Below are 72,089 nucleotides of genomic sequence, written 5' to 3' on the forward strand. Positions count from 1 at the left end.
TATTGTAGTGCCAACCTCACTCCTGGGTAGGGGATCAGAGAGACATCACAGGCAGGCAAAAGTCAAAGACTTTCCAGTGTCACAAGATTTGGGGTGGAGAGGTTGGTCACGGCCAAGTGGTTCGACCACCCCCTTCACCGGGGCCCAGGAGGACCTCCGGGTGCCCGCCATATTCGAGGAGTGTTACAGAAGACGGGTAAGTAAGCAGACGTGCCCTCAGTGCGTCTGTATCAATGTTCACGGATGGAAAAGAGGTATTCGAATATTTGTACTAATTATTTTATTTCCAGTTTCGGATTGTGTAAGGGAATGAATGTTCTCGTTTAAGTTCGGAAATTTGACCCCCTGTGTTAATATATCCGGTCCCCGGTTTGCCCGTTATCCTTCTCACATAGTGGATGTCCCATGTAAAATATTGGGAGACTTTGGTGGTATACATTTGGCCAACGCAATTCCGTCATGCCCGTAGAAATGTGCGTGCAGATTAGTATATAATATACCCGAGCTATAAGTTGTAAAACTGTAATATCTCTAAACTGGAACTATTGCTACAATCGCTGTAAAGTCGAGTGATAATGTTTAAAATCAATAGCTAACCAATTGTCATCAATCTTTAACATACCTTAAAAATCACAAAGAAGTCAAGTTAAAGGAATTGATTTAAAATAAAAGATATAGAATGCAGGGACGCACACATCAACGTGTGAGCCCTCCAGCCCCTTGCCTAGTATCGTGCAGAAAGGGCACGCTCTCTAGGTAGCGCTCTCGAGCTCCCCTCTCCAGTTATCCGTTGCGCAATTTTCATTCAGGGCTTGACGACATCGACTTTCATCTGGCGTTCCTAGGCAAGGAGGTTAGACGGGAATCTTTCAGCATGTGTTATGAGTGGTTTTGGAATTCCAGCTCGCCTAGAAATTCCCAGCTTATGGCGTTCCCTTCGTGTTGCTTTGGTTCTAAGAGTGTTCTAGAGTGTGACATTTCGTTCTGCTGTGTTTTTTGTAGCTGCTGTTCCCTTACTTTTAATCAGAATCTTGTAGTCCGTCATGACCACTCAACGAACACTGCCGTATGCGTTGTAGCTTAAGCGATGATGTTTTACCGCTTTCCCCGTATGCGGTATAAATCTTCGATACGTTTCCTCTTGAAACACCAGACACTTCGGCTACCTTGGTTGCGGATAGCATCCACCACAAGAGCACCAAAAATTTGAGTGCATTAGAATTCATTTAGCTCCGACACAACATTATGTCGTACAAGTTGGATGGTTTTCTAAGGAACCTGCGAAAAGTTTCGTAAGAAAAATTCAAATAAATCAATTTATCTGTGGCAGTCACTTTTTATTTTCTCTAACGACGTGATTCAAGAGTTTATACTCCCATCTTCAGGTGGAAAACTGTGATATCAAGTTTCATGAGTACCAGGTGCATGCAGCTATTTGTTTATTTTTGATTCATTTTCTACAAAAGTATAACAGGCACTTGTTATTTTCATATGGCGCTTAGATTATAAATCTTAAATGGTGATGAAGTTACTTACAATCAGTTTGAGAGTAGTGAACCACGCAGTTCGTCATAAACGAACATTTTTGACTGGATTTTTTACACAGAAACATGAATCACTTATAGAAACACTCAAAGATTGTAGCGATGTCAAGATATGGTGCTTTGCCTCAGAGATCATTCGTAGCTAGTTTGCATTGTGTATCAGAGATACATACAGTAATTATAAAATTATTTCTTCCTTTGGAACATCTTGTTAAAAGTATTACACTGCAAAATGTATAATAGCAATATATATATAATAGCAACATAAAATACACTCCTGGAAATGGAAAAAAGAACACATTGACACCGGTGTGTCAGACCCACCATACTTGCTCCGGACACTGCGAGAGGGCTGTACAAGCAATGGTCACACGCACGGCACAGCGGACACACCAGGAACCGCGGTGTTGGCCGTCGAATGGCGCTAGCTGCGCAGCATTTGTGCACCGCCGCCGTCAGTGTCAGCCAGTTTGCCGTGGCATACGGACCTCCATCGCAGTCTTTAACACTGGTAGCATGCCGCGACAGCGTGGACGTGAACCGTATGTGCAGTTGACGGACTTTGAGCGAGGGCGTATAGTGGGCATGCGGGAGGCCGGGTGGACGTACCGCCGAATTGCTCAACATGTGGGGCGTGAGGTCTCCACAGTACATCGATGTTGTCGCCAGTGGTCGGCGGAAGGTGCACGTGCCCGTCGACCTGGGACCGGACCGCAGCGACGCACGGATGCACGCCAAGACCGTAGGATCCTACGCAGTGCCGTAGGGGACCGCACCGCCACTTCCCACCAAATTAGGGACACTGTTGCTCCTGGGGTATCGGCGAGGACCATTCGCAACCGTCTCCATGAAGCTGGGCTACGGTCCCGCACACCGTTAGGCCGTCTTCCGCTCACGCCCCAACATCGTGCAGCCCGCCTCCAGTGGTGTCGCGACAGGCGTGAATGGAGGGACGAATGGAGACGTGTCGTCTTCAGCGATGAGAGTCGCTTCTGCCTTGGTGTCAATGATGGTCGTATGCGTGTTTGGCGCCGTGCAGGTGAGCGCCACAATCAGGACTGCATACGACCGAGGCACACAGGGCCGACACCCGACATCATGGTGTGGGGAGCGATCTCCTACACTGGCCGTACACCACTGGTGATCGTCGAGGGGACACTGAATAGTGCACGGTACATCCAAACCGTCATCGAACCCATCGTTCTACCATTCCTAGACCGGCAAGGGAACTTGCTGTTCCAACAGGACAATGCACGTCCGCATGTATCCCGTGCCACCCAACGTGCTCTAGAAGGTGTAAGTCAACTACCCTGGCCAGCAAGATCTCCGGATCTGTCCCCCATTGAGCATGTTTGGGACTGGATGAAGCGTCGTCTCACGCGGTCTGCACGTCCAGCACGAACGCTGGTCCAACTGAGGCGCCAGCTGGAAATGGCATGGCAAGCCGTTCCACAGGACTACATCCAGCATCTCTACGATCGTCTCCATGGGAGAATAGCAGCCTGCATTGCTGCGAAAGGTGGATATACACTGTACTAGTGCCGACATTGTGCATGCTCTGTTGCCTGTGTCTATGTGCCTGTGGTTCTGTCAGTGTGATCATGTGATGTATCTGACCCCAGGAATGTGTCAATAAAGTTTCACCTTCCTGGGACAATGAATTCACGGTGTTCTTATTTCAATTTCCAGGAGTGTATATATAAAGGTAGAGAAAGAATCTACAAAGCTCTTAAAGAAGCTCACTGCCATTGTCTCAGCTTTTTTATTTAGTGTGTTCTGTTCATGTTTTTTGTTGTCAATGAAAATTTCTAGCTCTTCATAAAGGTTGGTTCTGTAGCCTTTGTTCATTTTTTAAAGTATTATTAGATTGTCCTCTATGTAATCAAAGGAATGTCCTGTGTCCTGAATGTTTGTAATTACGGCAGTTTTATTGGGTGTGTTCTATGTAAGTGCATTAATATGTTCTTTGAATCTAGTTTGGAAGCTTCGATTGGTCTGACCTACATATTGTACAGAACATTCATTGCCTTTTATCTTGTTTACACATGAGTTGGAGAATTTATCTTTATTGGTTTTGTATTGTGTGGCAGTATATTACCTTACTTATTATTTGTAGAGAAAACAATTCTTACATTGTATGGTTCCAATACAGTAGCAATTTTTTGTGAAACGGTACCAAACTGGGAAATGTATACGGTCCTGTTGTCTGTCTGTGGTTGTTCTTATCTATGTTTCCGTCCACTCCTTTTTTAACTTTTTTACATATTTTCTCAGTGCGTATAGGTTGAAAACAATTTGCAACTGCTCTCTGTCTATTGACATCAATGTCATTTTGGAGCGTTTCCTTACTTAATGTCATTTTGTGTGCTCTATACAACATGGATCTATAGGCATACAAATTAGCAGCAGAAACATAAATAAGAACAAGAGAGAAACAACAGGACTGTATACCTTCTCTGCTTTGATACCATTTCTCAAAAAAATTGCTAGTGTATTGAGACCATACAATGTAAGAGTTGCTTTCTTCACAAATAATAAATTAGGTAATAGACTGGCACACAATATAAAAACCAGTAAAGATAAATTCTGCAACTCATGTGCAGGCAAAGTAAAATGCAATGTATGTTCCGTACAGTATGCAGGTCACACCAAACGAAGCTTTCCAACTGGATTCAAAGAAGATATTAATGCATTTAGATCGAACACACCCAATAAATGTACCATAGTTACACACATTCAGGATACAGGAAATTCCTTTGATTACATAGAGTGCAATTTAGTGATACTTCAAAAAATGAACAACGGTCAACCTTTACGAAGAGCTGGAAGGAAATTTTCATTCGCAACAAAAAACATAGACAGGAAACACTAAATGAAAAAGCTGAGTCATTGGCAGTGAGCTTCTTTAACATCTTTGCAGATATAGTAGATGATGCGTTATAATACTTTCTACCTTCTACTTCCTGAATCAATTATAAATAAATATAAAAGTATCTCAAAGCACAAAGAAACAATATGTTCGTACTAAGTCTCTGTAACATACTTATTTTACACATTTTATTTTATGTTACTGTTTCGGTTTTTGCAAAGTAATGCTTTTAACAACTGTAAAGAAAGAAATAATTTTATAATTACTATACGTATTCTGATTCAGAATGTAAACCACCTAAGAACGACCGCCATGGTAAAGTACCATACCTTTCCGATCTTTGGTGGGTTTGTATTAGTGGTTCAGGTTTCTTTACGGAAAATCAAGCAAAAATGTTCATTTATGATTAACTGCAGGGCTCTGTACATTGGAACAGATTGTAACACCTTCGCCATATGAGAAGTATAATCTTTGTACCTCATGGCGATAACAAGCGTCTACTATGCCAGTGCACCAAATTGAAACCGAAATAAACAACTAGCTGCATCCCGCTGCTATAACGTAACAAGATATCACTGTCATCCACCTGAAGATGAATGTATGAACTCCGGAAACGCGTCGTGGGAGTGACTGACATAGATAAATTCTTTTTATTAGCTCCGATATAACGCATTCACAAGCAAAGAGAACGCTGTTCTGACCACGACTGACACTTGAAACGTATTGGGGACAGTGCACAAAAGGCGTTAGTGGTGAAATGCAACAGAGCAACTTGTAGGCTTGGCTAGCATCTGTATTTATCCTGAAACATACATTTCTTGCCAACTTACCATATTTTTGTGCAGCCTCTGTACATTCGAGAGACCAATAACATTTGACCATAGTTGGCATTAAACAGCGAGACAATGCGTTCGCCAGAGAAAAGGCGCCCTCTGCTTCGAAAATTCAAGAAACCAGCGTTGAGTGAGAAGTAAGATTTACTACGTTTAAGACCAAAGATGGCAGCACTCCTTACGTGATGATAATGATGATGATGGTGACGTAGCAAGGTGTGAAAGACACTCCAGTTTTTCCTCCGCTGTTCCTCTCCTCCGGGCTCGTGTGACGGTTAATAGCGGCGCTGGTTTATGGGAAGCACTGGCTTTATTTTAAGAGCGAGTGGCCTGGGGCCGTGCACCTGCCGGCGCCGCGGGTGGGGGTGGGGGTGGGGGTGGGCGCCGATACGCATCGATTGCCGGCGGCGTTGGCGGCGCCTAGAAATCCCCGCGGCGGCCCGCCGGGCACGCAGCTACAAATGGCGGGCTTTAACAGCGCCCGGGGCGCCGCGACGCCGCCGCCGCCGAAGCCCCGCGCTCTCCGGGGCCCGGCAGCAGCCTCCAGCACAGCCGGCGTGACGCACTCACACGGCTTCCGGACGAGGTTCCGGTCTGGAGCACAGTGCGCGGCGCGTCTGACACTCTGATTGCACGTCAGCTCCACCACCAAGTACTCAGTGGCTGACCAGCAATGCTTGTCCATCGGTTTGGTTGAAGAAATAGTAGGCTCCACATGAAATGTTGGTTTTCTCCGTGCCCCGGAGATTACGTAGTGTGGTGCTGATTCACGATCGCCACGGCGGCCAAATGTGCGGCGCCAGATGCAAATTACGTGACGTACTTCTCTACAGATTTAATAGAATACTTTTATTGGTGGAAATTTCTCGAAAGCTAACGCCGACAGACGAGTGCTACAAACGGTATCATTATCGTGACAGCATCAAATTACACAGAAATTATATACAAGTTTCGAAACAATTCGGGAAGCAGCAAACAAATGGCTCTGTAAACGCAATATGTAGTGCCTACGAGTAGTCCGCCGCAGCTCACACCCAAACCTCCAGATGACTGACACTCAGATCGGTGCCAAACGTTGTATGTCGATAGAGTATGAAACAAAACACCGATGTGCTGTGTGCTGTCATCCAGTAGAACATACGTGAACTGTGATTAAAAGTAACACCTGAACCACGGATCACAGGAGAACCGTATCTCTGAATGATTGTTTTGTAGATCTCACGTGGGTAGAGGGCAGAGCATGAGGTCGTTGTACCCCAAGTCTCGCGTTCAGATTACACTCATGACAATTTTCTTTATCTGTTTACGTGTGAAAGTGTTATAGGGGAGAACATTGTCCTGACATGCAAAAGGATTTTTCGGAGTTTTTAGTAACTTTCTTTTGGGCAGTCTGGTTTCACTTCACTCCATATTCGCCAGATCTGAATTCTTGTGACTACTTTAAGCGTGGCATATTCAAAGGCACTGTTCACCATAACCACCTCACCCACTGGACGAGCCAGAATCGACAAATGTGATGGAAAATTTCATTGTTCATTTACACCAACTCCGCACTGCGAGTAGAGGGGCTTCCGAAAATATTGTGATGTGACTGCAAAGGCTGCTTGTATACGACGTGTTTAATTATCCACGTTGATACTGTCCCAGCTGTACAGAGTACAGTGCTATCTGTTAGCAGCTTTTCGGACTATTTCGAAACATCTGTACAAATTCTGTGCGAAATTCTAACAGGTCTGATCATAAACATAACATTTGTTGAACTCGACTGTCGATCTTAATTTTCGAGATATTTCATTTTGAAATGAATGTCTCCTTCGCTGACACCTTGTATGTAACCATTCGCCACATAGTTACAGGTTACTATAACATTAACATGACATACACTGTACCGCCAAGGATACTGGTAAAGGAATGCGTATGCAAATACAAAGCTATGTAAACAGACATAATACGGCGCTGCGATCGGTAACGCCTATATAAGACAACAAGTGTCTGGGGCAGTTTTTATATACGTTACTGCTGCTACAATGGCGCCGGCCGGGGTGGTCGAGCGGTTCTAGGCGCTTCAGTCTGGAACCGCACGACCGCTTCGGTCGCAGGTTCGAATCCTGCCTCGGAAATGGATGTGTGTGATGTCCTTAGGTTAGTTAGGTTTAAGTAGTTCTAGGTTCTAGGGGACTGATGACCTCAGAAGTTAAGTCCCATAGTGCTCAAAGCCATTTGAACCATTTTGCTACAATGACAGCACATTATCAAGATTTAAGTGATTCTGAACGTGGTGTTATAGTCGACGCACGAGTGATGGGACACAGTGTCTCCGAGGTAGCAACGAAGTGAGGATTTACCCGTATGACCATTTCAAGAGTATACCGTGAATACCAGGAATCCGGTAAAACATCAAATCTCCAACATCGCTGCGGCCGGAAAAAGAACCTGCAAGAATGGGGACAATGACGGCTGACGATAATCGTTCAGCGTGACACAAGTGCAACTCTTCCGCAAAGTGCTGCAGATTTCAATGCTGAGCCATCAGCAAGTGGCAGCGTGCAAACCATTTAACAAAACATCATCGATATGGGTTTTCGGAGCCGAAGGACCCTTGATGACTGCACGACACAAAGCTTTACGTCTCGAGTGGGCCCGTCAACATCGACATTGGACTGCTCATGACTAGAAACAATGTGTCTGGTCGGACGAGTCTCGTTTCAAAGTGTATGGAGCGGATGACGTGTATGGGTATGGAGACAACCACACAAATCCATTGACCCTGCATGTCAGCAGGGGACAGTTGAAGTCGGTGAAGGCTCTGATACGTCTAGACACGACTCACACAGGTGACACGTACGTAAGCATCCTGTTTGATCACCAGCATCCATTCATGTCCATTGTGCATACCGACGGAGTTAGGCAGATCCAGCAGGACAATGTGACACCCCAGACGTCCATAATTTCTACAGAGTGGCTCCAGGAGCAATCTTGTGACTTTAAACACTTCCGCCAGCCACCAAACTCCCCAGACATAATATGATTGAGTATGTCTGGGATGCCTTGCAACGTGCCGTTCAGAAGAGATCTCTACCGCTGGTACTCTTACGGATTTATGGACAACCCTGCAGGATTCATGGTGTCATTTGACTCCAGTACTACTTCAGACATTATTCGAGTCCAAGCCAGGTCGTGTTGCGGTACTTTTGCATGCTCGGGGGGCCCTAAACGATATTAGGCAGGTGTACCAGTTTCTTTGGCTTTTCAGTGTAATTCGACAGTATCATTGTCCTGTTGAGCATATACACGTAAAATCTGTTAAAGTTTTAATAATGGATGAAACACCACTGCTGTAGATAATCAGAACTCAGTGTCACAAAATAAATAAGTTACAAAATATATTTGACAAGTCAATGAACGAAATATACTGCAGGAAAGCGAAAACTGAAATGACAAATTTTCTTTCGCGATTAAATGTCAGGAAAAAGTTCAGACTTTTCTGTTCTTATAGCTGTGAACAGTCTGCGGTGAGCTTTACTGACGGTTTAAAATCGTGTGCCACATAGGAACAGACATTCTGCTAAGGACAACCATAATGACATCTCTGCAACATATCTTAAATATATTTTTCGTTCCTTCCGTTATACCCTTCCTCCTTTCAGAAGTGCTTGACCCATAGCAGCAAGACAGTATAACTGAAATGTTTCACGAACGACTGCTACCTTCTACGTAAATGAACTGTCAAATGTTCATCTCTTCAGGAACTAGATAGTTTGTGCATAAAAACTTACATTGGTTCGATATTCAACTGTCAACAAATGTTTGAGCGGAACGAAACCAAGACTCCCACACAACGGAATTCTCCAGGCCAGACAAAGAATGGGAAATGTACAAATGAGGTAGCCAATTGAAGAGAGTGAGGGCTAATTTTCAAGGGAAGGAAAATTTCTTGACAGTAATCGGGATAATTAAGAAAAATTTGTTTACTATTTATTTAAGGAAACACCCGAAAACAGAAAAATAAAATTGAAAAAAGGTCAAATGGTCTGTAAAATTATATCCCCACAAGTACGAGTAGGAAATAAAATAGATTAGAGAAACATTTGACGGACTCTGAACGATGTTTCAAATGATGTTCAGCAAATGAAGTGCCGATGGGGAATTTAAAGTTCCACCAGTAAAAATATCCTCTACTTCTCCTTAAAATTTTAAGATATTAAATTAAATATTGACCTAGAAATTCTCGGTCGACGCCTTATTTTATGTACATGATTTTGAGCATCATCAAATTCGTCATATGTTTCTCTAATCTATTTTATTTCTTACCTTTATAGAAATAATTTAGCTTCTTTTCAATCTCAAATAAGAGAATTCTCACAAACGGGACTCCCCATCGCACCCCAGTCAGCAACGTTCGCTGAACAGTCGTTGAGGAGACGCTGTTGGTAGCCTCTTGGTTCATACGGGCGGTCTGCTTTTTAACAGTTACACACCTGTGCGCTCTTACAGCTCTCCACACGGCCCGGTTGCACCGCAGATGCGTTGGTGCCGGTTCTGTATTGCGCCACTTTGGCACGCACGGTATACTTCAATCACGGCGGCGCGTGAACAGTTTACAAACTTAGTCATTTCGAATATGTTTCCATCACTGGCAGAAAATCCAATGATCATAACCTTCTGAGCTCATATAAATTGCTGCATTTCCGCATCAGGACAACGGCTGCATTGTTTTCAGCGTCCGATGACATCCTTAATACACCCTCCACTGCTAGTGCTACCACCTGCCTTTTGTAAGTGGTTATCGTACTTTGACGTCGAACATAGGTGATGGTCACCTTACTGTGACTCTACGATGTACAACAGCTGATCAAAAGTATTCAAACGTACGTATGTAATGTGGAATCGATCACCAGGTGTCACAAGAAGTAGGCCCGTGAGAATAGAAAGATGCAGGGAATATCGAATTAATAGACAAACAGTGGTAGCAGAATGGCCCAGTCAGGAGACATCAGGGACTGCAAACGTGGCTTAATCGTTGAATGTCAGATCCATCACGAAAATTTGAATCCACCACAGCTAAACCGAGATGAGGCAGGAACCGTCGAGCTTTGCAGAAGATGATTGTAAGAAATGGCATTAAATTAGCCGACGGAATGACTTACCAATTCAATAGTGCCATATTCAGTACAGCCAGAATAAGGCCTGTGCGTAAGGAGTTAGAAATAATGAGATACCGAGGTCTGGCAGCTCCTCATAAGCCACTCATTTTGTAGTTAATACTGAGCGCTGCTTGAGCGATGCTTGAGACAGTGAGATAAAGCGACACCAGCGGAAACTCGATGATTGGACACGAGTGATTTGGTGTGATGAATCCGCTGAATGGGTTTGAGTTGGGCGAATACCTGTAGAACGTTACTGGCGTGTTGCCAGTAATGAAGTACGGAATAGATGGTGTTACGGTAATTGGGAGTTTTCCATGGTTAGAGTACGATTCCCATATTGTGATCAAGAAAACGCTAGATGCGGATAAATACGAACACATTTTACAGTAATGTGTACTGCGAACAACAGAGGAACAGTCTGGAAACGATGATCGCTTGTATCAACTCGACAATCCACCCCGTCCCAAAGCAGCATCTATGAGGTAATGGTTTTGGCCAATAAAATTCCTGATATGGACTGCCCGGCGCACACTTAGGACCGTAACCTAATGGAAGAACTTCGCTCTAGACACCAGCGTCCAACGTCACAGCTAGTTTTGGCTGTTGCGGAAGAGTAATCCGCTTCTAGGCGCTCAGTCCGGAACCGCGCGACTGCTACGGTCGCAGGTTCAAATCCTGCCTCGGGCATGGATGTGTGTGATGTCCTTAGGTTAGTTAGGTTTAAGTAGTTCTAAGTTCTAGGGGACAGATGACCACAGATGTTAAGTCCCATAGTGCTCAGAGCCATTTGAACCATTTTTGAAGAGTAATCCGCCACTCCAGAGACAGTCCTACACCCCAATGAAAGTAGCCCTGACAGAATTCAAGCCGTCATACAGGCGAAGGTTGGACATACTCCATACCAGTGTCCACTAAGAAGTGTCCAGATATTTTGGATGAGTTATGCAATTACAGCGGTCGAGTGGAGACCCCGAAGATATTAACACCTGGCGCAGAGGCATCTAAACAGCATTCTGCTCATGTTCTATCCTTCAAGTTGATGGACAGTGCCTTAATACATGACACAATGAGAAATGTCTCTCACCTTTACAAATTTTCAGGATGGATTGAAACGGCTTAGAAGCAAAGAAATAGCGTAACTTATACACTGAAGCGCCAAAGAAACTGATATAGGCATGCGTGTTCAAATACAGAGATGTGTAAACATGGAGAATGCGGCGCTGCCGTCGGCAACACCTATATAAAACAAAAAGTGTCTGGCGCAGTTGTTGATCGGTTACCGCTTCTACAATGGCAGCTTATCAAGATTTAAGTGAGTTTGAACGCGGTGCTATAGTCGGCGCACGACCGATGGGATACAGAATCTCCGAGGTATTGAAGTGGGGATTTTCCCGTAAGGTTATTTCACGACTGTACCGTGAATATCAGGAATCCTGTGAAGCATCAGTTCTCCGACGCCGCTGCTGCCGGAAAATGATCCTGCAGGAAAGGGACCAACGACGACTTGGGAGAATCGTATAACTCGACAGAAGTGCAACCCTTCCGCAAATTGCTGCAGATTTCAATGCTGGGCCATCAACAAGTGTCAGCGTACGAACCATTCAAAGAAATATCATCGATATGGGCCTTGGGAGCCTAAGGTCTACTTGTGTACATTGATGATTGCACAACGTAAAGATTTACGTCTGACCTGGGCCAGTCAACACCGACGTGGACTGTTCATCACTGGAAACATGTTGCCTGGTCGTACGAATCTCGTTTCAAACTGTATCGAGCGGATGGACGTTTACGGGTATGGAGGCAACCTCATGAATCCATGGACCCCGCATGTCAGCAGGGGACTGTTCAAGCTGGTGGAAGCTCTGTAATGGTATGGGCGTCTGCAGTTGGAGTGATCTGGGACCCCTGATGCGTCTGCATACGACTCTGACAGGTGACACGTACGTAAGCATTCTGTCTGATCACCTGCATCCATTCATGTCCATTGAGCATTCCGACGGACTTGGGCAGTTCCAGCAGGGCAATGCGACAACCCTCACTGCCAGAATTGCTACAGAGTAACTTCAGGAACACTCTTCTGGGTATAAACACTTCCGCTGGCCACTAGACTCCCCAGACATAAACATAATTGCGCATATTTTGGACGCCTTGCAACGTGCTGTCCAGAAGAGATCTCCACTCCCTCGCACTCTTACGGATTTATGTATATCCCTGCAGGATTCATGGTGTCAGTTCCCTCCAGCAGTACTTCAGACATTAGTCGATCCCATGCCACGTCATGTTGCGGCAATTCTGTGGGCTCGCGGGGGCCCTTACGATATTTCCCTGGTGTACCAGTTTCTTTGGCTCTTCAATGTATATGGCTTAGATAATAAGATTTCTGGTAGCTGAAGCCATGAAAATGAAATTCTTGAATGTTGAATGATTTTCGGACTAAAATGGGTCAATAGCTTCTACAAACTTTGTAAAGAGTTTCATCTTACTGCCAGAAAAATAAAATTCTAACACTTGAAAGTAAGATGAAATGCTTGAATGTTCGTAACACAGATAATAGCTAAACCTCTTTTATTCATAATGCATCACGAAGTGTAAAACGTATCCCAAGTAGGAGCGCAAGCGTTATGGCACCCTGTGCGTGCGATGCAGAGAGGTCACGCTGAAGGGATAATGGCGTGTTGATACCTCCTACGGGTCTGCCAGAGTGAAGCCGTCTGGGACGTGGAGCGCGTCGCGTCGCGCCCTCTGCTTTAACGTGGCAGCCACGCCCATGACAGACGGCAATTAGAAGTGCGACACTGGGGGCAAGCGGGCCGTGGCGTGGCGTGTCGGGTCGCGTAGACGCCGCCGACGACGGGCCCCAACTCATATTTTCCAACACGACCTCCTAAAAAGCCCGTGTCTCTCTCTCTCTCTGCTGCTTCCGCCTCTTGCCGTCTGCTTATATGAGCCTCCGTGAGGTACTCAGATGAATTACAACAGCACCAACCGCAGTCACCGCAGTAAATTCTGTTGTTTCCTAAAACATATATCGAATTACACTTGTGTCCATAATTAAACCAACAAACCGCTCTTTCCCCGTCCTATACCACATACTATGGGTCAGTTTTGAGACGAAAATTTCAGATACATGACCATTTTTTTATAACAGATCATATCCACTGGCCACAGGCGATACTAGCATTTTAAATTACACGTCAAAATAGGTTGGAATAGAGTTAATCGCGCTTTTTAGTATTTATCGTCAAATAAACGATGTTTTCTATTATCAGAGATAAAAAGAAAATTGATGTAGAAGCCAAGACAGCGGTTTAAATTATACTGGTGGGTATAATGGAAATTTTGTTACAGATTGATTTCAAATGTCACTGTTGTACGCCGAAGAGCCAAAATATATCGATCACTGATCACCGCGAGACAGTATCGTCTGGTAATACTGCGGACACGTGACGTGGGACGGGAAGTATATTAGCGAAACAGTCACGAATAGAGAAACTTTTTAGTGACGACGCGGGCCGCAAATGGCGAATTCCACTGACATAAGCGACGTTGACGAAGATGGGTGTGAACAAGTATCTCGTTAAACTGGCGAAGCTCGCTGAGTGTTGGCGTGCACTGTTATGAGCATCTTTTGAAACTGACTGGACGCTGTGCGACCACGAGTACGGGATAAGCCGTTGGGCTGTTGCAGGCTAAAGTGTTTCGGCACGTATCTTTCTTGAACATGGGGTGCATCCGCACAAGATTATCGGCCCTGTGTAACGAGAAACGCGAATCACTCGACCAGGACACACGATACATCTATGAACGGTCCAATATCGATGGCCCCGTGTCATGTGTAATCGAAATTGACGATGTCATTTCTTCGCATTCAAACACTTAGGGTTAATGTGCTGCTACCTAGCAGCTGTCGAATTGTAGTCGCCCGATTTACGAGTCTTATTGCAAATGAACCATGTTGACATGAACGTCCCCAGAATGCAATTTTACGAAACGTCGTTACTTGCATGTGTTATTTCTATCATATCACGTGATCAGTACACGGGGCAGAAGTTGGTAGGTCTTCAATTTTCGATGTTCACGTTATCATAAATTTTAATACGTCATAGAGACGCTATCACAAGAGCTATGAATATGAAAGCATCTACTTCCGTTTATCACTCTTAACGGTACTGTGCATACATGATTTTTTCAATTTTATTGACCTCCTTGTTTCATTAATATTAAAAATCGGTACTTCCTTTTTCGTGTTCATGTATTAATATTATGATAAGAACGAAAAAGCCGTCTCACCAATATGTACGTCTCCCAGTCTGCCGTAAAAAGCCAGCCGCCTCTGCAAACAGAAATAACACAATGATCTTCAAGGAGATAAGAAAAATCGGCAACATAAAGTCAGACATGAAAGAGATACCTAAATTATCTTGAAATAAGTAGTTACTTAAAGTCACAGTTGGATAAATGTCTGCCTAGTGAAAATATTGGATAAAATCCTAAATGACGACAAATGTAAGGTTATGTACTTTAGGTAATGAAAAATTTGGCAGCCCGTAGCTGCCTGGAAAACATCGGTACCTCATGTACAGGGCGAACTCTAGATATCTGAGACTATCATTCTGCGCCGTACATGTCACTCACGTATTGAACAAAACCATAGTAATGACCGTTGGTGTAAAGGTATAGGCATTCTTCCTACATTTTATCCATGAGTGGAACTGAAGTTAACCTTAAGGTGTAGCACGGAAAAGGTAGCCACTGCCACTACCGGTATATTCCAAACTATTGACGTGTATGGTACCTGCTGTATTTGGTTGTTGGGTAAGTTCGTAGCGTTTTTGTTTTACATGTTGTTATGCCGTGGTCGCGCGTGATAGCCACGTGGTCGGGGGCGCCTTGCCACGGCCCGCGTGGCTCCCTCCATCGGAGGTTCGACTCTTCCCTTGGGCATGAGTGTGTGAGTTGCCCATAGCGTAAGTTAGTTTGAGTTAGCTTAAGTAGTGTGTAAGCCTAGGGACCGGCGACCTCAGCAGTTTGGCCCCATAGGAACTGACCAAAAATTTACATAATCGAGTGTCATTCTTTTCTAGTTAACTGTTGACATTTGAGTTTACATATTGTAATTTTTGTCATTTGGAGACAGTGAGTGGAGTTGTGGACGCTAGATAATGGAGTGGCAAGTGGAGATATCGGAACTTTTCCGACATACTCTTCTGTCTGATTTCAGTAGACGGGTGACGGCAGCGGATGCAGCCAGAAACATTTGCGCCGTGTATGGGGATAATTTCATTGGAGAGAGCTCGACGAGAAAATGGTTTCCTCGTTTTAAGGAAGATCGTTTTGACATTAGCGACTTTCCACATTCGGGGTTTGATAAAGATCGTTTGGACGTATTAATACATAATGATCCACGCCAGTGTACTCGAGAATTGGCAAATGTGGTGCACTGTAATCATTCCACCATCGTGCGACATTTGCATGCGGTGAGGAATGTTCAGAAACAGGCTACCGCATGGTCGAAGCCAAAATCACAAAAATCAGCTGGTGGCCATATGTGCATCTCAGCTTTGTAGTCAACAGAGTCGTGAGCAACATCGACTATCGTTACTGGTAACGAGAAATGCATCTTTATTCTAAGATAAGGAAAAGAAAGCAATAGTTGAGCCCAAACAAAGCAGTAACTCCTAGCATAAAGGCGAACGTGCATCGGCGGATGATAATGTTATGCGTCTGGTAGAACAGCGACTCTTCGTTGAACTACCAATTCGCCGGCCGATGTGGCCGAGCGGTTCTAAGGACTTCGGTCTGGAACCGCGTGACCGCTACGGTCGCAGGTTCGAATCCTGCCTCGGGCATGGATGTGTGTGATGTCCTTAGGTTAGTTAGGTTTAAGTAGTTCTAAGTTCTAGAGGAGTGATGACCTCAGATGTTTAAGTCCCATAGTGCTCAGAGCCACTTGAACCATTTTTGTACTACTAATTCCTTGCCCCAGGTGTAACTGCTGACACTTATTGTCATCACCTGAGACATCTTGCAGACGCAGTACAGGAATAATGACAAGGAAGGCCGGGTGAAGTGTTGCTACTCCACGATAACGGCCGCACGCATTCTGCTAGACTGACAAAAAATACTGTAAAGGATTTCGGTGGGGAAGTCACTTCGCACCCACCTTATTCACCTTATCTTGTGCTCTCAGATTTTCAACTTTTCCGCTCTCTATGGAACAGCCTTCAAGGAATTTCCTTTATGAAAAAAAACTCGCTTCGAACACAACTCGACGAGTTCTTATCCTCAAAACCACGTGATTTCTACAGTCGCGGAATCGACATGTTGCCCCAGAGTTGTCAGACTGTTGTCAATAGTTAAGGAAAATGTGTTATCCACTATCTTAACCTGAAATTAGTGCTCACGTCCACACATCAAAACAAATCAAGAATGCCCAGTTCATGCACACAAATTTGTGAATATTGCATGAACTAACAAAGCTACATCGTGCATAAAAGTAATTTATTTTACAAAAGACCATTCTAATTACAGCATATTGGCATCACATTCCCATTCTTTCAATGTACTGTATAACAAAAACGAAAGCCGGATATCGTACGCCTGTTTTCACATCAGTTCATAAAGAGGAAACAGTTACAATACATCCTGTAACTGACTGTTAGACGTAACTCGCAAGAAGACAGTACAAAACAATTTCTGACGTAGGTGTTACCAAACGTCTTGCAGACGTAGGCTGGTGGCCCATACCAAGTTACAATCTCGACTAAATATTTAAAACTTTCCCAAATATTTCCTAAATATAAATTTGCAAATGTAGCGGAGCATGTCTATGAACTTCGCAGTGCAACTATATGAAGTAAAGTTCATAGCGGATACACATTTATTAACCACGCCAATAGTGAACTAACACATGTACAGATAACCAGTGACAAAAAAATAGCCGAAAATTTACACGCCATAAAATATCTATCAACGTGTTCTAATCTAACGTAAGTAACTTAAATTTTAATTTTCTTAGAATTCGGCCAACTACTGCTATTGACGAGGAGCAACAATTACTTATGATTTCATATCTGGTAACGTTTTCTTTCTTTCTTCCCTATTTCTCTCCTTTATCTCACTATGCTGTCTGCTCGATTTCTAATTGAAGGTTCTTCTACGCCTGTTTTTGTCCTTCGTATATATTTAGACGATACTGTCTTTATCTCTGAAACAGATGACACTAATATTTTTATCAATCACATTTCGTTAACATTATTACTAATGAAAGGAAAAACTTATTAATAGTTGGTGTGCGCCTAACAGCTCTTTTGCTTGTTCTTCGACTCAGCTTTTCTCTTCCACTGCTGGGATCCTCTTCAGAAGATTTAACATAATCGGAGGGCTGTCGCGTTCATATGTATGGGAGTATGTGCAATCTTCTTCTGTACCGGACAGTCCCCTGCTTTTCGACGATGTACACGTATCTGAAGAAGATACCATAATGGTACTAAACCTCTCAATCGAAGAAGTAGTATAAAAGAATAGCGACGTTGCCACTTTTATTGACAACGACCACGATAGCTTCAAGACTACTTGAAGTATGTGATTATTGGCTGTCATCATGTTACACGTTGCAGAACGCACTACGTGGAATGCACACAAGACGGGGATTAAAGCAGCAACAATCAAAAACAGAGTAATAATACAACATTTCATACCTACTGCTACTAACCCCGTAATTTGATAATATTTTAGAGGAGATCTAAACACATATGCAAAAACCGATTAAACTGAATTATGAACTGACAAACACACTTAGAACTGTGACGAAATTATTTTCAGTAAATAGACAAGCCAGAACAACAGACAACCCTATATTTTACACAAAATACAATTCTACTTTCGTCGAAGACGGTAAACAACAGACTCTGTTTCCGACATAAATAAGACCTACAAGATGACAGATGACTAGTTACATCGTAAATATGAAGAAGAATAGTGTCACGGCTCGTGATTGACGTTGACGAAGAAAAATAGTGTCACAGCTCGTAAATGATGTCAAATGAAACGAAAATTAAAGAATAGTGTTCAAACAAACAACGAAAGTATGACAGAAAAGGAGAGAGAATTTTTAAAGCAGAATATATTAGGTAAGTTTTACTATGAATTTTTTAAGATAAAAGTGTAAAAAAGGAATAGCACTTCATTAACAGTCACAATTGAAGGCAAATTTTTCGGTAAAATTGTGCCACATTTATTGGCGTTTAGTACACTTTTTTTAGGAAGAGGTCATCAAAAACTTCAGTGTTTCGGTGGCATTGGTAAACTGACACGATGCGCTGTTTTCATCGAAAGGCAAAGATACACATACAAGAACTCCATTCCCACAACATTTGGGCAACGTATTTATCTTCGAAACGGACAGTATGAAGGTATAGCATTAAATGGCAACTGCATATGATCTTCAGTTTTTTTTATTTCGTTTTTATACATCTGAGGAGAGTTGATTAGCAACTTCAAAAAATACACTGCAAAACTAGAGGACCCCTCCTTTTCGCCCAGGGACTTTACGAAAGTTGTTCTCAGGCAGCAGCATCCGCTTTACAAGAATCTGTTGCTGCCCACATATTCCGAGGCGATACAATTTTGCCACAGTCGCTACAAAGCCGAAGCCGAATCCGTTGTCGGCGAAGCGCGTAGGCGCGTGGGGACGGGGTGCGCGGGGGGTAAGTGGATTCGGCCGCGTCGCCTCCCCCGACACGGCGCGGCGGTCGAATGCGATCGTAAAACTACGCGCCCAGAAATTGACTTCGGACATCACTTCCGTCTGGCGCCCCGAGTCCGCCCGTCCGGACTTCGGTTTCACCCTCCAGCATGCCGGGACACACGCAGCCACTTTCCAATACAATAGCCACCGTAACAGTCAATACGGTGACGGTGGGTCGCATCTAGGGGGAGTGGGGAACGACTAATTTCGTGTCTGCATCCACACGAAACTTTAGTGTGTTTTAAGAAGATAAAAGAAGGGTCTCTTTTTTTTCTTCCTCTTATGCGTTTTGCTAAGTAGACCAATCGACCTGTTCTAGCGTCACTTCCATCTTCCAAATGACCGTCCACGTTTCTTTCTTTCGTTCCACATATCGCTCCACTTTCGTTGCATCATCATCATCATTTAAGACTGATTATGCTTTTCAGCTTTCAGTCTGGAGCATAGTCCCCCTTATAAAATTCCCCCATCATCCCCTATTCAGTGCTAACATTGGTGCCTCTTCTAATATTAAGCCTATTACTTCAAAATCATTCTTAACCGAATCCAGGTACCTTCTCCTTGGTCTACCCCGACACCTCCTACCCTCTACTGCTGAACCCATGAGTCTCTTGGGTAACCTTGCTTCTCCCATGCGTGTAACATGACCCCACCATCTAAGCCTGTTCGCCCTGACTGCTGCATCTATAGAGTTCATTCCCAGTTTTTCTTTGATTTCCACATTGTGGGCACCCTCCTACCATTGTCCCCATCTACTAGTACCTGCAATCATCCTAGCTACTTTCATATCCGTAACCTCAACCTTATTGATAAGGTCACCTGAATCCACCCAGCTTTCGCTCCCATACAACAAAGTTGGTCGAAAGATTGAACGGTGCACAGATAACTTAGTCTTGGTACTGACTTCCTTCTTGCAGAAGAGAGTAGATCGTAGCTGAGTCCTCACTGCATTAGCTTTGCTACACCTCGCTTCCAGTTCTTTCACTATGTTGCCATCCTCTGAGAATATGCATCCTAAATACTTGAAACCGTCCATCTGTTCTATCTTTGTTCCTCCTATTTGGCACTCAGTCCGTTTATATCTCTTTCCCACTGACATTACTTTCGTTTTGGAGATGCTAGTCTTCATACCATAGTCCTTACATTTCTGATCTAGCTCTGCAATATTACTTTGCAAACTTTCAATCGAATCTGCCATCACAACTAAGTCATCCGCATATGCGAGACTGCTTATTTTGGGTTCACATATCTTAATCTCACCCAGCCAGTCTATTGTTTTCAACATATGATCCATAACTAATATGAACAACAGTGGAGACAGGTTGCATGCAGCCTTGTCTTACCCCTGAAACTACTCTGAACCATGAACTCAATTTACCGTCAACTCTAACAGCTGCCTGACTATCTATGTAAAGACCTTTAATTGCTTGTAAAAGTTTGCCTCCTATTCCATAATCTCGTAGAAAAGACAATAACTTCCTCCTAGGAACGCGGTCATATGCCTTTTCTAGATCTATAAAGCATAGATACAATTCCCTGTTCCACTCGTAACACTTCTCCATTATTTACCGTAAGCTAAAGATCTGGTCCTGACAACCTCTAAGAGGCCTAAACCACTTTTGTTTATGTTTTTTTTCTATTTTGTCATTTATCGCAGAAATGTTCAGTTCTTGTCTAATATTTTTGTTAGGAATCCTGCCAAACTTATTTCAACCTTTGACTGCTCCTAAGAAAGTCATTTGCGCTGCCTGAACATGGCAAGAAACTTTTCTCTTCATAACCCAGGTTTTCTGTCATAGAGTGGAAACATTGTAGGTCCGTTTGTGTATATTTTTTTATGTTCCGCTTATAGTGCCACTCTGATATATCCGTAAATTAGTGTTTATATCCTTATCTTCATTAACAGTAATATAGCTCGTTAGGTAATTGAACTGCTAAAGGTGTTCCAAAATCTAATCTTCAGCTACATAATTGTTTCGTAGTGGTTATCCCCATGGAACGCCATATCTTAGCTTTATTTACAGCTGTCTTAAAATTATAATGATTTCCTATCAAGTTTACAGGATGCATTGATTTATGTAGTTCGTCTTCAGAATACAGACGATGCCATCCGGAAATGGAAAGAATGAGCACCAGAATGGTACATATAATCAAGAATAAACACGTATTTTTAAGTGACAAAAGTGTCAGAGGTGCACTGCTTCTCCACTAGGGGTCCATGAAGATCTTAACACTAGTGATGTTCAGAGACAGTATTGGCGCTGACGAGTGATGTATATTGTTTTAGAGATGTTCCTGAAAGTGTCGTCTGTTTACATTAATGCACATTTGGCATTTGCGTGTCCAACACGTTCAAAGCGGGCAGCGCCAGCCAGGTCTCATGGATTGTCCATCGGTGTCTTGTATACCAAACGCCTCATCTGACCCCAGAAAAATAAATCCACAGGAGTGAGGCCGGAAAAACGTGGGAGCCACGGTACTGGCTCACGCCTCAGAGTCCAACAGATAGGGGAAAACATCATCTCAGTGTTTTTTCACGTCGACAGCGATGTGAGGTGTGGTCCCTTCATGCCAGAACCATAATACTTGCCTAACAGCTTTCGGCACATTCTCCAACAACTCCGGAGAAACATACGAGGTTCCAGGTAGAAGATACGGACCACTCAGATAGTCGTGAACAGTACGAGCCCACAAACTTGTGGGCAACACACGAGTTTCCTTAGGATTTTCCGACTCCCAGATACGACTCCTGCTGCCGCTGAATATTCTTCCGCTATTGGGGGGCGTCACCATCGTCAGTAAACAAAACAAACGTTCTGAAGTCAGTAATGTTGGCAATTTGGTGTAGGAGCTATAACGGAATAGTATTACTTAATATTTCTCGCAGTTTGTTGCACAAATGAACCGATTTATGAATATTTATTGATCCCCATATAGAGAGGGATGTATTGAAGACCTCGTGAAACTATAAAATGACCTGATGTTGACTATTTATTTATTGTTATAGCCGACCAGTGTGGCCGAGCGGCTCTAGGCGCTTCAGTCTGGAACCGCGCGACCGCTACGGTCGCAAGTTCGAATCCTGCCTCTGGCATGGATGTTTGTGATGCCCTTAGGTTAGTTAGGCTCAAGTAGTTCTAAGTTCTAGGGGACTGATGACCTCAGATGCTAAGTCCCATAGTGCTCAGAGCCATTTGAACCTTAAGTATACCAATGAACACGAATTGTTTATGGTCTGAGCTCATCCTAAGGTTATTATAAATTATTATTACACAGAGCATAGTATCCTGCAAAATAACTTGGCAGATATTATGCCTAAGGGTGGCATAAATAACATTTCTACAAGGGAAAATAGACTGTAGGCTGACCTGGGTCTAGAGATAGAGTGGCAAGTGTGCCTTGACGTTTCCCGTTTGGGGAACGCCTTTTCTCCAGTAAGACGTATACCGCAGACAGACTGGACAGTACAGAGCAGTCTGCTGGCTGTGCAAGTGGGAGGTCATGGTGCAGTGGGCCCTGCAAGATACTGAGTATTTTTGCTAACTATGTTACAACTGATTGCAACAACTATCAACTAGCACTTATGCAAATGGGAGTCGTCCCCATTATACAGTAACCGTCGATGTAAGATTTTCCCAGGCATTGTTGTGTGCTACAAATAGTACACCATAGTACTTCAAGTACGATGCTCAAGTACGATGGTACGTCGGTCTATCCAATTTATTAGAGACGTGAAGAATATGCAGGAGTGTCTCAGCGTCGCGTCCTCATTTGCACTGCATCTGACAAGGCAAAAGCTACACACATTTTATTCTTCAGTGTTGTGCATGCAGGAGATACAGACTCATGTTTATTCAAACGGTGTGAAAAATGGTTTTGAGCCAATACTTTGACAGTCAACTATAACGAATGTCACCATGTCATTTGAAGCTCCTGTTTCATTTTTCTCAAATCATGTCTTTCACTTCATAAATTCTGGTTGTAAAGTTTCACCATTCAATGCATTGGCGTTGTTTTGTATTAGTGTAAGAAAAGATGTACAAGAGCTTTAATGGGCCGCTTTTTTCAGCTTTTGCTTAATTTCGTTTGGTTCAAATCCTCCACTCAAAGTTTCAAGATTAGCGTAACTGATGCCTAAAGACCTGTGCTCACTTCATTTTTGTTTAGAAGTTTCTTAAAGTAAGACTTGGCTATGAAATAATTTAAGGTCTATAGGTTTCATTCTGGAATAACTAACATTAATGACATTCGTAAAACGATAAATTCAGTAACTGTTCTAAGTTGAATGAACAGGCTGATTTTTCCAAAATTCCTTCCAGTAAGTGGCGACAGTGTACAGCAAACATCAAACTGGTTTTCAGGAAGACGCCCACAAGATTAGCCAGTACTGATCATGGGCTAGAGTTATATGCTATCAATGTGCTTTAGTTGAAAACATCATACATATCGGAACGAGAGATGGAAATAAGAAGCGGAGTGTATAATTTTATTTCATAACTACCCCATAGTTTGTGCAATAAAAGCTTCAGATGAAGGAAAACTGTATACTTAAGTTTCAAGGAAGTGCTAGTGCCGTTATCTATACTAAGAGTCTGTATGTTACAGAAAAGTGGTGCTACAAGCGTTTGTATTGTTTGTTCAATGCCGCATGTGTTAGCCAAGGTGATGGCAAGGTCACGCCGCTTTGAAGATACAACCAAAAACTTGCACTCTAAGACGATTGTAGATCGCTATGTTTAACGTATGGGAAAGAGGGTGATAGGGTCTGATACTCGAATCGATGAATGCACATCCCGTACAAAACGTTCAACGCATACGTAATGGGGGTATTTCGGTCCTTACCTATGGATCCTGTGCTGGTGCAGGGCTTTTCCTAATATTATCGATTTTACTGTCTACTTTTTTCCCTTATAAGGGAGCGGACAGTTACTCTTTGTATGCTTATTCAGTTGCCATTACTCTCTTATCTTAGATCCTGCATAATGAAATTTTCCTTGAAACATCTGAGTCTCATTTTTACCTACTATAATGATAGAAGCTTCTACCTCTTCTCTTATTTTCTTCATTTTTATGCGAGATATACGAGGGAGCAGCACAATTTGCGCACAGTCTTCTTCGAATGCAGCACTAAGTCTTGCACCGGTTGAGGTGCAATTGCTTACAGCCCAGGTAAATAATGTAGACCAGTTTTACTGAAAAGTACATAAATCACAATACGCCTCCGCTGGAGGAGAGTTCATTAGTACAGCAGTTCGTACAGGTTAGTGATTAGCACTGAAATTACACACGTCCGAACTTAGGCTGAACACCGTAATGATGAAACCCCCGAAATTAATATTCAGTCAGAAGTAGAACAAAATAATTCAGCGGTGGTTGACGGCCATTACCAAGATCTTGCTGTCGTCTGACATGCAGAGGCCAATGTCCTGATGATGGTGGAGGCAGACTCTAGTGGCTCCCTCGGTCAGTGGTTACTAGTATGTCGTGACGTCGTACGTAGCGAAGATTCCGATAGAGACTCTGGCTGAAAACGTGCGGGTGCAGTAGACACCTTGCCATAGGTCGATGGAAGACGCCTCGGAGCGGTTGTGCGCCACCATATATACCAAGTGCGCTTAGAGATAAAAGAGGAACTATTTACGATCACGTGTCCTGCGGAGGCAAACTGGTCCTCAGGGCCGCAGAACTCAGGCGGTTGCCGGCCGGTGTGGCCGAGCGGTTCTAGGCGCTTCAGTCTGGAACCGCGCGCGCGACCGCTACGGTCGCAGGTTCGGATCCTGCCTCGGGCATGGATGTGTGTTATGTCCTTAGGTTAGTTTGGTTTAAGTAGTTTTAAGTTCTAGGGGACTGATGACCTCTGATGCTAAGTCCCATAGTGCTCAGAGCCATTTGAACCATTTTTGAACTCAGGCGGCGCTCGGTCTGCGGCCTGCTGATCTAGGCAGCGTGGATGGTTGAAGTTCTGTCGCCTGCTGTGTAGCCCCTTCGACGTTCTCTGTGCGTATCTGTCACACTTTCGCAATGTCTGTACCGACCTGTTCCAATACTAATGCTTCGTAAACCCGCCCAGCTAGCCGTGTGGTCTAACGCATTGCTTCCCGAGCGGGAAGGGGTGCCAATCCACGGCACGAATCCGCCCGGCGGATTAGTGTCGAGGTCCGGTGTGCCAGCCAGCCTTTGGATGATTTTTAAGGCGGTTTCCCATCTGCCTCGGCGAATGCGGGTAGTTCCCCTTATTCCACCTCAGTTACACTCTGTCATCGACTACTACGCAAACATTCTCTTCCACGTACGCGTACACCATAATTACTCTACCACGTAAAGTTATCGGGGGGGGGGGGGGGGGGGGGAGGGCGTCCACTGGGGCCGAACCGCACGATAACACTGGGTTCGGTGTGGGGCGGCGGTGGGGCGAGTGGACTGTTGTAGCCTGTTTTGGGGTTGTTAAATTCTGCCCTGATGGTACCATGTCCATTAGGATGACTTCCGCTGCTGGTGGGCAGCAATAGCTTTGGTCTAATCAACTTTTCCTGTGGTGGACCAGATCACAGGAGGTTTTACAGATGAATGGCGACTTTAGGATGGATAACGTTAGATACAGCTAGTGTTTTCGCAATTTATGATATAAGGAAATGATTCTCATTTCGTCAAAAAACCGGATCAATCACTATTGTGCTCCTAGTACAGTCAGTAGGCTTGTGCTAGTTGCTTCATTCACACAGTTTAATTCTTTCATCAACATATGACCATTATTACCAGCAAACCTGGCACTGCTTTGCAATTGCTAAATATATACCGGAATTGAAAATATGTCTTTAACTCCTTTCCCCCTCTCTCTATGGATCTCCTCCACACCCTCTCTTTGTCCATCTCCTCATCAGCTACATCTACGAGTATACTCTGCATATCACACTTACGTGCCTGGGAGAGGGCTCATGGAACCACCATCACAATAATTCTCTATATCATTCCACACTCGAAGACAGCGCGGAAAAAACGAACACGTGAATCTTTCTCTGTGCGAGCTCTTAATTTCCCTTATTTTATTAGGATAATGGTTTCTTCCTATGTAGGTCGGTGTCAACGAAACATTTTCGCATTCGGAGGAAAAAATTTGGTGACTGAAATTTCGTGACAAGTTCTTGCTGCAACAAAACATCGCCTTTGTTATACTTACATCCACTCAGAACCGTGTATCAAGTTCGTGACGCTCTCTTCTCTATTTCTCGACAATACAAAATGTGCCGCCCTTCTTAGAACTTTCTCGATGTTTTAGTTTCTTGTGTTTCTGCATGTTTATTTAATATCTAATAGCAGTTCTCGCGTTTTCGTTTGCGTCGGAAAGTAAATCGATTTTGTGACATTTTTACAAGTTCCTAATCAGGGGCGAAGTATTTAGTTTCACCTGAGTGCTTCAGTAATTAGGTTTTTGAATCTCTGCGTGTTAATCTAATTTATAACACACAGTTCCTGCGTTTAGTATGGGCAGAGGTCATTGTTAGCAACGGGAATAAAATAATAATTGGGTCCTTTTACTGACCTTCCAATTCAGATGATACATTTGCTTAAAGGTTCAAAGAAAACTTGAATTTGACTTGAAACACATATCCGAATCATACGATTATAGCTGGTGGTGACTTTAATTTACCCTCGATATGTTGGTGAAAATGCAAGTTTAATTCCGGAGGCACGCATTAAACATCATCCGAAATTCTGCTAAACACATTCTCTCAAAATTATTTCGAGCAGTTAGTTCATAAGCACCAATACCCAATAAATCAACAAACGACGGATCTGATCCTGATTGGTACACAAAACGGGACAGAACACTGTTGCAGAAACAGCGGAACAAACATGCCAAATTTTAAACGACGCAAATTCCGCAAGAGTGGCAATCTTTTACAGAAGCTCGAAATATAGAGTGAACTTCAATGCGAGATGCTTATAACAATTTCCACAATGAAACTTTGTCTCGAAACCAGGCAGAAAATCCAAAGACATTCTGCTCGTATGTGAAGTACGTTAGCGGCAAGAAACAATCAATGACTTCTCTACGCGATAGAAATGGAGGTACTATCGTAGACAGTGCTGCCAAAGCAGAGCTTCTAAGCACAGCCTTCCAAAATGCCTTCGCAAAAGAAGACGAAGTAAATATTCCAGAACTCGAATCAAGAACAGCTGCCAACATGAGTGATGTAGAAGTAAATATCCTCGGAGTAGTGAAGGAACTTAAATCACTTAATGTAAGCAGGTCTTCTGCTCCAGACTGTATAACAATTACGTTCCTTTCAGAGTATGGTGATGCATTAGCTCCTTACCTGACAATCATATACAACGTTTCGCTCGACGAAAGATCCGTACCCACAGACTGGAAAGTCGCACAGGTCACCCCTTCAAGAAAGGTAGTAGGAGTAATCCATTTAATTACAGGCCCATATCATTAACATCGATGTGCCTGGAACACATATTGTATTCGACCATTATGAAATACATCGAAGAAAATGGTCTATTGACACACAATCAACATGGGTTAGGAAACATCGTTCTTTTGAAACACAACTAACTCTTTATCCAAATGAAGTGTTGAGTGCTGTTGACAAGGGATTTCAGATCGATTCCGTATTTCTGGATTTCCAGAAGGCTTTTGACACTGTAACACACAAACGGCTTACAGTGTAATTGCGTGCTTATGGAACATCGTCCCAGTTACCTGACTGGATTGGTGATTTCCTGTCAGAGAAGTCACAGATTGTAGCAATTGATGGAAAGTCATCGAGTAAAACAGAAGCGATTTCAGGCGTTCCCGAAGGTAGTGTTCCTTATCTACATAAACGATTTGGGAGACAATCTGAGCAACCGTCTTAAGTTGTTTGCAGATGACGCTGTCGTTTATCGACTAATAAAGCCATCAGAAGATCAAAACAAACTGCAAAACGATTTAGAAAATATATCTGAATGGTGCGAAAATTGGCAGTTGACCCTCAATTACGAAAAGAATGGGGACATCCACATGAGTGCTAAAAGGAATTCGTTAAACTTCGGTTCCGCGTAAATCAGTCAAATATAAAGGCCGTAAATTCAACTAAATACCTAGAAATTACAATTACGAACAACTTAAATTGGAAGGAACACATAGAAAATGTTGTGGGGAAGGCCAACCAAAGACTACGTGTTATTGGCAGGACACAAAAATGTAACAAATCTGCTAAGGAGACTGCCTACACTGCCCTTGTCTGTCCTCTTTTAGAATATTGCTGCGCGGTGTGGGATCCTTACCAGATAAGACTGACAGAGTACATAGAAAAAGTTCAAAGTAGGGCATCACGTTTTATATTCTCGCGAAATATGGGAGGGAGTGTCACAGAAATGATACAGGATTTTAGTTGGACTTCATTCAAAGAAAGGCGTTTCTCGTTGCGATGAAATCTTCTCACGAAATTCCAGTTACCAACATTAACCTCCGAATGCGAAAATATTTTGTTGACACCGACCTACATAGGGATAAAAGATCACCATGATAAAATAGGGGAAATCAGAACTCGTACGGAAAGATATAGGTGTTCGTTTCTTCCGCGCGTTATACGAGATTGCAATAATAGAGAATTGTGAAGGTGGGTCGATGAACCCACTGACGGACACTTAAATGTGATTTGCAGAGTATCTATATAGATGTAGACATAGATGTACTGTCGCCAACGCATTGAAGGTAAATGGTAGTCACCACCAACTATAATTATTGAGTCGGAGATGTGTTTGAAATTGGACTGAAGTTTACTATTAACCTTTCAGCAATTGTATCATCTGAGTTCGTAGGTTAAGAATCCAGTCATTATTTTATTCCAGTTGCCAAGAATTACCTTTACCCATACTAACTCAAAGGAACGATCTACAAGATAAACTACTTCCATCAGCAACAAACACGCCACCGCTAACTTTATTTAGCTTGTCTTTCCTGAACACCGTTGGGTCTTTCGCAAAAATTTCTGCTGACTCCCGCTTTATCCAACCTCTTTCAGTGCCTATAATGATTTCAGCATCAGTGCTTTCTATTGGCGCTTGGAGCTCTTGTACTTTCGCAACACAGGCACCAAAATTTCCAACTGTTCTACCTAAGGTTTCTAGAAGTACGATCTTAGTGTGTTCAACCTGCACCCATTGAGACTGAAGCCCTTTTTGTGTTTCCCCGAGATCCTCTAATCTAAGAAACGGTCCACTCCACGGAACATTGGCTCCGCTACCCGTGTAGCTACTTCCTGCGGGTAATGGTCTCCTGACGTATTTAGCGGAATCCGAAACCCCACTGCCCTATTGCGCAAGTTGAGGAATCTGTAGCTTACACGGTCGCAGAAGTGTCTGACCCTCTGACTCAGACCCTCCACTCGGCTCTGTACCAGAGGTCCGCAATCGGTCCTGTCGACTATGCTGCAAATGGTGAGTTCTGCTTCCATCTCGCAAACAAGACTGGCAGTCTGTACCACTTATGATAGCCGCTCGAAACCAGAGAGAATCTCTTACGATCCAAAGCGACACACGTCATTGGTATCGACGTGAGCCACCGCCTGCATTTGGCTGCATTCTGTGCTCTTCATGACATCGAAAAGGACCCGTTCCACGTCTGGAATGGCTTCACGCGGTGTGCACACCGAGTGCACACTGGTCCCCTCCTTAGAAGTCATGTCCATAACGAGCCCTATAACGCGCCTAATATTGGAGCTCCCAACTACCAATGATCCCACCCTGTATGACCTCCCAGACCTTGCAGTTTGATAGATTTCCTCTGAAACAGGACAAGCGACTGCACCTGGCCGAGGGACAGTGTCAGCCATAGAGAGCACCAGGAACCTGTTTGCCAGACTAACCAGGGAGGCCTTACGTTCGGTCCCCTGGGAAGTCTTTTTCCGACTGTCACGCCCCAAGACGACCTCCCACTCGACAACGGGTGAAGGATCGACCTCAGTGCGAGCAGTAACTGGGCTGACTATCAGTGTGGTCCGACCGGCGAACTCTAGGGTCATGTTGCACGTCCGTTGGAACTCCACGACCAGTCCGCAGCAGTGATGCCCATTCACTGCAGCCTCAAACTGTGTAACTGAAGCCAACACGGTCTGCTGTCAAGAGCGAAGGGTCACCAACTCAGATCATATCCTCACACAGGTATCACAGTCCCTACACGTACTAAAGACCGTGGAAAGCTGCACTATACAGACAAACAGGCGAGTATCGACACATGCTACGAAACTCTCGTGTAGGAACTGACGAAAACGCAAGAATTGTGTCTAATAAAATTAGATTAACATGTAGAGATTCAAAAACTAAACTACCAGAGCACACAGGTGAGACTAAATAGTTCGCTCCTAGTTAGGAACTCGTAAAATGTCACAAAATCGGTTTACGTTCCGACACAAACGAAAACGCGAGAACTGTGCCCAGTAAATAACGAATTAACACGCTGCATTTACTCCTCCCCTTATCCCTGATCTTAAGCGTTGTTTATTGTTACTGCAGATTCAGATTCCGTAGTAGCATTCAATCTTAAACTGATAGGTCATAACTATAGCTTCTCCCTTTTCTGTGAAAACTGACTGCAAGGAAGAAAACAAAACAGCATAACAGCTTCACAGAAGAGCAAAGTACAGCACATTCTATTTAGAAGTCGGTTTTAGAACAAAACATACACATTGTTGCTCAAAAATTTATAGTCCATGTACGTATGAATGTATAATAGAGTATCCTGTAAGAATTTGAAGTAAATTGGTAAAGACATTATCGAAATTTTTGGTAATATCGCTCCATATATATAAGTAAAAGACTGAAGAAAATCTGTCAAGTACTTCTGGAGAGCCTTCATAAAAAACTTTCCTGATTATATATTACATATGTATTTATATATTATTATACGGCTCTCAAGTAGCTGTATAGAAACACGGACCTATTGGAATGCAACGTTGTGTCAAATTACAAAGCAATTTGCGAGGAACAGTCGGAGATTTAAGATTTGGAACAAACGAACACTTACATTTTTATTTACGAACATTGTTGTTAATAAACAATGGGAAGCCCTGGTTGAAATATCAACAGTGTTGTGAAAAGAATAGAGTGCTACTTTCTGTGAAAATGACATACTGAGTTGTAGACAGGTAAAGCGAAAACACTGTTCACACTGAGCAAAGCATTCTTCAGAAAGGTAAAGGAAAACATGCACTCATTCACTTGACTGCTATCTCGGGCCATTCTGGCTAAATTAGTTGCAGCAGTATTTAATGTTATTATTACAGTGGTAACAACAGAACCTATTGCCATTATAGTTCAGGTTAACAATTTTAGTAGCATTACTGGGAGAAGAGGATATACAGTAAGACAAAACAATAAAAATAGTAGTAAAACGAAACGTACGTACATTCGTAGAGAACAAAATAGGAAGATAAACACACAATCTTGAACAAACAAGAGAAAATCGGACAAATGTATCTTTGGCGTTCCGTCAAGTCTAAAGGTGGAAAAATTCAGTCATGCAATTTGCTTGCGTAGATCAGTTGAGAATAAATGACAGTGTTATTACAAAATGTATTTTTGAATGAAATCACTCAGGGTCCTTGCAAATGTCAAAACCAGCAACTGGACTGTGCATTTTACACGGCATCTCACAATATGAAGTACGACTCCTGGAGACTTCCACAAACCCACCCTCAGTCCTATAAAAATGAATCACATCAACGATTAAATTTTTAGTGCAACTGTACTAACTTTTTTCCTTACCTTTACATTATACATTATTCTTCCTACAACCGCTTACTCAGAACTGTGTGGAACATTTAGGAAGCCAGTCAGCTCTGGGTGTCTCAATGACCTTTTATTGCTCTTGAGAATACATTTGAATTTTTTTATGTAATTCTAACCATTGGTCATTATCCTCAGTGATATTTCAACCAACTTACTTTTATAGTTATTTTGAATTACATTAGATTTCCTGAAAGAAAACGATGACTTCATGGAAATCGAAGGTTCCCTGAAAGAAACTTCTCAAAATTATTTTCTAATTTATCTGTGGCCTCTGGTATGTGATTCTGTTTACTGAATTATACTCCCGTTCAAATACAAATTTTATTAAGGGTGAGTAATGGAAATCGCTTCTCTCATGATATCTTAAATATGCATAATTATTCCTTGTAGATAATACATTTCCTGCACTGTGAATTTCATAACATAGGAACTGTAGAATGAGTTTCAGGTCTCATTTAGCTTCTCATCAATAAATAACTATCATTTCTTGTTATATGCCATCGCTATTAAATCTTGACCTTTCCCTAAATTTATCCTCTAATGTTGATCGACTTTCCGATGAGAAATGCGACGTTGCTAGAGAGATCATTAGCAGGAAAGACAGAAAATAATTATTTCAGGGGCATAACTGACAATTTCTTGTCTACTGTATGTATATAGGGGTCCGTTAAAATCTGCATAACAGAAATGTCAGTCACTTCTATGAGAAGGAAATATGGACTGTGAATGGAACCTTGTGGAACTCCACTATCGAATTCTCTTGAATGATGAAAAGAAAGTGCTCTTATCTGTGCTTGATGGGCCATGCACATCAAAATTCTACCTTCTCGTTGATCGATATTGTCAATACGTTAGGAGCAGCATTACTTCCATTCTGCAGATCGTCTCAACTTTATATCAAAGAGTACTTTTTTTTCCTCATTCGATGTTTGGGTTTTTAAGTTTAGACCGTCTTTCGAGGCAGCATTTTTATTGCATTCATAGTCGCGTTAGGCGCTTTTATGCTCTACTTTAACCTGTCCAGAGTGAATCTCCGAGTGTTGTATCCCCTCATGTACCAAAACAATGTGACCAGTCTATTTTCACTTGATGTGGTTCATTGTTCACCGAGTAACGTCGTGCCCTGGCAGAGCTTGTAAAGCAGAGTTCGCGGCGTACCTGGGCCGGTTGGGAGGGTTGTGTGCGAAAGCGGGAAACCCGTGTAGGGCACTGGCCGGTAGGGCGGTGGACGGCGCAGTTAGAGCAAGCGGCGTGTTTGTGGCGCCCGGCCAACAACTTGCCGGCAGGCTGACCGCCGAAGCCCCTGGGGCGCCCGCTTGTATACTGTACCGCAGTGCACAGCACACTACAGCCCCGTGGACCACCTTGCGGCTTCCCCGCCTCAACGTCACAAGCGACCACTGGCCCATCCCACCGTCTGAATACAACACCTACTACTCGCCATAACATCTTGATGCTCTGTAACTCTCATGATTATTTTCTTATAACTCCGATGATAATTTTCTTGTTTAACAGATCTGCCCTGTGTGGATTTAAATTGTTTTCTGGTTGCAGTTTATACACGTTTCTCAGAAGGAATAGTAATTATTTTAAGAGGTTCATATTTCTTGTACTGGCACTCGAATAACTAAGGATTAAGTTTTAAATTTCACTATCAGGAAGTCGCTCACGCAGGAAAATCTTTCAACCAAATTTTCGTTTGACCATAGATCAGACTTCCATATGGATGATATAGTAAAAAGCATCCCTGGTGCACAGAAACAATGAAAAGTTCAAAACAAATAAATCACCAGATTCGGATAGAATCCCAGTTCAGTGTTTCAAAGAGTGCTTCACAGAATTGACCACTTACCTAGCTTGTATTTATCGTGAATCTCTCGCCCAGCACAAAGTTCCAAGCGACTGAAAAAGCGCAGGTGACTCCTGTACATAAGAGGCGTTAAAGAACAGACACCCAGAATTACAGGTCAATATCCCTAACATCGGTTTGCTGTAGAGTCAGTTTGAATATACTAATAAATTTTCTTGAGATCGAGAATCTTATGTACACGAATCAGCATGGTCTTAGGAAGCATCGCTCATACGAGACTCAACTTGCCCTCTTGTCACGTGATAGTATGTGACCTGTGGACGAAGGCCCACAGGAAATTCCTTCTTTATAGATTTCTGGAGATCGTATGACACAGTGCTACCCTGCAGACTGTTATAGGAAGGCACGAGCTTGTCGAATAGTGAGTAGCTCGAAGACATCTTAAGTTACAGAACCCAGTTTGTTGTTCTCGACGGCGAGTGATCATCAGAGACAAGAGTATCGTCAGGAGTTCCCCAGGGAAGTGTGATAGGACCAGTGTTATTCTCTATATACAAAAAACGATTTGGTGGACAAAATGGGCAGCAATCTGCGGTTGTTCGCTGATGATGCTGGTGTACGAAGAAATGGCTCTGAGCACTATGGGACTCAACTGCTGAGGTCATTAGTCCCCTAGAACTTAGAACTAGTTAAACCTAACTAACCTAAGGACATCACAAACATCCATGCCAGAGGCAGGATTCGAACCTGCGACCGTAGCGGTCCTGCGGTTCCAGACTGCAGCGCCTTTAACCGCACGGCCACTTCGGCCGGCTGCTGGTGTACGGTAAGGTGTCCAAATTTAGTGACTGTAGGAGGGTACAGCATCACTTAGACAAAGTTTCTGGTCGGTGTGATGAATGGCAGATAGCTCTAAATGTAGGAAAATGTAAGTTAATGCGGTTGAGTTATAAGAACAAACCTGTACTGTTCAGATACAATACTACTAATGTCCTGCTTGACACAGCCAAGTTGTTTAAATATCTGGGCATACGTTGCATGTGAGAACTGTAGTAGGAAATGCGGATGGTCGACTTCGGTTTATTGGGAGAATTTTAGGAATGTGTGGTTCATCTGGAAGTGAGGCCGTACGTAGGACGCTATTGCGACCTTTCCCTGAGTACTGCTCGATTGTTTGTGATCCGTACCGTCGATTACAGGAAGGCATCAAAACAACTCAGAAGCAGACCGCTAGATTTACTACTCGCAGGTTCGAGCAATGCGCAAATCTTACACTATGGTTCTGGAGCTCAAATGGGACTCCTTGAAGAGAAGGTCATATTCTTTTCGAAGAATACTATTGAGAAAATTTACAGAACTGGTATTTGAAGCTAACTGCAGAACGATTCTGCTGCCTCCGACGTACACTGCTTGTAAGGACCACGAAGATAATATAAGAGAAATTGCGGCTCATACGGAGGTATATAGACAGTCGTTTTCCTTTCGCTCTATTTGCGAGCGGAATAGGAAAGGGAATGATTAGTACTGGTACGGGGTACGCTCCGCCACGCACCGTACAGTAGATTGCGGAATATCTATGTAGATGTAGATCAAGGATTTCATTTGTCGATTGTCATCTTCCTTTTCAAGTTCAAGTTGTGAAGTTGTGCTCGAGTTTGCCGGCCGTTTGATTCAGCTGTAATTGTAATAGCAATGTGTTGGCCAGTTTTGTATTGTGTTACCACATCGTTTTCGAGGATACCGTTATTTAAGTTTTCCTAAAAATGAACTTCCAGCAATATTGATAGATGTTCCTTTGGGTTCAGTAATTGGTATGTTTTTTTAGCACTTTGTGATCCCTGCACCCTCTAGTTGTGAGGTAACACATCATGTAAATGTAACACACCTGGGAGAGGGATCTGCAACAATTGCCACGTTCCTTGGCCTCCAGATTCCTTGACCTTAGCTCTTTAGGTTTTTGCTTGTGACCATTGTTGAAAAATGTAGTCTACAATCAAAAGGTAATCGCAAAAGACGAACTGGGGCTATGAGACCATACGGGTCGAAAGCAAACCGTCATCGAACTGGGAATTGTAATATGTATGCATCCTCCTGACATTTGTTTATGTTATGGCGAACCAGCTTTATATTTGTAGCTCCACGTTGTATATACAAAGAGATCTAAAATTAAAACAAAGTAACAAGACAGAGCATCTCGTTCTCATTACTGTAACTTAGATGGAAAATTATTACAGACAACTGTTAAATTTACCTATTTACTTACATAAGCAACCCGTCATATGCATACATCATTAAACGTAAGAGTACTCGGCTGGCAGATGTGGATTCTACCAGCGGTATGTAATTTGTGGACGCAGGAGTGGTGGAACTATAAAATATTAAAAGTGTAAAACAACGAAAATATAAAATAAAAACAGTGAAATTACAGAAGTGAAATGGTGTTAATTATGTAATATTATTGTTTTACAATTTCTACAGTTTTATACTTCCATTGTTCTACACTACTGACCACTTAAACTGCTACACCAAGAAGAAATGCAGATGATAAACGGGTATTCATTGGACAAATATATTATACTAGAACTGACATGTAATTACATTTTAACGCAATTTGGGTGCATAGATCCCGAGAAATCAGCACCCAGAACAACCACCTCTGGCCGTAATAACGGCCTAGATACGCCTGGACATTGAGTCAAACAGAGCTTGGATGGCGTGTAAAGGTACAGTTGCCCATGCAGCTTCAACACGATACCACAGTTCATCAAGAGTAGTGACTGGCGTATTGTGAGGAGCCAGTTGCTCGGCCACCATTGACCAGACGTTTTCAGTTGGTGAGAGATCTGGAGAATGTGCTGGCCAGGACAGCAGTCGAACATTGTCTGTATCCAGAAAGGCCCGTACAGGACCTGCAACATGCGGTCGTGCATTATCCTACTGAAATGTAGGGTTTCGCAGTGATCGAATGAAGGGTAGAGCCACGGGTCGTAACACATCTGAAATGTAACGTCCATTGTTCAAAGTGCCGTCAATACGAACAAGAGGTGATCGAGACGTGTAACCAATTGCACCCTATACCATCATGCCGGGTGATACGCCAGTATGGTGATGACGAATACACGCTTCCAATGTCCGTTCACCGCGATGTCGCCAAACACGGATGCGACCATCATGATGCAGTAAACAGAACCTGGATTCATCCGAAAAAATGACGTTTTGCCATTCGTGCAGCCAGATACGTCGTTGACTACACCATCGCAGGCGCTACTGTCTGTGATGCAGCGTCAAGCGTAACTGCGGTCATGGTGTCCGAGCTAATAGCCCATCCTGCTGCAAACGTCGTCGAACTGTTCGTGAAGATGGTTGTTGTCTTGCAAACGTCCCCATCTGTTGACTCAGGGATCGAGACATGGCTGCACGATCCGTTACAGCCATACGGATAAGATGCCTGTCATCTCGACTGCTAGTGATACGAGGCCGTTGGGATCAAGCACGGCATTCTGTATTACCCTCCTGAAACCACTGATTCCATATTCTGCTAACAGTCACTGGATCTCGACCAACGCGAGCAGCAATGTCGCGATACGATAAACAGCAATCGCGATAGGCTACAATCCGACCTTTATCAAAATCGGAAACGTGATGGTACGCATTTCTCCTCCTTACACGAGGCATCACAACAACGTTTCATCAAGCAACGCCGGTCAACTGCTGTTTGTGTATGAGAAATCGGTTGGAAACTTTCCTCATGTCAGCAAGTTGTAAGTTTCGCCACCGACGCCAACCTTGTGTGAATGCTCTGAAAAGCGAATCATTTGCATATCACAGCATCTTCTTCGTGTCGGTTAAATTTCGCATCTGTAGCACGTCATCTTCTGGTGTATCTATTTTAATGGCCAGGTTTAGCATTAGTTATTTTCACACCATTTCCTCATTTTATAATTTTATCCTAGGCGTACCTATTTTTAACAAGTTAGATATTCAACTTAAAATTCAACTTAAATATTAAAATAAATATTTATTGTATATAATTTTGTTATGCTCGTTTCATCCTTCTCATTCCTTCTCTCAGCCGTATCTCGGTCTTACCTTCCTTATCTCACCTCCCTGAATCCACCTAACGCCCCTTTTGACTCTCTGTTTCCTCCCTCCGACTGTAATCTATATACAGCACGGTCCACGGTTCCAAGCCACTGTATTCTTGCTTGTAGTCCTACATGCATCTGACAGGTTGTTCACGGAACTGTATCGGTAAATGCAATAGTTGTCTGCAATATTTTTATACCTATTGTAAGGTAAAGGAATGTATACACTTCGTTTTTTACTACGTTTTATTTCTTGACCTGAAAATGTTCAAATATTGATCGAAACTGGACATTTCATAAAAATGAATGCTCAACTGAGATAGTAAAAGAAAGGACAAATTTTGACTTAAATAAACTGGCTCGAAATTGTAGTACATTGCTGTAACAGTAACTCTGCAATGCTGTAATCCGCTAGTGCCGTCTGCACACAGCAGGCAACTGCCTTTTGGAGGGTAGCGCGTGTGTACCAGTCAAAGCTCATCATGGGAGGCAGCATGTTTGCCGTGGGAGCGCCAGCACGTGCGCTACGCCAGAGATCAATGGAGGACCGCCCCGTACACGGCTAGTCCACGGTTTAGTGACAGCACACGTGTTTGGATTCGCCGACAAGCCCGAATGCATTATCATCCATCAAACATCCGTGAAAGGGCTGCCCTGCGGTATAGTCTACATGCAGAGAGGAGGAACGGGTCTCCACGTTTAACTGAAAGTGTGCAGGACTACAGAGATTTTATCCTTGATACTTACATACGTCATTGTTTTGAAACAGTATATAATTATTTCATTCTATTAGACGAGAATGTGCAAATTCAACGGAGCTTTGGACCAATGAAATGAAATTAATGCTCCGGTATTATCAACTAGTTGCTGCAAAGCCAATTTTCTTCTATTATTTTGTTTACTTCTTTATGGCTCGCTAGTCAAAAGAGATACGGACATGCGATGTTTCTTTCAGTTCTTACAGAAGTTTGGAGCAGTCATGATTCATATTGATTACAAAAGACAATAGTGAAATTTTAAATAAACTAATAATAGGAAAACGACTACTAAAAGGAAAACATCAAGAAATCGACGACCCATAATGCTCAAATAAACCTTGACAGCCCTGCGGTTGCGTGCTCATGGTGACTTCGTCTTGGTTTTGTACTGACAGGGATCACGAATGCGACATTCAGTTCACTGACTTCGGCAGCTGTCGTCCTCTTATTTTTCGCCAGAATCTTCTTCACTGACCGTCTATCACGATCGCTCAACACACACTTAGCGGATGACGTTTTCCGCTTTCCTTTTATGCGGAATAAATCTTCGATACTGTCCCTCTTGGGAAAAGAAAGGTTCAAATGGCTCTAAGCACTATGGGACAACTGAGGTCATCAGTCCCCTAAAACTAAGAACTACTTAAACCTAACTAACCTAAGTACATGACACACATCCATGCCCGAGGCAGGATTCGAACCTGCGACCGTGGCAGTCTCGCGGTTCCGGACTGAAGCACCTATAACCGCTCGGCCACCGCGGCCGGCCCCTCTTGAAACAACAAACACTTTGGCTACCTCGGTACCAACAATTTTAGCACGTTTGAGTTCACTTGACACCTACGTAATGCACTGACAACTACATAGAACATTTTTCTGAGGTACGACTGACACTTGTAGCGCACTGAGACACTGCACAGATGCCGTTTGGGGTCAAATACAACAGCACCACCTACAGGCTTGATTAGTACCTGCAATTATGTTCAAGCATCCATTTCTCGCAATGTTTCCATATATTTGTTCACTCCCTTCATATCTACAATAATGTGAAACCGAATAATACTTTGTTTTACATCAGATGTAAAAATTTTCTTGTATGTCTGCCTACAGCTGAAGAAAATTATTTTCGATTACATCGATTCTTAATTTGTGTGTACCTAAATTGGAACGACGGATAATACCAGTAATTTTAGCTTGGCATTGCTCAGTAACCTTCAGTGTAAAGAAGAACTAGAAACGGTCAACATTTGTGATTGTTCCGTAAATTGCTAACACACTTCATTTCCGAGTTTAATACTTCTTTTGATAGAGGCGACGTACACGTGGGTACGAATTATATGTTTACTCCTTCTAGACCACTTCCTTGATAGCAACAGTGTACTGTTACATATCAGATTACATTTATGTGAGACGTTTCGACTATCTTTTTTTCTCTCTCTCTATTCTGAACATTGAACTACGTTTACAATAACTATCGTTATACTCTTTCTTTTTTTTTGTTTCTGCTACTATTATCCTAACATTTAGATGTCTACCAATAAGCAGCTCTACAAGCAGTTATGCTCCATTTCTAAACTTAAGAGCCAGCAGTGCTTGTGTTAAGGAAAGTGTCCTCTCCGGAAGAGCGCTACATCTCCCGTACAGGATGACTAGGAAACAATTTCTCTTCTAACAGATGGACTGCAGCGTGCTGTGATTCACGTAGATTCTGTTGGTATGCATTTCTTGCGTTGCTTATGGTAGTCTAGTGTTAAAGCATTTAGCAGAAAATACCAGTCCCAGGAGTGTTTGCACACTGCGTGCCAATGACTGAAAGGGCAAGGACTTCTGAATCAGCCTGTAGGCGCTTCTTGTAACGTAGCTGGGTGGATACAGTAGGAGTCCGTCTCCTTGCTCTTTATTCTGAAGGCAAAATACTATGCCACCTTTTACGCTCTCAGTCGGGTGTCACAGAAAAAGCCAGACGCTGTCTTCATTTCAGTATCCACAATCCTACAAATTCGAATACACTGACACATACGCACACATACACATAGATAAAGAAACGTTACATACCATACACGCAGCCTTACAAAGCGTAAGTATATTTTCTGCAGGTGGAGCCCGACAGCTGTAAGTATTTGAAAAATGCCAAGATTGCTGCCTCGAGCTGCTGGTAAGGTTCTTTATTTAGCAGCAGGTGATATAAAATCATTGACGTCAGAAGATAAAACTATAAATTTGTCACTTGTCAATTACACAAATTTGCTAGACGGTTTACTCTTTCACTTTACATCCGCACTCTTTCACGTAGCATGTGCAATAGACATTAACGCTGTAATGAGTGTGTTAACGCCGATTGCTGGTTAACATGAAACAGTGCCCTATGTGGCACAGCTTGTTTATTGATGATGTAATTGTAATACAACAGTGACAAATTCATTCTTTTATAATCTGACGTCAATGATTTTATATTCGGCTAATAAGAGGCTGTAAATGCTTTTAAGAATCTGACGATGGTCCGTCGACCGAAACTGGTTGTTAAATAAAGAACTTTATCAGCTAGTCGAGTCGGTAATCACGACATTTTTCAACAACGTTACTTCACAGCGCCTGTTGACGATGCAGGCAGCAGTACGTCAGTCCCACACGACCATGCAGTAGGCTCTCTGGGGAGGGCAGGTGACTGGCCGGAATATCGCTTTCGGCACACGAGATCGATGGCAAGCAATGCATTTGAAAGGAGGGGAGGGAGTAGCGACTCGCTTGTTGACACTGGACAGCAGCACCCCAGGCGTTCTGCGTCCCGCCCGGGGCCGCCTGGCAGGTATGCAGACCCGCAACACACCGTCACTAAAGCTCTGGAGCACCTACTTCCGTCTATGATGCATCAAGCACATTTTTTGCTTACAAAAATGAAACCATATACTTATTATACGCTGCTCGACACAAGTAAAATATGGGCCTGTTGTCGGTTTATAGAGATTAAATATTGCATGCTCAATGAAAGTCTATCTAAAATCGAAGTTGAGGGTTCAAATGGCTCTAAGCACTATGGGACTTAACATCTGAGGTCATCAGACCCCTAGAACGTAGAACTACTTAAACCTAACTAACCTAAGGACATCACACACATCCGTGCCCGAGGCAGGATTCGAGCCTGCGACCGTAGCGGTCACGCGATTCCAGACTGTAGCGCCTAGAACCGCTCGGCCACACTGCCCGGCGAAGTTGAGGGCTCTATGAGGCTATTCCCAAATGATGCTGCTGTCAATAGGAAAACAGCAACGCTAGAAGACTGTGGCGAAGTGCATACACAATAGTGGAGGGACATATTGTTGTCTCGAAACCTAAACAAACGTAACTTATTGCGCGCAAATAAGCGCAGGGATCCACTATTGTAGTATTTCACTACTGGAGACAAATAATTGGGCAGAGTAACTACCATACAATGCTCAGAAGCGGCCTAGAGTGGAATGTCCACATAAAATAAGTAGAAGAAAATGCAGATACGAGGCTGTGACTCACTGCGTGAACCTTCAGGAAATGTAATGCATCCACGATGGAAATGACTTACATATACACTTTTTCTACCGTTTCGTGAGTATTGTTCATCAACTTGGGATCCTTACTATGTATGATTAATAGAGAAAGTATATAAAATCCAAAGAAAACTGCAAGTTTTGTCACGGGATCGCTTAGTAGCCGCGAGAACGTTTCGAATATACACAACAAAATCCGATGGCAGACGCTTGAAGGCAGATGTTATGCATTACAAAGAGATTTACCGTTGGAATTTCGAAAGTTTACGCCTCAAGAAGATTCAGGCAACATGGTGTAAGGGGCAGTCAAATGGAAGCGAGACAGATGGAAAACAAGCAAGCAAATTGTTTATTATTACAAAAGTAACCGTCGTAACTGTTAATATATTTGTCCCACCGTCAGACAAAACGGTCAGTGCCTTGATGAAAATGAGTTTGCGGTTGCCATGATTGTACCCAGGTGTGCACCTCCTCGTTGGAAGAAAATCGACGGCCACGAATATGTTTCTTTTCGGCTCCAAAAATAAGGAAATCGGACGGCGAGAGGTCGGCACTCCGAGGAGGTTCTATAAGCGTTTCGTAGTGAAAATTCTGCAGCTTAATGAAAACAACCTTGGCAGCTTGTGGGCGGGCATTACCTTGTAACGGAAACAATGTTGCAAACATTGTTTCGACTACGTCGCAGAAGTTTCGCTGGGAAGCCGTTGTACATCCTCCTCAAAGATCCGCTCTCTACCCATCCAGTTTCCATGTTTTTGGAGTCCTGCACAAGATACATTTGCGGACATCGATTTGCTTCGGATGAAGCAGTACACGCCTGGGTACAATGATGGTTCCGTCTGCAACCGCAGAAATTTGTCTATCAGGGCACTGACCGTCTTGTTCTTAGTTGGGTAAATGTATTAACAGTATAGCGACTATTTTTAAATGATAAATAGGTCATTTTTATCATCTGTGTCGTTTAGATATGACTCTCCCTTATACTCTGGTTACTCATCGACGTTTTTTGGCTTACTTTAATTCCTCATTCGTAGTCCAAGAGTACCTGAATAATTTGGAACACTGAGTATTATCTCAAACTGCATTGGGTATGCAAAACACTTATTAATTTTAGCACAAGTGTTTGCGGAATCTCTTCTTCATACACAGCTTTTTTAACTTTACCAAATACATGAAATACAGGTAATTTATGCACTGAAGAGCCAAAGGAACTGCTAGACCTGCCTAAAATAGTACAGGTCCCCGCGACCGCGCAGAAGTGCCGCAACACGACGTTGTATGTGCTGGACTAATGTCGGCAGTAGTGCTGGTGGCAATTGACAACGTGAATCCTGCAGGGCTGTAAATAAATCCGTAAAAGGACGACGCGGTGGAGATCTCTTCTGAACAGCACGTCGCAAGGCATTCCAGATATGCTCAATAATTTTCATGTCTGGGGACTTCGGTGGCCAGCGGAAGTATTGAAAATCAGAATAGTGTTCCTGAAGCCATTCTGAAGCAGTTCTGGACGTGTGGGTTGTCCCATTGCCGTGCTGTAATTGTCCAAGTCCGTCGTAATGCACAATGGACTTGAATGGATGCAGGCGATCGGACAGGATGCTTACGAACGTATCACCTTTCAGAGTCGTATCTAGACGTACCAGGGGTCCCATATCACTCCAACTGCACCCTCCCCCCCTCTCCCCCACACCACCCCATTACAGAGCCTCCATCAGCTTGAACAGTCCCTTGCTGACATACAGGGTCATGGATTCATGAGGTTGTCTCCATACCCCTACATGTCTATCCGCTCGATACAATTTGAAACGAGACTCGTCCGACCAGGCAACATTGTCGGTGTTGACGGGCCCAGGCGAGGCGTAAAGTTTTGTGCCGTGCAGTCATCAAGGGTACAGGAGCGGGCCTTCGGCTCTGAAATCCCATATCAATGATGTTTCGTTGAATGTTTCGCACGCTGGCAGTTCACGGCCGACCATTGAAACCTGCAGAAATTTGTGGAAGGGTTTCACTTCTGTCACGCTGAACGACTCTTTTCAGTCGTCGTTGGTCGTGTTCTCGCAGCATCTTTTTCTGGCCACAGCGACGTCGGAGATTTGATGTTATAAGGGATTCCTGATATTTACGGTACACTCGTGAAATGATCGTGCGGGAAAGTCCCAACTTCGTCGCTACCTAGGAGATGCTATGTCCCACCGCAGGTGCGCCAACAAAAACACCACGTTCCAACTCACTTAAATCTTGATAATCTGCCACTGTAGCAGCAGTAACTGATCTGACAACTGCGCCTTGCTACTTGCTGTTCGGAAGAGATCTCCACCCAGTCGTACGCTTTCGGATTTATGGGCAACACTGCAGGATTCATGGTGGCAGTGCCCTCCATCACCATTTCAGACATTAGTCGAGTCCATGCCACGTCGTGCTGCGACATTTCTGAGTGCTCGCGCGGGCCCTATGCGATATTAGGCAGGTGTACCAGTTTCTTTGCCTCTTCAGCCTATTTGGAACCTTATAAGGCAAATATATTACAAATCATTTAAAAATACTGTTGTAAAGAAGTATAATAGGCATGTTAACAAAGTCAGGGTTTTTTATATGTATGATAACATTCTCTAACCAAAGATAATAGCACTAACATCGATTTTACAGGGGAACACACACACAGGAATTGCAAGTAGAAGGTGAATGAGACCAGATGTGGGTAATGGCGAAAGTGAGCAAAACTTAGTGTGTGAAATTCGTAGTGAAAAAGGGTTGGGCAAGGCTTTGTTAAGATAATGAGCAACACTATGAGCCACATTATAGTAATAAATTAAGAATATTTGAAGATTATTTGTGGAAGAAGTATAGTACAGCCGGCCGAAGTGGCCGTGCGGTTAAAGGCGCTGCAGTCTGGAACCGCAAGACCGCTACGGTCGCAGGTTCGAATCCTGCCTCGGGAATAGATGTGTGTGATGTCCTTAGGTTACTTAGGTTTAACTAGTTCTAAGTTCTAGGGGACTAATGACCTCAGCAGTTGAGTCCCACAGTGCTCAGAGCCATTTGAACCAAAGTATAGTACATGGACAAATGTATTTAATTGGATTTAAGTCTGCTGGTAAATGAAAGGAAGAGCCTGTTGCGTAACAATCGTCGACATCACATCATCACACCTCGCCTGCACCAACATCACATCGAAGTAAGACTGTCATTTCAGAAATTTAGAAATGTGAAGAACTTTCCTAGGTATTACAGTCAGTAACTGAAGACCAAAGGTATTTTGTTTACCTCAAATCATTCGGTGTGAATAATAACCCCAAGTATTCACTACCTACAATAGGATTCTGTTTCCATGATTGTGATAACATAGTATCGCATAAATGAAAGGACTTGCATTTTAAATTTATGAAAGAGCTAGGCAGTAAATCTTTCATTTTGATAGTTCAACGAATAGTGAAACTTCACAATTTAACTGACAATGTTGATTAACTTTTCCAAATTTAACTGCTTTCTTTAACTTTTCCAGAGAGAGAGTTCTTGATCACTTTTTACATTTTACATTGTATTTCAAATATGTGCAATATTTTTTAACAGTGGTTAAGTTTTCTTCAATAGCTCAGTAACGAATTTTACTAATAATTTAAACTTACATCGCTCAAAATAATAAGACCTGATACACTTAAATGTCACAATAAATGAAAAATATGAAAATTAGTTTTTGAAAACAGTGTTGAAAGATATTTTCTGGTTTTGAATGTTACATACACATCAGTACCTCTTTACAAATTATGTTGTTAATAAAAGTCAACCACAATTATCGAAATCTGCAATTTTTGTTGTAGTCATAAGTTACCCCCCCCCCTCCCCGCCCCCTGAACAATAGGTAGTATGTATTATTGAAAGTATGCTAGTATTGATAGGGTTAATAGACTGTGCGACAGAATAAGCAGCGATTCGTTTTCAATAAGGCCTCTAGGGATACAGAAGAATGTTTATGAGAACAGCGCTCATTTTTTCATCGATGGACAATAATAAAGCTTCCTACAACATGCCAGGTTCCGTCCGACAGAATTTATTGACATGTACTCAATTCGTTGATGTATAAGGGGAAGTATAGTGTCCTATAGCGTTCCATTTATGAACCCACCACTGTCATAGAGTGCAGATAGTTAAAGAAAGGATTAACGTGACAGCAAAATAAATACTCCTTTCCGTATTATACCTTGCGTAAACAGTGTTTCTAAATACTGTTGCATTTAAAAAAAGTCTGAAGTATTAGCTTTCTGTGGAACATTAAAATGGAACAAACTGTTATACAGTCGTTGGAGACGCAGATATCGGATAAAGATTTATTGGAACAAACCTCAGCTATCTTATTGCGTCCACGAAGGAGGCAGAATACACAGTTCTGGTTGACCCGACACTGGACTATTGCTCCAGAAGTTGACACACTTACGAGGTAGAATTCGTACAGGAAAAATAGGGGATCGTTATAAGAGCGGCGCGTATCGCCAGAGGTTCGTAACGAAAGCGAGAAAACTTCATGGAACTGCTCATGTAACTCAAGTGTTAGATACTACAAGAACGCCTTCATTACGGTGATGTTCAGAAAAGATGCGTTACTAGAAGTTTCAACCGGCATACTGATTACTCGTACATATATCTCGCGAAAAGAATACTAGCGCTATGAATTAAAGAGATTCTTACGGAGGTACATCAACAGTCGTCCTTACGGCGCACAGATCCCCAATGCTAGAGCAAAGAGGGGCAGCTGCATGAAGTACTTCCACAAATGGGAAAGTACCTTTTGGTGTACACACGAACTAATAAAAGGTATCCAGACATCTGCATGGCCGGGCGGGTAGCTGCGCGGTCTTAGACGCCAAGGCATAGCTCGCGCGGCTGCACCCGTCGGGGGTTCGAGTTCTCCCTCGGGCATGGATGTGTGTTTTGTCCTTAGTGTAAGTTGTTTTAACTCAAATTAAGTAGTGTGTAAGCCTAGAGACCGATGACCTCAGCAGTTTAGTCACATAGGAACCTACCACAAATTTCCAAAATTTCCAAACATCTGTATGCAAAGCGGAATGGTCCGCTAGATGTAACGAGATGGAGAGTATTACGTTGTCAGTAGAGAAGCAAGAACAACAAAATGGGTCACTCAGGAGAGCTCATTGACTTCGATCGTGGACCAGTCATTGGATGTCAATTGAGTAATAAATTCATCAGGTACAGATCAGCGTTTCTGAAGCAGCTCAAGTCGACTGTTGGTGATGTGATCGGGAAGTGGAAACGCCAAGCAACAACAGCTAAACCAAGATCAGACAGACCTCATTTACTGACGGACAGGGACCGTCGAGCATTCCATAGGGTGACAGTAAAACATCACAAGAAATGAGCGGAAGGAATCGCTCATGAGTGTAAAAGTGGTGTCAGCAGACCAGCCTGCGCAGTGAGTGTGCGTACGGAGTTGAAAAGACTTGGGTACAGTACTAGATCGGCTTCTCATGAGCCACTTATTTCTGTAGTCAGAGCTAATCTACACTTTAGATGGTTTGTTTGTTTGTTTCCTTTTAGGGCGCAAAAACAACTAACGTCCTTGCCCATGTCAGAACGAGTTAAAAATGACTACACATTAAGCCAAATCGATGAGAGAAAACGGAGCTAGTAACAACTAGTTCCTCTTGGAGAAAGGTCCACAAAATATGCCATAGGAACAATGCAGGATCCAAAATAAAGATTAAAACTCCTTCGCCATATTGCTACATCAGGGAAAAAAAGGATGACAGGAAAAGAGAGGCTTTGAGTGATGAATCACTCCATAATCTGTGAGAAACCGGTGAAAGGTTATCGGTTTGGCTAGTGCTTGGAGCACATTAAATAGGATCGTGTGTAGTCCCGACAGCGAAGTACAAAGGCTATGTTGTAACAGCGTGGGGGAGTTTTCTTGTTAGGGTGTGGCGCCCATTTTGTGCATAATAAGATAGTATATGTGGAAGAATAAGAACACATTTTATACCATTGTGTAATGTGTAGAGTAGAGGAAACGTTCAGAGAGCCGGCCGGTGTGGCCGAGCGGTTCTAGGATCTTCAGTCTGGAACCGCGTTACCGCTACGGTCGCAGGTTCGAATCCTTCCTCGGGCGTGGATGTGTGTGATGTCCTTACTTTCGTTATGCTTAAGTAGTTCTGAGTTCTAGGGGACTGATGACCTCAGATGTTAAGTCCCATAGTGCTCAGAGCCATTTGAACCAGTTTGAACCGTTCAGAGAATATGATTGTATCAGCATGACAAAAAAACCTCAACTCAATGGAACGCGATTAGCCTCGATCTAGAGCGTCGATTTCGCTCAAGACCGCACCGTCCATCATCACTACCCTCTCTTGTTTCGGTCCTTGAGAATTAATGGGCTGCCATTCCTTCACAGACATTCAGCTACGTTGCTGAAAGTGTCTCCAGCAGAAAGGAAACGCCATAAAGGAGAAGGGTGGATACTCTTAAACACTCCTGATTAATACGGCGTAGATTCTTATTAACTTAAACAACAGCCTAGCTTCAATTTTGAGGTGACCATGGCGTAATAGGTAAGTAGTAATCCGATTTAGCAACTTCGGGAGTCGTATCTAATCAGTGTACAGTTGCTCAACAATGTTTACACAATGATAAAGAGTGTTTCTGTAATCAAAGCCAAGATGATTTAAGTGTTTGACTTACATACACTCCTGGAAATGGAAAAAAGAACACATTGACACCGGTGTGTCAGACCCACCATACTTGCTCCGAACACTGCGAGAGGGCTGTACAAGCAATGATCACACGCACGGCACAGCGGACACACCAGGATCCGCGGTGTTGGCCGTCGAATGGCGCTAGCTGCGCAGCATTTGTGCACCGCCGCCGTCAGTGTCAGCCAGTTTGCCGTGGCATACGGAGCTCCATCGCAGTCTTTAACACTGGTGGCATGCCGCGACAGCGTGGACGTGAACCGTATGTGCAGTTGACGGACTTTGAGCGAGGGCGTATAGTGGGCATGCGGGAGGCCGGGTGGACGTACCGCCGAATTGCTCAACACGTGGGGCGTGAGGTCTCCACAGTACATCGATGTTGTCGCCAGTGGTCGGCGGAAGGTGCACGTGCCCGTCGACCTGGGACCGGACCGCAGCGACGCACGGATGCACGCCAAGACCGTAGGATCCTACGCAGTGCCGTAGGGGACCGCACCGCCACTTCCCAGCAAATTAGGGACACTGTTGCTCCTGGGGTATCGGCGAGGACCATTCGCAACCGTCTCCATGAAGCTGGGCTACGGTCCCGCACACCGTTAGGCCGTCTTCCGCTCACGCCCCAACATCGTGCAGCCCGCCTCCAGTGGTGTCGCGACAGGCGTGGATGGAGGGACGAATGGAGACGTGTCGTCTTCAGCGATGAGAGTCGCTTCTGCCTTGGTGCCAATGATGGTCGTATGCGTGTTTGGCGCCGTGCAGGTGAGCGCCACAATCAGGACTGCATACGACCGAGGCACACAGGCCCAACACCCGGCATCATGGTGTGGGGAGCGATCTCCTACACTGGCCGTACACCACTGGTGATCGTCGAGGGGACACTGAATAGTGCACGGTACATCCAAACCGTCATCGATCCCATCGTTCTACCATTCCTAGACCGGCAAGGGAACTTTCTGTTCCAACAGGACAATGCACGTCTGCATGTATCCCGTGCCACCCAACGTGCTCTAGAAGGTGTAAGTCAACTACCCTGGCCAGCAAGATCTCCGGATCTGTCCCCCATTGAGCATGTTTGGGACTGGATGAAGCGTCGTCTCACGCGGTCTGCACGTCCAGCATGAACGCTGGTCCAACTGAGGCGCCAGGTGGAAATGGCATGGCAAGCCGTTCCACAGGACTACATCCAGCATCTCTACGATCGTCTCCATGGGAGAATAGCAGCCTGCATTGCTGCGAAAGGTGGATATACACTGTACTAGTGCCGACATTGTGCATGCTCTGTTGCCTGTGTCTATGTGCCTGTGGTTCTGTCAGTGTGATCATGTGATGTATCTGACCCCAGGACCGTGTCAATAAAGTTTCCCCTTCCTGGGACAATGAATTCACGGTATTCTTATTTCAATTTCCAGGAGTGTATTTTGTGTAGGCACAATATGAGGCAGATGCTACTCTCGTCTTACAGTTCTAATTACGATTAATCTCATCACAGGTCAGAATTCTTTGTATTGCGTCATACTCTGTAACAATGGTTAACACATACAACTCTCAGTGCAATCCAGTGGATGGTCAGTGCGGTTGAGGCGAACGTGAAAGTGCGACATACAGTAAACTTTCAAAACACATATCAGAAATACCGTTTGGTAGGAACGTTAATGTTTTTCTGAGGATCAACTCACGGCGGTGGTGACTCATTCAACCCGTACAAGACGACGGCTAGCTCTCAGACCCGACCGGACTCGACAGACTCCCAGACAACACGGATTGACATTTCACTCACTTAACGCTAGCGGCATTGACAATCGATTTTGCCTACCATCGACCGTGTGAGGATAAATTGTGTTCATTGGCAGGTAAGGGATTGTGGACCCGTTACAACTCCCTACACTATTCCCCACTAATAGGTGTCCGAATTCTTTTGATCAGATAGTTTAAGCACACTATGTGATCAAATGGATCCGGTCTCATTCAAAAACATACGTTCTTCATATTAGGTGCATTGAGGTACTCCATATCAGCGACCTGAGTAGCCATTAGACATCGTGAGAGAGCAGAATGGAACGCTCCGTGGAACTCACGGACTTCGAACGTGGTCTGGTGATAGGGTGTCACTTGAGTCATACGACTATAAGCGAGATTTCCACACTCCTAAACATGCCTAGGTCCACTGTTTCCGATGTGATAGTGAAGTGCAAACGTGAAGGGACAGGTACAGCACAAAAGCGTATTGGCCGACCTCGTCTGTTGACCTACAGAGACCGCCGACAGTTGAAGAAGGTCGTAGTGTGTAATAGGCAGACATCTAACCAGACCATCACATAGGAATTCCATACTGTATCAGGATCCACTGCTAGTACTATGACAGTTAGGCAGGAGGTGAGAAAACTTGGATTTCATGGTTGAGCGGCTGCTCATAAGCCACACATCACACCGGTAAATGCCAAAGGACGCCTCACATGGTGCATGGAGCGTAAAAATTCGACGATTGAACAGTGGAAAAACGTTGTCTGGAGTGACAGAACACGGTACACAATGTGGCGATCCGGTGGCTGGGTGTGTGTATGGCGAATGCCCGGTGAATGTCATCTGCCAGCGTGTGTAGCGCCAACAGTAAACTCCGGAGGGGGTGGTGTTATAGTGTGGTCGCGTTTTTCCTCGAGAAGGCTTGCATCCTTTGTTGTTTTACGTGGCACTATCACAGCACAGGCCTACACTGATGTTTTAAGCACCCTCTTGCTTCCCACTGTTGAAGACCAATTCGGGGATGGCGATTGCATCTTTCAACAAGATCTGCATCTACATCTACATCCATACTTCGCAAGCCACCTGCCGGTGTGTGGCGGAGGATACCTTGAGTACCTCTATCGGTTCTCCCTTCTATTCCAGCCTCGTATTGTTCGTGGAAAGTAGGATTGTCGGTATGCCTCTGTGTGGGCCCTAATGTCTCTGATTTTATCGACATGGTCTCTTCGCGAGATATACGTAGGAGGGAGAAATATACTGCTTGACTCTTCGCTGAAGATATGTTCTCGAAACTTCAACAAAAGCCCGTACCGAGCTGCTGAGCGTCTCTCCTGCAGAGTCTTCCACTGGAGTTTATCTATCAACTCCGTAACGCTTTCGCGATTGCTAAAAGATCGTGTAACGAAGCGCGCTGCTATTCGTTGGATCTTCTCTATCTCTTCTATCAACCCTATCTGGTACGGATCCCACACTGCTGAGCAGTATTCAAGCAGCGGGCGAACAAGCGTACTGAAACCTACTTCCTTTGTTTTCGGATTACATTTCCTTAGGATTCTTCCAATTATTCTCAGTCTGGCATCTGCTTTGCCGACGACCAACTTTATGATCATTCCATTTTAAATCACTCCTAATGCGTTCTCCCAGATAATTGATGGCATTAACTGCTTCCAGTTGCTGACCTGCTATATTGTAGCTAAATGATAAAGGATCTTTTTTTCTATGTATTCGCAGCACATTACACTTGTCTACATTGAGATTCAATTGCCATTCCCTGCAAAAAATGGTTCAAATGGCTCTGAGCACTATGGGACTTAACATCAGAGGTCATCAGTCCCCTAGAACTCAGAACTACTTAAACCTAACTAACCTAAGGACATCACACACATCCATGCCCGAGGCAGGATTCGAACCTGCGACCGTAGCGGTCTCGCGGTTCCAGACTGAAGCGCCTAGAACCGCACGGCCACACCGGCCGGCCATTCCCTGCACCATGCGTCAATGCGCTGCAGATCCTCCTGCATTTCAGTACAATTCTCCATTGTTACAGCCTCTCTATATACTACAGCATCATCCACAAAAAGCCTCAGTGAACTTCCGATTTCATCCACAAGGTCATTTATGTATATTGTGAATAGCAACGATCCTACGACACTCCCCTGCGGCACACCTGAAATCACTCTTACTTCGGAGGACTTCTCTCCATTGAGAATGACATGCTGCGTTCCGTTATCTAGGAACTCTTCAATCCAATGACACAATTGGTCTGATAGTCCATATGCTCTTACTTTGTTCATTAAACGACTGTGGGGAACTGTATCGAACGCCTTGGGGAAGTCAAGAAACACGGCATCTACCTGTGAACCCGTGTCTATGGCCCTCTGAGTCTCGTGGACGAATAGCGCGAGCTGGGTTTCACACGACCGTCTTTTTCGAAGCACCTGTCCATAATGCATGGCCTGTGGCGGAGTGGTTACACGACAGTAACATCCCTGTAATGGACTGGCCTGCACAGAGTCCTATAGAACACCTTTGGGATGTTTTGGAACGCCGACTTCGTGCCAGGCTTCACCGACCGACATCGATACCTCCCCTCAGTGGAGCACTCCGTGAAGAATGGGCTGCCATTCCCAAGAAACCTTCCAGTTCATGATTGAACGTGTGCCTGCGAGAGTGAAAGCTGTCATCAAGGCTAAGGGTGGTTCAACACCATATTGAATTCCAGCATTACCGATGGAGGTCGCCACGAACTTGTAAGTCACTTTCAGGCAGGTGTGCAGATACTTTTGATTACATAGTATACGTCAGGTGATGCCCAGTAGGGCGCGGGATTCTGCGCTGGCTCGGCCGCCGCGCAATCGTTGAGACGGAGAGCGGCCGCTTTGAAAGTGGACTGCGCGCCGGCGGCGGCGGCAGGAAGCGCGGCCGGGCAGAGTCCGCTTGCGGCCGTGGCCAGTGTTTGTCGACAGCGGAATCCGGCGACCAGTGTTTGCAGGTGCCGGACGGCGTCCCCTGTCTGCAAATTAGCCGCCTGTTTAAATACACTCAGCCAATTTAGAGATACAGCAAATTAGAGCGCCCTTCGCCGCTCTGCGCTGCGAGGGCGGACACAAGTGCGACAGCGGAGGGAGGGTGGGGGTGGCGGTAAGGGGAAGGGCGGGGGGGGAGAGGTGGAGTTGTCAGTGCCCTTCCTCTACACTTTCCGCCCCTGTAGCAGCGGGACACTAATCCTATCCGGAATTTGTACCACTGGACCACCACGAGCTACCCAGCATGTATCTACGAGAGATACTCGTCCGGTTTATGGATGACCATTCTATTGTATTGACCAGGGACTTCAGCTGATGATATAAATGGGAAAAAGTATCACCAGGAGTCTCTACTCGAAACCGTGTTGTCTCTAGTAGCGTTGGAGACAACACGGTATCGAGTAGAGACTCAAATTCAAGTGGTTCAAATGGCTCTAAGCACTGTGGGACATCTGAGGTCATCAGTCCCCTGGAGTTAAAACTACTTAAACCTAACAAAACTAAGGACAGCACACACATCCATGCCCTAGGCAGCATTCGAACCTGCGACCGTAGCAGCAGCGTGGTTCCAGACTGAAGCGCCAAGAAATGCTCGGTCATAAGGGCCGGCTAGTGGAGACTTCTGAGGGAAGCTAGCCCACGTCTACTTGACTCCACAATAAGGAATGCTAGTACTCTTTTGGCAGTGGTGGGGCCTGAGGATGGCTGTAATATTCCGCCGAAACTAGTCGTGTGAGACAATCAAGACATTTTCAAGGTACAGCTGCGGTGGTACTTTTTGTCATATACACATCCAGTTTTAATTACAGCCTCCAAAAAATAAAGCTGCGACCACGAAACTTATAAATAATACTCGGCATTCCCTGCATATTCCCCCCTGAACGCGACACATTTAGCCGACGATGAATTACTTGGCAGACGCCTAGCTCCTAGAAGTCTGGGTTTCAGAATACAGTATAAGCCCCACCACTATAATCACTTCGTCTCAGAAGAAGTCCCACTCCTAACATAAGGGACGTAGGCTGCATGACTTCCTCCCTGACATAAGGGAGCGGTTGAGAATGAGACATATCAATCCCATCCGTGGTATGGTACATTTCTTAACTGGACACGGACCTTATCTCACGCACTAAACCGCGTGAGTCTGAGGCACACACCTACATTCACATGCCGGGAAGAAGGTTCCCCAGAACACACTGTCTTTTTCTGCAGGCAATACGCGAACAATAGACATACACTACACTTAGACTACACTGATACAGACATAGATGTATACTCAGCAATAAGAGACGAAGAACAATGGGTACAATTAAACGCACTGACAAACAGTATTTCAGAAACAACACATGAAGAGTACATGCGGATAGGACATTACAGACATGCCTATGTGCAGCGTAACAATAATCTCTAGAGGATGGACAGCGATACCCACAGTGACAGCGAAAATAGTGACAATGAGGAGGAACAGGAGGAGGAAGCTGAGAAGTGACAGTAAATAAGCATAAGGTGCCGGCGATCTAGCCAAGAAATCACCAAATGCTGTACATGGATGAGCACCTAAAGTAGTTAATACATAGGATAAGTAACAAATAGTATAAGCAACGTTATTTCTCTACTAATACCCATTTGTGTGTGTGTGTGTGTGTGTGTGTGTGTGTGTGTGTTTGTGTGTGTGTGTGTGTGTGTGTGTGTGCCTGTGTGTGACTGGCGGTCAACGGCTCGAAGAAACCATTCCGAGGTATTCACCGTCAGTCACATTCGGTGATGGTACTAACAAATCTCTCCTCTATGCTATCTTCTTTTTATATTCTTCTTAAAAAACCAACAAAATTTTATTTATATTTCAACCTTAAATTATTGTTATTTTGAAAAGTATCATTCTTTGTAAATGTTGTAGATAAAACAAAAGAAAAGAAAACTAAAAAGATGAAAAACGTAAATCGTAAAATGTACGACCTGTTTTAAACATCAGGTAACAGGTCTATAACTTGTCAATAAAGAAATAAATACTCCTAACATCATTTCGTCTAAATTCTGGAACCTGCTACCACGTAATACTTCATCGGCCTGAACAGGAAGAAGTCAACTGAGTGCCGTGTAACAAGAATATGGCAGCGTGGGTGAGGCAAAATTTGGTAACCCAATTAAAGCAGTGCATTGTAAGAGTCTGTGTCTGCCACAATCGTATTTTTTGGTTAGCGTCCTCTGGTCGGCAACTCAGACACGCTGGAATCTTCGTTAAGTTACGTTTCTGTTTAGAGCGGCGTGAGCATTACCGAGTCTAATTAGCATTGTCCTAGTGCTTAACGATCGGGCCTCCCATTAGGATAGTTAAAATCGGCCTTGGCCCGGCACTGGATCTCCGATTTCCCGGTTTATGCGATTGGATGCCTTAACCGATTCGGCTATCCGTGCAGGAATCAGGTCCAGAACCAAGCTTTCAGATGGCGTCACCCACGTGTCACAACCTGCAGAAAGGACATAATCGCAACCGAGTGCCTTGTATTGGCGAATAAATCTCTTGTCATTCCAATATTCACCCGATGGTGGGCCACATTCGCAAATGCGAATACGTTTCTTGAACTTCATTTCTTTAGAGGTGATTATTAAAACATCATGACTATCTCTTGTACCTCCGCCACCTGCATATCGCAGCATACCGTGGCTACTACAGTCGGACAAACAGTTCGATTGGACGCTCAAAGCACGAAAAACGTTGTCTGCATTGATGAGTATCATTAGAAAATGAATTCGTAAATTTTTCTGTACAACTACGTTGAAAACGTAGGCAACAAGACACTATTCATTTGCTAATTCTGTGTAACTGTAAATCGTATATAAAGGGGACAGGTAGTGCACGTATTACCAAGTTTGTGATGTTTTCACTGAATAATTCTGCATAACTGTAAATCGTATATAAAGGAGACTTTCTACAGAACACATTTGCCAGTCGTTCTTCGGTACCGCTCCAGCGTTTGCAATCCCCAACAGGTCGGATTAAAGAAGGACATGGAACTGAGAGCAGCCCTGCTAGATTTGTTATCGGTAGGTTCGATCAGCACGCAGATATTACGGATATGCTCCGTGAGCTGAACTGTGAATTCGTGGAGTGAAGAACATTATCGTTTCTCGAGAAACCATTTAGAAAAGTTAGAGAACCGGCATTTGCGACAGATTTCTCAACGATTCTATAGCCACCAACGTGTATTTCATGTCAATAGTGCTGTAATCTTACCGTTCCACACATCACCAGTGAATTTTCAGTCCTTCATTGGTTTCAAAAGCTTCGAGAGGCGTAAGATAAATAATTTTTTTTTTTTTACTTATCTTCATTTTGTCATTGTTGGCGGCAGTACGTCTAGGGGTGGATTCTTCAGGCTGCAATTTTGACTTTGTGGGTTCAAGTTGACATAAAAATTGATGAAGTACTTTCTCTTTCTATGATTTTTTTTTATTTTATCCCTTTCTTCTACATCACACTGATTTCACAGCCTTCAGTTTCACAAATGCAAAAATTACATTATTTTTCCAAAATTAAAAACGCGTCTGTTTCCATTTGAGGCATGCCCACTACTATTATCTCATTCTGCGGTGCTAACACATTTCAAAGAGTTTACAAAACAAAAGAATTTAGAAACTTTTATCACATAAGAAGAATCATCACCAAGTTATTATTTTGTAAATTAATCCAGAAATAAATTTAATTATTAGCGTTTTGATGTGATATTATTAATACGAATTTTAAGTATGGCAGATATTTCGTAATTTCAAATATTTCTAAAAGAAGAAGAATTTTATCTATACAAACAGAGCTAGTAAATATCGATTGAAATAAATTAATTTAGTTTTATATATTTTAGCCTGAAATGCAACACATCGTATACAAAATCCTATGAAATTCTTTCAGTGAAACAGCCGAGATAATGTTCACCTATACGAGATACGAAAATATTCCTGGTATCGGCTACTGCTATAAAGAAAGGTTATGTTAGAGGAGGGTGTCCCATTACAGTGCGAAGGCGAGATAAGATAAATCGAGATTCGTACAGAAGCATTCAGTCTATTTACTGTTTTCGGTTTGCGACTGGATTACGAAGGTAAATGGTTGATGGTGGACAAGGTACTCTCGGCCATGCAGCGTAATTATGACTTGCGGTACACATATGTAAATGTAGATAATATGGTGTCCGTGATACGTCAGCCATCGCCTCTCAGTAGAGAACGACAGATACAGGATGACAACAATTATTGAACTATATGTAGTAATTGACGAAAAGTCATTGAGTGAAACAGAGGCAATTTCGGCGTTCCTCAAGGCAGTGTTATAGGCCTTCTGCTGCTCCTCATCTCTATGAACGACTTAGGAGGCAATCTGAGCAGCTATCTTAGGTGGTTTCCAAATGATGCTGTCGTTTATCGTCTAGTCGTTTATTTGAATGGTGCAAAAATTGGCAGTTGACCCTACATAATGAAAAGCGTGAGGTCATCCAAACGAGTGCTAAAAGGAATCCGTTAAACTTCGGTTACTCGATAAATCAGTCTAATCTAAAGACCGTATGTTCGACTAAATACCTAGGACTAACAATTAAGAACAATTTAAATTGGAAAGAACACGTAGATCATGTTGTGAGGAAGGAAAAAGAAAGACGGGGTTTCATTGGCAGAACGCATAGAGAATGTAACTGATCTACTAAAGAGACTGCCTACAGTATGCTTGTCTGTCCTCCTTTGGAGTACTGCTTCGCGGTGTGGGTCCTTGCCAGATAGGGTTAACGGAGTACACTGAGAAAGTTCAACGAAGAGCACCAAGCTTTGTATTATCCTTTTCGAGAGTGGAATAATAGAGAATTATTGTGAAAATGGTTCGATGAACCCCTTGACAGGTACTGAAGTGTGATTTGCATAGTATCTATGTACACCTACATCTACATGACTACTCAGCAATTCACATTTAAGTGCTTGGAAGAGGGTTCGTCGAACCACAATCATACTATCTCTCTACCATTCCACTCCCGAACAGCGCGCGGGAAAAACGAGCACCTAAACCTTTCTGTTCGAGCTCTGATTTCTCTTATTTTATTTTGATGATCATTCCTACCTATGTAGGTTGGGCTCAGCAAAATATTTTCGCATTCGGAAGAGAAAGTTGGTGACTAAAATTTCATAAGTAGATCTCGCCGCGACGGAAAACGTCTTTGCTTTAATGACTTCCATCACAATTCGCGTATCATATCTGCCACACTCTCTCCCCTACTACTTGATAATACAAAACGAGCTGCCATTTTTTGCACCCTTTCGATGTCCGTCGTCAATCCCACCTGGTAAGGATCCCACACCACGCAGCAATATTCTAACAGAGGACGAATGAATGTAGTGTAAGCTGTCTCTTTAGTGGACTTGTTGCATCTTCTAAGTGTCCTGCCTATGAGACGCAACCTTTGGCTCGCCTTCCCCACAATATTATCTATGTGGTCTTTCCAACTGAAGTTGTTCGTAATTTTAACACTCAGGTACTTAGTTGAATTGACAGCTTTGAGAATTGTACTATTTATCGAGTAATCGAATTCCAACGGATTTCTTTTGGAACTCATGTGGATCACCTCACACTTTTCGTTATTTAGCGTCAACTGCCACCTGCCACACCATACAGCAATCTTATCTAAATCGCTTTGCAACTGATACTGGTCTTCGAATGGCCTTACTAGACGGTAAATTACAGCATCATCTGCGAACAACCTAAGAGAACTGCTCAGATTGTCATCCAGGTCATTTATATAGATCAGGAACAGCAGAGGTCCCAGGACGCTTCCCTGGGGAACACCTGATATCACTTCAGTTTTACTCGATGATTTGCCGTCTATTACTACGAACTGCTACCATCCTGACAGGAAATCACAAATCCAGTCGCACAACTGAGACGATACCCCATAGGCCCGCAGCTTGATTAGAAGTCGCCTGTGAGGAACGGTGTCAAAAGCTTTCCGGAAATCTAGAAATACGGAATCAACTTGAGATCCCCTGTCGATAACGGCCATTACTTCGTGGGAATAAAGAGCTAGCTGCATTGCACAAGAACGATATTTTCTGAAACCATGCTGATTACGTATCAATAGATCGTTCCCTTCGAGGTGATTCATAATGTTTGAATACAGTATATGCTCCAAAACCCCACTGCAAACCGACGTCAATGATATAGGTTTGTAGTTCGATGGATTACTCCTACTACCCTTCTTAAACACTGGTGCGACCTGCGCAATTTTCCAATCTGTAGGTACAGATCTATCAGTGAGCGAGCGATTGTATATGAGTGCTAAGTAGGGAGCTATTGTATCAGCGTAATCTGAAAGGAATCTAATCGGTATACAATCTGGACCTGAAGACTTGCCCGTATCAAGCGATTTGAGTTGCTTCGCGGCCCCTAAGGTATCTACTTCTAAGAAACTCACGCCAGCAGCTGTTCGTGTTTCAAATTACGGAATATTCCATTCATCTTCCCTGGTGAAGGAATTTCGGAAAACTGCGTTCAATAACTCCGCTTTAGCGGCACAGTCGTCGGTAACAGTACCATCGGCACTGCGCAGCGAAGGTATTGACTGCGTCTTGCCGCTTGTGTACTTTACATACGACCAGAATTTCTTCGGATTTTCTACCTAATTTCGAGACAATGTTTCGTTGTGGAACCTATTAAAGGCATCTCGCATTGAAGTCCGTGCCAAATTTCGCGCGTCTGCAAATTTTAGCCAAGCTTCGGGATTTCGCGTTCTTCTGAACTTCGCATGCTTTTTCCGTTGCCTCTGCAACAGCGTTCGAACCTGTTTTGTGTACCATGGAGGATCAGTTCCATCTCTTACCAATTTATGAGGTATGAATCTCTCAATTGCTGTTGCTACTATATCTTTGAATTTGAGCCACATCTCGTCTACATTTGCATAGTCAGTTCGGAAGGAATGGAGATTGTCTCTTAGGAAGGCTTCTAGTGACACTTTATCCGCTTTTTCAAATAAAATTATTTTGCGTTTGTTTCTGGTGGATTTGGAAGAAACGGTATTGAGCCTAGCTACAACGACCTTGTGATCACTAATCCCTGTATCAGTCATGATGCTCTCTATCAGCTCTGGATTGTTTGTGGCTAAGAGGTCAAGTGTGTTTTCGCAACCATTTATAATTCGCGTGGGTTCGTGGACTAACTGCTCGACATAATTTTCGGAGAAAGCATTTAGGACAATCTCGGAAGATGTTTTCTGCCTACCAACGGTTTTGAACAAGTATTTTTGCCAACATATCGAGGGAAGGTTGAAGTCCCCACCAGCTATAACCGTATGAGTGGAGTATTTATTTGTTACGAGACTCAAATTTTCTCTGAACTGTTCCGCAACTATATCATCGGAGTCTGGGGGTCGGTAGAAGGAGCCAATTATTAACTTAGTTCGGCTGTTAAGTATAACCTCCACCCATACCAATTCGCACGGAGTATCTACTTCGACTTCACTACAAGATAAACCACTACTGACAGACACAAACACTCCACCACCAATTCTGCCTAATCTATCTTTCCTGAACACCGTCTGAGACTTCGTAAAAAATTCTGCAGAATTTATTTCAGGCTTTAGCCAGCTTTCTGTACCTGTAACGATTTCAGCTTCTGTGCTTTCTATTAGCGCTTGAATCTCAGGGATTTTCCCAGCACAACTACAACAATTTACAACTACAATTCCGACTGTTCCTTGATTCAAGCACGTCCTGTATTTGCCATGTACCCTTTGAGATTGCAGCCCACCCCGTACTTTCCTGAGGCCTTCTAACCTAAAAAACCGCCCAGTCCACGCCACACAGCCTCCGCTACCCCTGTAGCCACCAGCTGAGTGTAGTGAACTCCTGACCCATTCAGCGGAACCCGAAACCCCACCACCCTATGGCGCAAGTCAAGGAATCTGCAGCCAACACGGTCGCAAAACCGTCTGAGCCTCTGGTTCAGACCCTCCATCCGGCTCTGCACCAAAGGTCCGCAGTCGGTTCTGTCAACGATGCTGCAGATGGTGAGCTCTGCCTTCATCTCGTAAGCAAGACCGGCAGCCTTCATCAAATCAGATAGCCGCTGGAATCCAGAGAGAATTTCCTCAGATCCAAAACGACACACGTCATTAGTGCCGACATGTGCCACCATCTGCAGCTGGCTGCACCCTGTGCTCTTCATGGCATCCGGAAGGACCCTTTTCACATCAGGAATGACTCCACCCGGAATGCACACGGAGTGCACACTGGATTTCTTCCCCTCCTTAGCCGCCATATCCCTAAGGGGCCCCATTACGCGCCTAACATTGGAGCTCCCAACTACCAATAAGCCCACCCTCTGTGATTGAGCGGACCTTGAAGACTGAGAATCATCCTCTGAAACAGGGCAGGCAGCTGCATCTGGCTCAGCCAGAGACAGTGCCTGAAACCTGTTTGTCAGACGCACCGGGGAGGCTTCCTGATCAGTATCCGGGGACGCCTTTCGCTGCCTGCCATGCCTTGGAACGACCTCCCAATCAACCACAGGCGAGGGCTCAGCCCCACTGCGGGCAGCAACCGGGGCAACCACAGCGGCAGACCGATCTGGGGCAGACGGGGCGAGCTTGATATCCCCGTGGTACCGAAGTCCGGCTCCCCACAGTGGTGCCCATTGGCAACAGCCTCAAGCTGCGCGACCGAAGTCAGCGCCGCTTGCAGCTGTGAGCGAAGGGATGCCAACTCAGCCCTCACCCGAACACAGCAATCACAGTAGATGTAGATATGAGAGAAAATGTAAATTAGTTACCAACTACGGCGTGCACACACTTTATTCAACATGTAAACGTCACTACATCAATTCGGATTTAGGTAATGCCTGCCACATTAACGATATTGTGGTGCAGACAGATGGCGAGATCCTGCATGACCCGCTGAACTATCGGAACATCGATCTGGCGAGGACCTATTGAATGGCTGTTTTCAGCTCAGAAAAGGTTTTGAGGCTATTGCTGTACACCTTGCCTTTAATATAGCACCATAAAAAAGAGTCGCACCCGGAGAATTGCGAAAGGCCTGATTCGTGACCCGTATCACCAGAAAACTGGGACGTCTCCGCGACTGTTCCAAACGACTACTATTCACTTGACAGTGCGTGTAATGGAGACACAGTAGGTGCTTTTAGGCATAATTGCAATTATTTGATATTTACTGTAGGACTACTACACACCACAGCAAAATTCAACATATAAGGGTTAATAACAAGTACAGAACCTTTCGATTTACGCTTTTGTCCACGAAAATTTTAGTAATCGAAACGAAAACCTTAAATGGGGAACAAGGGTAGCGACGGAAATCTTCGCGTTTGCTAGTAGGAGAAGTATAACATTTAGCTGTTCCTTTACCAATGTAAACACAGAATTCGATAATGAACTAATAAATACATGAATATGACAGAGGCATTAACTTGAAAAGGAAAAGCAAAGCAATGGATATTTATGCTTTTTCAACCCTCCACTTCTGCGTCTTCCTGTTGCATCGTCACGGGGGCGTGGAATGGGGAGCGCAACATTAGTATGTGCGTGAGTAAAATGACGAAGTCAATCCCGCCCCCCCCCCCCCAACACCACCCCTCCTGCCCCCACCCTCCGCAGCTCGGAAACACGTTTGGTGCCCCCATGCACCTTTGATGTGCGTGCGAATTACAGAATACTTCGGTAACTCAGTTTTAACAATAAGAAGCCCTCAGAATTGTATATATTATCAAATAATAAATAAACATTTTTTTCCGATACTGTGAATAATGTATATACGCTGCAATGAGGTTGCGGCGATGTATCTGCTTCGATTCTCAGTGAAAAGAAGTTTCATGGGTCTGTGGCTCAGAAATTTCGAGACCAGTTCAGCCTCACGGCTACTCTAGCTCTTGAGTGTTCGGTAAACTCTTCGACACTCCTAAGGTACGGTTTGCCTAGCTTCAGGCGCTAGAACAAGATGCGCTTTGTTCACACTCTCGTTGTGATTCTGTGTACCACCATGATTACAGCTTTTTAAACATCCATTACATATGTCTATGAAAACTGGCTTTATAATGTCCTGACAGCTTTTGGTATACTATGGTTATGCACGTAAAAATGTTCTAACCCTTGTTATCTATTTATTTGCATCAAGTGTGTGGTCCCATTACACATAATCCATATAAATGTTAAATATATGTAGACAGTGTGGGATACACTCTACTCTTTGGAGTATCTGACACTACTAATACACACAACAAAGGAAATTTCTTTAAGTGCCATGTGTTCTGGAAGATACAAGATCAGTGCTTGGCCTACACAGCCAGTGAGAGGAAGACGAATCTTCAGAAGAAACAAAAGTTTCTGGAGAGGGAAGCTAGACAAAAGATGAAAGTAGCTAAAAGGAACAAAGACGGAGAGTTGTCTATTGGCTCAGGAAATCCTTCCTAAGGTAAGAGACATCGTTAAACTTTTGTTGTATCTTCAAGCCCGTTTTCCGCAATATTTTGGTCACATTAGAAACTTCTTCACGTAAATTCTTAGAGACAAAAACTCAAACTTTTTAGTGTTTATATAGATAACCAGTTTACACACTTCGTGACAGATTTTACATAACATCTCCCAAAGTATAATATCGGTACTAATAGAAGTAAGTGAGAAAGTTTTATTTAATTTTCCCGCGTAGGGAATTATTAATATCTGTAGAATAATTAGCAATTAGGGGCCATTGCTGAAGAGCATTCTCCGTAAAATCGAGTTTGGATAACATCCGGACCTGACGGAAAATTTGTTTTCAACATTTACAGTACTTCTCAACTCCAGGAATGCCTATTTCTATGTCCTCCCTAGAGGAGTCCACCCGACGGCGAAACTATCGTGTGTCTGTACCATCCTCCACCGTGAAGGGTTTTTGAAAAGCGAGAATTACTATTTCAGTTTTCCTTTTGCTGTTTTCTGTTGCCACACCAGACTGGCCGACGAGTGACGAGTGATTTTACAGAGCACCAGAATTTTCTGCGATTCTCGGCGAGAAGTTTCGCTAACCTATGGCCGTGGAAGTCGTTGTTTTTATTGACGCGCCACTTTCTACTGACATTCACCTGTCGAAATTTCTGCTTCGTTTTTTGAATTGAGAGTACAACAACCTCTGTTCTTGTTAAATCATGGCGAGTCTTTCCCATCCTTACTCGGTACATAGTCCTGTCAGATGGCACTCAAAAAGGTCAGACCACAGAAAGCTTTGCGAAAAGCTTTTTTTGTCGCTCTTTCTGTATGTTTTAGAAGGTGCTTAACTAGAATTTTCGAAGTCCTCAAAAAATTTTCGTCCGAAACACAGTCAATAATGGAAATAACCACAAAAATTTGACGTTTTCAGTTTATAACTCAGAATGGTAGTAATCATTGGCAAATTTGATTGTTTATGAAAATGAAGAGGATAAAGTTTTCCAAAAAATAGGTCTGAATGACATTTTTCGTCAGATCATCCGTATGACATGTAGCGCGTGTTGAAGTTAGCGGGATTTCAAAGCTGAGGATGTGGGCCATCTCAGGACCTATCCCAAACGCCCTTGCCGTACTTTGTTGCACATACATTGCCGAATTCGATCCTCCAGCTGTCTATCTCTACCGTTCCACTCTCGAATTACGCGCGGGAAAAACGAGCACTTAAATATTTCTGTGCGAGCCCTGATTACTCTTATTTTGATTATCATTTCTCCGTGTGTAGGTGAGTGCCAATAGAATGTTTTCGCAATCGGAGGAAAAAACTGGTGATTGAAATTTCATGAGAAGATCCCGTCGCAACGAAAAACGTCTTTGTTTTAATGATTGGCACCCCAATTCACGTATCATGTCTGTAACACTATCTCCCCTATATCGCCATAATACAAAACGAGCTGCCCGTCTTTGAACGTTTTGATGTCATCCGTCAGTCCCACCTGATGCGGATCCCACACCGTACAGCAGTACTCCAAAATAGGGTGGACAAGCCTGGCGTAAGCAGTCTCTTTAGAAGACCTGTAGCACCTTTTAAGTGTTCTGTCAATGAATGGCAGTCTTTAGTTTGTTCTACCCACAACAATATCTATGATCGTTCCAACGTAAGTTATTTGTAATTGAATTTACAGTCTTCAGGTTCTGTGACTGATCGTGTAATCGAAATTAAGTGCATTTCTTTTGGTATTCATGTGAATAACTTCACATCTTTCTTTATTCAGGGTCAATAGCCACTTTTCGCGCCATACAGACATCATATCTAAATCACTTTGCAATTCGTTTTGGTCGTTTGATGACTTTACAAGACGGTAAATGAAAGCTTCATCTGCAAACAAGCTAAGAGGGCTACTCACAAGGGGAAGGCCTCAGACACGGCCAACCGATTCGACTCAGATTTGGCAGGTCGCTTGTGTGCAACCTAAAACGAAGGACTCTTAAGATATTTTGGGTCAACACCCCCGCAATTTTGAGAAAGTCACCCCTAAATGTTATGACGAGCAATCGACTCTAGATTGGAGGGATCGATAGATAATTGTAAATAGAATATTTTTCATCAGCAGGTATGGGGTCCGCAAACGCAAACTTTTCCAGAAATCGAGGAAAGAAACTTTTACAACTGCCGCTTCTCTACCCATGTGGTAAACGCTTTTCGCCGACAGCGCCGCTAGCTAGCCGGCACGGTAGCCCAGCGTGTTCGGTCAGAGGGTTAGCTGCTGTCTGTAACAAGAAAAAACTGAGTTAATCGATCAACAACGAACTTAAACAGATGTCTTACGACGTCCGCCCCGAGCAGATTCAACGAACAAAAGCGAACAAAATGAGATTAAAAAAAAAAAAAAATAGCGCAACGGCCAAGATAACTGGCTGGGAATCGGAAAACCCGGGTTCGGATCTCGAAGAAACCTAGCGGATGTTATTCTTTTCGATTGTATTTTTATATATTTCAATTGAAAGGGATAGGAGCGTTAATAAGGTAAGTAAATCAATAAGTAAGCCATGTCACATGAAAACAACTCCGAGTAAGAGTGCTGCGAATTCCTCACGAGGGATCATAGACAGCCAACCGCGCGACGCTTGTTTACAGCGAGGCACGGGACAGAATGCACGCGCGGAGAATTATGTTGTCCCGGTTGCCTCTTCGTCACATCATAGTTGTGAAGCTGGAAGAGTAAAGGTGTCCAGCACGAGCCTTATAGAAGTCAATCGGTAAGAGTGGTTTTCCGTCATTAGGCTGCCGTCAACCTCGCGGATACTTGTAGTGATTTTTCCATCGTTAATGCGCCGAATGAAATACGTTTTGTGAATGAACACAGTGTTCTTCCGTAAGTAAAAATGGTTCAAATGGCTCTGATCACTATGGGACTTAGCTTCTGAGGTCATCAGTCCCCTAGAACTCAGAACTACTTAAACCTAACTACCCTAAGGACATCATACACATCCATGCCCAAGGCAGGATTCGAACCTGCTGCCGTAGCGGTCGCGTGGTTCCAGACTGAAGCGCCTAAAACCGCTCGGCCACACCGGCCGGCCTTCCGTAAGTAACATATGACGAGTACTGTATGTAGTTTGTAGTAATTAGCTGGTCTGTTTATGCCGTAGTAACTAGTTATTGTTTGTTGTGTCATATCTTTCAGGTGCATAATCTGAATAATGGAGGATGTACACCTTTCAACTAGGGATGTAATATGTAGTTGGGAGCCTGTCACAGACGCTGGCAAGCGGGAAGTTACCGACGCTCTGTATTGGTTTGTAAAAGTGTTGCAAGACAGATGCATTATCAATGCACTACCGGAAGCAGACAGTTCTGTTTCTTGGCGTTCCAGATTGATAGGAGCGGCTACCGTCAAGCGATTTTTGGAGCTGACGAACGAAATGACTTTCGTTGATACTGAAGTACTATACCATGAAGACGAAGCAGAAGATGATTCAGTGGAAGATATCCCGATTACTGAATCGCAAAATGGTCATAACACTTTGGAAATCTCTACGTCACTGGGAATATAAGCTTCATCTGTTCCCGATGAGTATTACGAACCGGTTACTAAACTATTGAACTACGGCGCTATACCCCTTGAAGTAAAAGTTAAGGCGGTAGTGCTAGCCAGGAATCCCCCAAATTGGAACTTACAAATACTGCAAAAGAATGGAGCAACAACAACCCTGAAATGGAAGAAGGACTTGAAATTGTGGGAAAGTGATATCATCAAAGGAGGGACAAGATACGATGAATAGCAGCGATAAATAAGTGGAACTACGACCGATATGTCGAATCTCGTTGTCGTAACGAGAATGTAACAATGAGAATACGTCAGGAGTGAGCTGCAGGTGCAGCGCTTCAACATACAGCCAACAAGGATTTCACGTTTGCTGCATAATTATCTTGGGCAAGAAATTTCAAATCGGAGTACAAAACTCGTCAACGGCACGTCACTAAATACGTCTCTCATAAGGAGGTACAAAATGTAGAAGATATACAGAAAGTGGCGGCTCTCTTTAGCTCGCAGACGGCTTCACTTATGACCGGTTTTAATCGTGATTGCGTGATCAACACCGATCAAACAGAATGCGAGTTTCGGGTGAACATACGACGCACGTTATCGCATAAGGGAGAAAAACGAACCCTTGTCGCAGTTGGTAGTAAAAACAAATTAACACATTCGTACACGGCGCAATATGTCATCACAGCCTCTGGAAAAGTGTTGCCTAAGGTTTTCCTGTTTTTACAAGAAACGAATGTTACATTTGGTCCTCGGGTTATAGAAGAGGTCAGTCGTTTAACCGACTCGTTGAAAAATGTTTACATTGTCTGCTCCACATCCGGGAAACTGACGAATGCGATTTACAGAACATTTCTTGAGAATGTTTTAAAACCATACGTTTCTGATAACAAGTTTTGTGTAATATTGAATTCCTGGAGTGGAAAAATTAATACTACAATATATGACACAACGTTTACAGATGACGAGGGTCAGCTGACGTGCACAATAAAAGTAATTCCGCCAAATACTCCAATGTTTTATATTTTTTTCCTGGACATTCATATTAATGCTAATTTTGAGTGAAGTATTACCCATAAAGTGATTGTATTATAAGTTAATATAAGAAAAGGAATAAGACACCAGATCATTTGAAGTTATTCTTGTAGTTATTTATTTCTTTTGGGCATGCGTGCAAACGCCAGTTCTGATTAAAGCATTTGCCCATAAATCGACTTTAATACATGGAAAAAATAACACCTTTGAGAAAAGTAGCTGTATGTGATATCTTCGTATGAAGATCTTTGTAACAAGCAACAGTTGTACAACGCATACTGGATGCTGGCAAAGTTTCGTTACCATGGTGTACATACATACACATTCTGTGAATCTGAGTGAAGTGTTAGCAAATGTCCATCACGACGGAAGCAGACAGATGACCGATACTGTCGCAGTAAGTATAAAATTAAAGTTTGGAACCAGATTGTCATACAAACAGTACTCTTAGCGATGCATTAGAGCTTACCCCATCTTTTACGCTGTGAAATAACTATGAAACCTCCTCTTGTGTACCATCTGATGATGAGGGAGGAAAGGTTCGGAATCCGTTCAAGGCAAAAATATCTATTTTTAAAAAAGTGTCTGGTTGCAGTTTTCTACATTTATACAGGATAATCACATTTGAATCTGAAAATATACTCGATTTACGGTAGCCGTTCTTTCTGTAGCATTGTCTATTGCATACAGTGAAGGAAGATCTCTTAATTATTTGAACGATAACGTGCTGCAGTGTAGTAGACCCTCCTCCAGTCACAACAAACCGCAGCGCCTGTTTAGCGAGGCGAGGAGGCTCCGAGTTATTTTCTGTACACGCACAGGCCTCGCGGCGACCACACCTAGCTGCTTTTCTCTGCCTTTGAGGAGAGCTGGCGCGGCAAAGAGGACCGCCGGAAGAAGCAAGCAAGCAGGCGGGCTGGCAAGCGGATAGGGCGCCGCCCGCAGGGGAAAAGGAACGAAATCTCACTTCGTAACTCAGCTGATTGCTTCTCAAGTTTCATCTGCAGCGGCGACGCGGGCAGGGGTGTCGAGGAGGTGGGCGGCTCGTGGAGGGGGGAAGAAGAAGCGCAGCGGGAAAGGAAAGGAGCAGGCGAGAAGCCCCGTAGCTAACGAGATCGTCTCATATAACTTCACCCCGGCTGCCATATAACGAAAGGAGGTATGTTTTGGAGGGTTGGGGGCGGGGGAGGAAGAAAGGAGAGGTGGGGAGGGTGAGGGGTCGGAGTCATAGGGGAGAGCCAGGGGTTGGGGAGGCGGCAGCGCGGCCAGCGCCCGTCGCCGACTTTCGGCAGAAAAAATAAGTAGTGCGGCTGTGGCGGCGGCGGCGGTAAGGGCGGAGGCATCCAAAGCCGCCCCCAGAAAAAGAGAGCTCCTGGCCTCTCGAGCGCGCGGGGGCGAACAGACGTCTTGCTCCTCCGCGACTGAAAGGCGACAGAGTGCGCGGCTAGGGGTGGGGGCAGACCCGCCCCCACCCACCCTCAATGCTACTGCCTGCGGCACCCAGCCCAGCACGCGGCTTAGGCCCGACCGCCGACAATCGCGTTGCAAGGCGAAGCGGGGCAGATTGCGCCCGCTGCCCGTCCGCAGCCCCCGGAAAGTATATTTGCTGCGCGAGGCGCATTATTATTTGGAGGGGATTTCACAGGAAACGTAATTTCCTGAAGAATTAATAATCTCCGGGACGACTTCGACGTCCGAAAAAAGTCGGTAGAACCAGGGCGCGATGACAACCAACAGTCTTCGCAATACGGCCGTTTATTATGCAGCGCGTGTTAGCTGCAGCTAGTCCTTGTGTACTTCTTTCACGCCATAAATTCCTGTTTTTCATGAAGAATAAATCCGCTACAGTTTTACTTGACAAATCCGTCATTTTCATAAAATCATAACCACGATCAGGGTTTCACGATGTAAATCCCATCTTCTGGCGCATATGCACATATAATAAATGCAGATATTTGTCCGTTCCTTGAAAACATGGCTCCACGACACACTGACAATACACACAAGCTGTGGCTTGAAGATGTGATTTACATCCCGAAACCCAGGTCGTGTGCACCATTTTATCCATATAACAGATCCGTCACGTAAACTGGCGAGGATTTATTCATCCGTACCAGATAGGGTTGATAGAAGTGGCAGAGAAGATCCAACGGAGAGCAGCGCACTTCGTTACAGGATCATTTAGTAATCGCTAAAGCGTTACGGAGATGATAGATAAACTCCAGTGGAAGACTCTGCAGCAGAGACGGTCAGCAGCTCGGTACGGGCTTTTGTTGAAGTTTCGAGAACATACCTTCACCGAGTAGTCAAGCAGTATATTGCTCCCTCCTAAGTATATCTCGCGAAGAGACCATGAGGAGAAAATCAGAGATTAGAGCCCACACAGAGGCATACCGACAATCCTTCTTTCCACGAACAATACGAGACTGGAATAGAAGGGAGAACCGACAGAGGTACTCAAGGTACCCTCCGCCACACACCGTCAGGCGGCTTGTGGAGTATGGATGTAGATGTAGAACATGAAAAATGTTAGCAACAGTTGCAGATATCCCACAATGAGTATAAAGGTTACTATGCTTATGAGTCAGTGTCATCTAATGCAAAAATGGAATGGAATCAAACATATGTGCTGAGTGAGTCATAATTAAGAGGTGTATTTGGAAAGCAAAGTCCGATTTGGTGCGAAATGGAAATCACTGTCAAAATCCTATGGAACTTTGCGCAGATGTGTTAGGCAGTGTCTTTATTGTGCCTGTAGATCACTTTGCGTCGTGCTTTTCAGTTCAGAGTGCAAAGTGAGCATTCCTAAAACAACAATGTCTCCCACGAAGTATGTGAATCAGGTGAGAGATTTCACCTGAAGCTACTGAAGCTATGCAATCCACCTAACACTAAAAAATTGCTGGGCACTCTCACTTCTGGTACTGAGTTACGCTGCTTAAATTCTTAGGGAAGTTGATCTTTGTTACTTGGTTGCTATACTGGATACGATCTGACTTGGCAGTAGTTAACGCTATTGCTTGTGTGCTCTAGTGAAGGAAAAGCGGTGAGCTTTACCTGCATTCAAAGGAAGGGTGTGCTGATTTAAATGACTGCAGTAAAAGTGTACTGCGGCTGAGGCAGAAGGGAGCGTTTTTTTCTGCGGACCTACGTGAAAACGTTGCAGACTGCCAGCATCCGCGGTCACATTGCGCACACACGTTGGATGGCGCCGGTCGGTCGGCAGCCGCATCCAGTTAGGCTGACTAGCGCCGAAGAATCGCCGCTGCTATGGGCTGAGCACTGATGACCAGCAATAAAGCAGAGGATGGGCCCTTGTCAGGCAGGAAGCTGACGAGAGGACTGTGTGTTTTTGCGAATATCTTTGGGACAGGACAGTGGCGCCCAGACGTCCAGACTCTGCAACAAAACATATTTGTGAAGGCACGAGGCTTTTAGCGATTTTATGGCCGTTCTTTGTAAAGTCGGAAATGAATGCAACAGGGGAGATAACGATCTTTT

The sequence above is a fragment of the Schistocerca americana genome, chromosome 5 (genome assembly GCF_021461395.2).
Source record: "Schistocerca americana isolate TAMUIC-IGC-003095 chromosome 5, iqSchAmer2.1, whole genome shotgun sequence".
NCBI lineage: Eukaryota > Metazoa > Arthropoda > Insecta > Orthoptera > Acrididae > Schistocerca > Schistocerca americana.